This window comes from Euprymna scolopes, chromosome 5, assembly GCF_053919585.1.
Source record: "Euprymna scolopes isolate OS-2025 chromosome 5, ASM5391958v1, whole genome shotgun sequence".
Lineage (NCBI taxonomy): Eukaryota > Metazoa > Mollusca > Cephalopoda > Sepiida > Sepiolidae > Euprymna > Euprymna scolopes.
Genome location: NC_136486.1, coordinates 70275544 through 70347632, shown reverse-complemented (window position 1 = coordinate 70347632; position 72089 = coordinate 70275544).

Genomic DNA, 72089 nt, shown 5'->3' with positions numbered 1-72089 from the left:
TCTTGCGTCATTTGAGCCAGAGATACATTTAGTAATGGCAATACTCGATAACCAGTTGCTGCCATCATGCATGTATGTATGTATGTATGTATGTATGTATGTATGTCTTATGTATGTATGTATCTCTCTCTTTATATATATATACTAGTAAAAGTACCCGTCGTTGACTGGGTTCAAAACAGCCTACAGAAAATGGACTCTGATTTATGAAAGTATGATAGTTTATGAAAAGGAAGGGTTGTAAAGATCATTTTGTTCAATTTAATTTTAATTTTAATTATATATATATATATATATATATATAGCGGAATGTCTGTGGGTGTGTCTGGTTATGAATAGGCTCCTATATTTTTGACTATTAAAGAAAACTGATCACATATAATGATAGAAAATATATTGAGACACAGGAATGGGTATGTTTGATCTGGCATAATGATGATTCATTAAAATTGTGGAGTTTGCGCACGCGCCTGGTCAACAAAGTATGGAAATAAGAATAATTAAAAATTATAAAAAAACGTTTACAAGTGGTTTTGATATGGATTTACATAATAATACTTTGATAAGTATGTTTTAACTTTAATAGGGATGATATGGGGTCTGCGTTCGCGTCTGGCCTCCATAGAATGGAAATAGGCACAAACTTTGATAAAGACTTTTCATATCTATCTGCGTAAGTATACTTTAATAATTATGTTTCAGTTTTAAAAAATAGGGTATAATAAAATTATGGGGTGTTCGTTGGCGCCTGACATCCATAGCATGGAAATATGTCACAAAGTTTTACAAGTTTTTTTAATATAGATCCACAGAATATTCTGATAAGGGTTTCAGTGTGAACAGGTATGGTATAATAAATTATAGGGTTTATCTATTTTTACTTTCATCATATTTTACTTTGGTTTTGATACCCCCAAATTCCAAGCTATATCTTTACAACCCTTCCTTTTCATAACCTATCATACTTTCATAAATCAGAGTCCATTTTCTGTAGGCCCTTTTTGAACCCAGTCAACGACGGGTACTTTTGGTAGTATATATATATATATATATACATATATATATATATATATATATATATATGTGTGTGTGTGTATATATACGCACACACTCTCATATATTTAATGAAAGAGAGAGTGAGACAAAGGAGGATCTCAAAACATAAAACGTAATGCTACTTCTTCAGCAAAGATGAAGTAGAAAAAAAAAACTGGATCAGTATAATTCAATATACATTTTACAACTAAAAACACTATCGAAAGTAGTTGAAAAATCTCAACAACTTTTACTGGCAATATTTTGAGAGTGTTACTGTATTTATAGATTTATTGCATTTTTGTGGTTTTCGTAAGTACTTTTTTAAAGAGGATTTCCGGAACCCTTCCGTTAATTATTCTCACGTTTTAAATGTTTTTTTTGTGTACATATTTACTTGCTGAATTTTAGAGGTAAATATTTCGAACGACTATAAATATTTTAGACTGTTTTTTTTTTTATGAGCAACTCTTTCAACATATCCCTATCTCCTTGCACGATGTTTCGTCAATCATTTTGAACCACATACTGCATTTGTTCGTTTACCGCACTTTGTTCGTACTATTATTTCTTTCATTCTTACTTCATTGCCAATTCTCTGGTAATTTTATCGTAATTCTTGCAAGACATCATATCATATAATTCCTATCTTCCTCATCTATCTCTAATCTCTTTCATCTGATACTCGAACTTGCCCTATATATTCGGTTTAATTCTAATTTATCAGATAGCGCTTTCTATATTTCCCATATCATTCTTATATCTGTTGTTCGTTTTTCATATATATCACCTTATTTATCTATCTTTTCTTCATGTATCTTCATTTAACGGTTATTTCTTTAGATATTTAATGTTTCTAAATTTAACTGTTAGTATCTCCTGTTTGTATCTCTTACATCTTATTAGCTGTATTCATGTTTACACACACACACACACACATATATATATATATATATATAAATATATATATATATTAAAAGAGTTTATTTGTTGTACACAATTTACAAATAAAAGAGAAAATAATTCTTTTAGACGCTAGATGTCTTTCGCCATCCTCATCAGGGGTAAACGATGGCGTATTCGAACTTTTTAGAAAGAAATATGAGGTTGAAATTAAAATTAATAATGAACATGGGGAATATTAATTTACAATTATAATAAAATATATGTACAGAAAAAAGGTGTGAGAAAGGATAAAATAAAATGAGTTAATAGGTATATATATATATATATATACATATAATGAGTATTAAAAAATATTAAACTATCACGAATGGGGAATGATAATCCGCATATAAATATACGGGGCGAAAAAAAAGGAGGAAAAAGAGGGTCGGGAAACATATAAAATATCTCTCTGCAATTCCCCCAAAAGGTCCAGGGTTTTCACAAACCATTTCTGCCTACGAAGAGAGGATTTTAGGCGTGCAATAGAGAGGGATTTGAGAGTTTTCAAATGACTACTCGATCGGCCTCGAAATAAGATTGAAAAAAGTCGTCACTCTGACAGAAGTAAACAAAATAGCGTTGGATAAATTGTATTAAATGTTGATGTATTTATTCATGGGCGGATTTATAATGCTGTAGTTTGTTATTAAAGGGAGAGTTTTTAAGCGATACGTTAAGGCGTGTAGGACAGGTGCAGTAACTAAAGGAAAAATGTTGATACAAGGAGTATTAAAATGATGGATCATAATATTAATGTAATGGTTTGTGTAGGAGTTATATTTTTTATCTAATTAAAAGTATGTGTCCAGCAGAGAATCTCAAGGTATCGCTTGAATTTCAATCTTAGTCACACACACAGAAACACACACACACACACACACACCTGTGTATATATGTGTATATTGGTTTTATTTAGTTTTAATAAATATATTTCTCTTTACGTAAGTAATAAATTATATTAATAGAGTCAAATTATGCAATATATTACAGTATGATAAGATGCACACAAACTTATCTTTATAATTGTGGAAATGTATATTTTGCTTACTTAATAGGAAAGATGTGGTGATGATATTAAATAAAGGCTGGGCAGGGTTGTTAATATTCATACACATTTCGATAGTAATGATGTAGTGTTTTATTGAGTTTTCATGTTCATACAAATCTATAACTTATGCTAATGCATTTATTTCTAACAAGATATTTTAGTAAGCTTTTCGTTATATATATATATATATATATATATACTAAAACTACATTCTAAGAAGCTCTTGAATATCGTATATTTTATCCAGATCAAAGTAAGTATATATTTCACTTAGATCAAAATGAGTATAATAATACTGGACAGTCAGAAAAACCGATACGATTTTTCCATACTTTATTCATCTTTTTAACATTTACACTGATATATATATATATATATATATATATATATATATATATATATATATGTATGTATATATATATATATATATATATATATATATTTCCAAGAGGAAGCATCAGGATTGGTTCGACGAAAATGACATTGAAATTCAGGGTATTTTAGACCGGATGCACTCTTCGCACAGGGCCTCGATATCAGACAAGAATTCTGCAGCGAAGAGGTCGGCTTATCTCAGTGTCAGGAGGGATGTTCGGCGCCGATTTAGGCAAATGAAAGGAGATTGGTGGTCTGCAAAAGCCTTTGAGCTCCAGGTTGCTTTTGATAGGAAGGATGCAAGGGTATTTTATGAGAGTCTGAAAGAAGTTTTGGGACCACAACAATGTGGTACTTCACCCGTTATGGGGGAAGATGGTACAGCCTTGTTGACTGATAAGAATGACATCCTTAACCGCTGGAAGCACCATTTTGAAGGAATGCTGAATTCTTCTTCTGATGTTGAGGATGATGTTTTGAGTTCTTTGCCTGCAAGAATCCAAATACCAGAACTAGATGTGATTCCTCATTTTTCTGAAGTTCTCGCAGCTGTAAAACAAATGCTACTGGGAAATTATGCAGGTGATGATTGTATACTGGCTGCAATATTCAAGTTTGGGGGGACCCTACTTTTGGAAAAAAAACTTTTGAAGTAATTCATCAGGATCTGGGAAAGCGGTTCTGTACCTCAGGATTTCAGGAACTCGTCAATAATCCATCTCTTCAAGAATAAAGGAAAGCACATTGATTGTGATAACTACCGTGGAATATCACTGCTCTCTGTGGCTGGAAAAGTAATAGCCAGGGTCATTTTGAACAGGATAATCATTCATCTAGTAGACAAATTTTATCCTGAGACGCAGTGTGGTTTTAGATCTGGAAGGGGAACCATCGACATGATCTACTGTTTACGTCAAGTTGCAGAGAAGGCACGTGAGAAAAATCAGGATCTGTTTGTCGTTTTTATCGACCTAACCAAAGCGTTTGACTCTGTCAACAGAGTCGCACTTTGTAAGGTTTTGAATAAAGTTGGAATCCCTGATAAAATGTTAAATGTAATAATATCCTTTCACGAGAATATGGAGGCACGTGTAAGAGCAGACGGAAAGTTCTTTGAGTCATTCAACGTAAAAACCGGTACGAAACAGGGTTGTGTTATGGCACCTGAGCTCTTTGCCATCTTCTTTTCAAGAATGCTCAAGCATGCTTTTAAAGATTACACACAAGGTGTCCATTTTGAGTTTAGAACTACTGGGGGTCTTTTTAATTATCAAAGATTCAAAGCTAAAACACTAACAAGAAGCAAAATGGTTCGTGATTTTCTTTTTGCAGACGATGCTGCACTCGTGGCAACTTAATTTGAAGAAGCACAAGAATTACTTGACAAGTTTTCCAATGCCGCAAAAGCGTTTCTTTTGACTATGAGTATTAATAAGACAGAAGTTATCTACCAACTAAAGCCCACCCCGTTGCAGAAAGGTGGTGTGAATATTCCGAGACCAGAATATGTGGAACTGCCTCAGAAAATCTTAGTGAATAGACAGCCTCTAAAGTATGTTAAATCCTTTGCATATCTCGGAAGTAAGTTGAATTCGTCAGCATCACTTGATGATGAGATATTGAGCAGAATTTCAAAGGCGACTGATGCCTTTGGCAAACTGTGGTCAAGAGTATGTAATGAAAGAGGTTTGAGTCTAAAGACCAAAATCTCAGTTTATCGTGCAGTGATTGTTTCGATACTCCTGTATGGATCGGAAGCTTGGACCCCATACCGTAGGCAGATTGAGCAACTGGATAGATTCCATAAGCGTTGCTCATGTGGATTAACATGGAAAGACAAGGCCCCTAACTCGGGATTGTTTGCTAGGTGTGACATTTTAAGTATTGACGCCTTCCTGATGAAGTCTCAGTTTCGGTGGGCTGGTCACCTTGTTCGCTTGCATGAAAACCGTCTTCCTAAGCAACTAGCATACAGTTAACTAAAAGAGGGTAATCGAAATGTGGGTCGTCCATTTCTGAGGTACAGGGATAAGCTGAAAGACAATCTTAAACCTTTGAAGAAGATGCTGCGGATAGAAAATTGTGGAGGGGAAAATGTTTTGCGGGCATTAACACATACATTGACACACGGCTATCGAATCAAACAAATCTTCGTAGAGAAAGAGTAGGAACAGAACCTTCCCAGCCTGTATCCTGTGAGTCGCGCGGCTTGTTTTATGGGAGCAGAGCTGGCCTCGTGTCACACATACAGCACAAGCATTGACGGCAGAGTGAAACAGAACGAATGTTTGGCCCTCATGCGTCGAAGACGACGGTAGAGTCCATTATATATATATATATATATATATATATATTAATAGGATGGTAATACAAATCTTATGGCTTTGAACATGCATACAAAACGGTCTACTTTTCATTTCCCGAAACAACTGAGAATGCTTTAAAGTAGTTGAGAACTATTATTTACCGATATCTAGATGTACACGCTTCACTCCCACTAAATGCTTAATATATTCTTACTTCCTGTCTAAAATCATATCCTTTACAATTTAAAAATTAGTTTTAAAATCATATCCTTTAGAATTAAAAAAATAAGTTTATAATCATATCCTTTGAAATTTAAAAATAAGTTTAAAATCATATCCTTTATACTTTAAAAATGAGATTTAAATCATATCCTTTACTATATAAAATACGATTAAAATAATATCATTTAAAATTAAATAGTAAGTATAAAATCTTATCCTTTACAATTAAAAAATAAGTTTAAAATCATACTCTTTACACTTTAAAAATAAGTTTAAATTCATATACTTTACAATTTAAAAATAAGTTTAAATTCATATCCTTTTCTAATTTAAAAATAAATTTAAAATCATATACTTTACAATTTAAAAAACAGTTTAAAATCATATCGTTTACAATTTAAAAATAAGTTTAAAAACATATCCTTTACAATATAAATATAGGTTTAAATTCATATCCTTTTCTAATTTAAAAATAAGTTTAAAATAATATCCTTTACAATTTAAAAAATAAGTTTAAAATTATATCATTTACACATTAAAAATAAGTTTAAATTCATATACTTTACAATTTAAAAATAAGTTTAAAATCATATCCTTTACAATCTAAATATAATTTAATTTAAAATAAGTTTAAAATAATATCCTTTACAATTTAAAAAAATAAGTTTAAAATTATATCCTTTACAATTTGAAAATAAGTTTAAAATCATATCGTTTACAATTTAAAAATAAGTTTAAAATTATATCCTTTACAATCTAAAAATAAGTTTAAATTCATATCCTTTTCTAATTTAAAAATAAGTTTAAAATAATATTCTTTACAATTTAAAAAATAGTTTAAAATCATATCTTTTACAATTTAAAAATAAGTTTAAAATTCATATCCTTTACAATCTAAAAATATGTTTAAATTCATATCTTTTTCTAATTTAAAAAAAAGTTCAAAATCATAACCGTTACAATTTAAAAATAGTTTGAAATCATATCCTTTACAATTTAAAAATAAGTTCAAAATCATAACCGTTACAATTTAAAAATAAGTTTAAAATCATACCCTTTACAATTTAAAAATAAGTTTAAAATAATTTCCTTTACAATTTAAAAATAAGTTCAAAATCATAACCGTTACAATTTAAAAATAAGTTCAAAATCATAACCTTTACAATTTAAAAATAAGTTTAAAATCATATAGTTACTCATTTAATTCTGAGCATCGTCGACTTTTCCTGCTGATATAAGTGTACATTACCTAACACATCTGATACTGTATACACGAATGTCCCGATAACAATGAGGCTTCAGTTTTGCATGGATAATTGTCATTCTTATCTACCCCGACGTGCTCTGTCCACAACTCCATAGTTTTCCGTAGATGAAAGATCTCAAGCAGCGATGCAGCATTTCTAATTTTGGTTTAACAAGACACTTTGATGAGTATTGAAGGGACGATTACATGTTTGTGGATAAATATATATATTCCCGGTAGAAAGATATCTAAAAATTAAGAATAATTGAATGTAAAAAAAGATCGTAAATAGTGCTCAATCAAAGAGAGCAAATTATATTTTTATTATTTAATTTCAATTAAACTTTTTTCTTGAATTATAATATTGTTTTATCATCGTGTGACGCCTTCGTTAGTTACATGCCAACTAGTTCCACACCTCCCTTCACGATTCCTTCCTCTTAGTGTATTCATACCACCTCTATATCTTTTTTACCCCTCCCTCCTTAGCACTCTCTCTAATTTTACTCTAATACTATCCTTTTAAATCCACTCTTCTTTAACGGAAATTTGATTTTTGTAATTAACTTAGACTCATAAGAACTTTAACTTTGCTGCACGCTTGTCATGGCATATTTTCTAGCCTCAAAATTTGAAAATGGTTTCGAACTTTTAAATTTTTGCTCAAATGTGATTGAAACGGTCTTGCATATCGTAGCAAAGTATGACTGTATTTACATAAAGAATAATAATAAAAATCTATATAATATTATATATATATAATATTATATATATATATATATATATATATATAGTTCATATAAAATATATACATACTGTTTTGATAAAGTTTGCAATTTGGGAAGCTATGAACATTTCTAATTAAGCAATATTGCGAGGACTACCCATTGTAAATTAAAAAAAAATATGATATAATTATTAAATAAAATAAATATGAGGGTTATTTCTATCACATTCGCTGACCGAATAGTTTAGAATATTCTATTGCAGTTGTTAGGGCTCAGCACTCAAACCGCCTGACTGGTGGTATAGTTATATAAGTCTTACCGATGAGTGATTATGGACAGTAAACACCTATATCTATGGATGCATATGTATAAAAATAGTTATATAAAAAGAATAAAAACAGCAAGTTATGAATAAACCAAATCAAATCTTGCAGCGTTAATTCGTATGAGATAGGAGTATTTCAAATAAAAAATAAAATAACTTTACAATCAATATCCAGGGCATTCGAAAATAGAATAATTTTTAAGATATTTGATTTCTGCAAATGATTTGGAAAGAGGTAGAAGAAGAAACCCAATGGAGATTTACGTGTTAATAAGTTTTGAAAGAAAGTATATTGAAATCTATTATTATTTATTGATGAGATCGATACCTTCTGATATTTTTGAATGGTCCTCACTACATTATATGTGTGATTTTACTTCTAATAAAATATGCTTAATTTGTGCACGTGTAACCACTGCTAGAAATTTTAAGCTCACGTGTTAAATGTGTAAGCGGCCAACATTAATTACTCCGATAATGTTATCAGCATTCATATCTTGGCCTACTTGGGCGGTCTTTATGTGCCGTTCATCTGGTGCATTAACTTTCAATATTGTAAGCGTGCGCGTGTGTAAATTGAGGGCAATTATTAAAAAAACATGAACATAAACTTTCATATTAATTAGAAAGGGGATCAAGAGATTAAATATCGGGCAATTATATTTCAAATCATTTATTCTAATATTACCAGTTCTTCACATGTTAGTCAGTTCTAAAATGTGCATCAACCTTCTTTTATCCTTCACTCTAATAATGCACTTTAGCATCATTCATTTGTTTATTTGTTTAAGCTTTGGCTCTACCTACCAGCTTTTATCAGGCAAGTTTATAATTTAGTCAGAGGGACCCATAAAAAATCTAGGGCGGACTCTTTAATATGTAATATATTGATGTTGGTATTCTGTAAATAGAGACGCCCTAATATTATTGTAACTCATTCGTTAAAAGTACCCACGTATGTATCTAAGCAAGGAAGGACGCCCGTCGTAGCCCGATCGTCTATTACGCTTAAATATGATATTTTAATTTATGCAGATTTCAGATATATTATTATATACTCAAATTCTATCGATTCTTGGTTGTAATTTCAAAAATACCAAGTGAATCACGTATGACCCCCCTTGAGTGCACAGTGACAGAGGTATAAAAAATGACTATGTTCAGTACCCCCCCCCCCATTTAGCCCCACATCCCCAGGGGACATCAGAGCCTGGTGAAAATGAAAAAAAATAGTGCAGTGTTAGGCATTAACATGTGTAAATTTGAGTTCTGCACCATGCAGAAAAAGAAATGACTAAGTTCATCATTCGCGCCCCCCCATTTAGCCTCAAAAGTTCCCAAGGCCTTAATATATTTAAATTTTAGTTCAGCACTATGCAAAACCGCTAAATCGAGATACACAGACAATTTTGAATAAATATGGTAAAATAGTCCCCTGGGACACACCCAAAAAGTATCGCGAAGTATAAGCAAACAAAAATTATATAGAAATCAGTTAGTTACAACTTTTCAGAAAATTGTATAAAATCCAAGGCATCAATTTTTTTAATAAGCACAAAAGTGTCAATTTAAGCCATTTTAACCAGAAAGGCACCCCTAGGGGGGGCGTTCTGTTAATGTTTTACTAATACTATGTTTAATGTATGTCTAAAATTTCAAAAAAATCCTATAGTTATTGAGAAAAGTGCGGACAGACGAACGGACGCACGGACAGGGGTGAATTTACAGGTCTAACCCCCTTTTGTGGGGGGGGGACTAAAAAAACTATCTATATGACTTGGGTGCACCAGCTTGAATAGAAACCGAAACCAAAATAAAAAAATACATATATATATGGAGTTCCTTCACCTATAATTGTAACCGAAACCAAAACTTATGAAGAATTCTTAGTAAAATTATATATTACAGTTAGACACAAAATTGGCTGTATAGTTTGCTAGAGACTGCAAAGGTACAACTCCTTTCGTGCTGAACCTTTTGGCAGCTAAATTCATGATTAAAAACCGACTAAAAAGCTTGTCATATGTCTGAATACACATTATGTAAAATTTCAAATGTTTAGACCAACTATTGGCTGAGTAATTTGGTAGAAACGGCATAAGTAAATTTAAAAAAGAAATCACCCCAATTTTGACACCGTTAACATTTATTGTTTTGGACTCAAATAAAATTAAACAGTTTGAGCCGTGCCCAAGTAACGTACATCTAAAATTTCAAGTATTTACACCAAAAATTGTCGGGGGAGTTTGGTAGAGATTGCAAAGGTAAAATTGTTGAAAACTGACCCATTGACAGCCAAATTTCGGGCCGAAAACCGATTAAAGAGATTTTCCTACATCTCAGTACTCCTTATATCAAATCTCGAGTTTCTAGATTGAAAATTGACAGAGAAGTTCGGTAGGCAAATGTACACACACACAGACACATAGAGACAATTTCACTTTTATGGAAACATATTGATAAATAATATAATTGTATTACAGAACATACTAGTATAATTGTATGCATACAATCTATTAGTAATTTTATTGTATGTATAAAATATATCAGTAATATAATTGTATTATAGTATACTAGCAGTTCAGCCCGGCGTTGCTTGGACCATATGTACTGTTCATAACTTGTCCTACGTGTGAATACACTTAATGTAAGATTTCAAATGTTTTGGTCTCAAATGAAAATACAAAGTTTTACCCATGTCCAAGTTACCTACATCTAAAATTTCACGTGTTAAGACCACAAATTTGGCGGTAGAATCTGCAAGGTAAACTCTTTATATTTTGACCTTTTGGCAGCCAAATTTTCGTCCCAACACTGATTAAAATTCTTGCCATATGTCTAAATATCGGTTATGCATAAATTTCAAATGTGTAGCCCAGAAAGTGGCTGAGTAATTTAGTAGAGACCGCAGAGGTCAACATTTTTTTAACTTTGACCCCAATTGTGACTATTTAACATTTATTATTTTTGGCTCAAATCAAATTAAAAAGTTTGATCCATGTCCAAGTAACCAACATTTTAATTTAAAGTGTTTAGACCTTAAATTGGCAGAAGAGTTTGGTAGAATTTTCAAAGGTCAAATCGTTGAACTTTGACCACTATAAAGCCTAATTTCTGGCCAAAAACTCATTAATTTTTTTCCCCCAAATCTCAATTACCCCTCTGCCAAATCTCGAGTACCTAGACTGAAAATTGACAGAGTTATTTAGTAGGGAAATGTACACGGACACACACACACACTAACACACACACACACACGCACACACACACACATATTTTTCACTTTTATAGATACATAGCTATTTGTAATATAATTTTATGTAGAGAATATATTAGTAATGTAATTATATGTATAGAATATAATCGTAAAATAATTGTATTATAGAATATATAAGTAAAATAATTATGTGTATAGCATATAAAAGTAATATAATTGTGTGCATAGCATATATAAGTAAAATAATTATGTGTATAGCATATATAAGTAATATAATTGTGTGTATAGAACATGAGTAGGAAGAATAAAAAAGAAAACGATGAATAAAAAGAAGACGGGGGAGATTAGCTGTCATTTAGCAGTTGTTTTAGATGAATGCTATGTTGGTGTTTGTCAATGTAAAATTTAAACCATTGTTCATTTTAGTAAAATACTAGCAGGTCGCCCGGCATTACCCGGTCGTAAAATACGCTTAAATATGATGTATTGATTAATGCAGCTTTTGTATTTATTATTATATTATATTAAATGAAACATATAGAATGATTTAAAAAGTTAGAAAAATGACTCGTGTGCCAGCACCAAGAATCGAAACCAATACGTTTAACTTACGATTTTCCCCGAATAAAACCCAAATGAACTTTCGCATGAGTTCGAATACCCTATATATGAAGGTTCATGTCTGTAGAACAAAAACTGACAGAGGAGTTTAGTAGACAATTTTTTAAAAACAAATACGTATATATCTATACATAAATATATATGGAAAGAGGTTTGTGTTTATTTTAACATTTTACGCAAATATAAATCATGTGGAATATCTGCATGAAGATAATTATGCGTAATAGTAAACTAAAGATGATCATCCAATAAGAAAACCGAAAATAGAAACTAATAGTGGATTAATTAAAACGAATGCGTAAAATAATATGCAAATTAGCTATATGTTTTGCAGGATGAATGCAATTCCACGGCCCATATATATCAAAGTAGTATTTTCTTTTTTTAAATAAATAGAAAAATGGGGGTTTTAATATAAATATCAATAAACCAAACCCAAATTTATAGAAATATAGATCAGTCCCATAATTATTTTTATTAGCCGTCGTGGCAGTGATTGTAGTAGTAATGTCACATACACTTTTATCAACTTTTTAGGTTCTCTTTCATTAACTTATATTGAAAAAAACAACATATGTTTACGTCTTATTTTAGTGTTTGACGTTTAATAAATAAACCATGCAAAAAAGTGTTGGTGCTATTTTCAATAAGTTGTATTTTTCTGACTGACTACTTCCTTGTGTTGCCAATAAACACCAGGCATTTTCGTCCGTCTTTTTCTTTTTTCTTTTTTTTTTCTAAAAACCAGGTAATTTAGGTTTCGGCTTCAATCATCACTTTCCCATCTGCTTCTTTTTTTGCCCATGCGTAGTAAATTGGCTGACATGAGAACCCCACCTCATATCAAAAAAGAATACTGGCAAACGAGAAATATGCAGAGAAAGTGAGGATGTTTGTGAGGAAGAAAGCGAGCAGACAGATAACTGAATGACGGTATGGGCAAATAAGGGAGAGGGTAAACAGAAGGAGGATAGAGAGAAGAGGTAGGCTAATAAAACCATGTAGAAATAAATATATAGAGAGAAGAGAAAATATATGGTATATTAGATAAAAGAATAGAAATATAACAAAAGTAAAGAGACATAGTGAGGCACAGAAACAGATAGAGAGTAATAAAAGAGAGATTTAAGGGAAATAGGGAGAAGGCGAGGGGTGAAAGAAGGATGAGCTATGTGCGGAGCGATATGTGTCAGTTTGGAATAGACAAGGTGAGACGAAGAAGATGAGTGAAAGAAAGAGATGAAAAAGAAAAACCAAAGAAAAAGCTAGGGATGTATAATACAGGTACAAATGAAGTAATTTATAAAATAAATGAATATAAGGTATATAGATAAGAGTCATTTTCAGCAATCAAGCACTGCGTGATGATGATGATGATGATTAGATAAGAGGACCTACGTTATCTCTTTCATTCTCTGTCTCTCTCTCTTTCTCTTTCTCTCTCTCTATATATATATATATATGTATATATATATATATAGGGCTACTGCCATACTTTCTCCTGTTTTATTCAGTACATGGTGCATACCTTCAGAGATTACAGTTAGGATATCTGCAGTAGAACGGGATTGCTTAAATCCATATTATTAGTCGGACAGAAGTTTAGGATCTTAAGAATTTTAGGCCGGGGATTAATGCACCTGGGAAGAGGTTATTTTAAGATCGTATAGTGTAGCTTCTGTCTGCAAAGGAAAATCAGGGAGGGATTTGTTTGCTGGGTCCAATATAGAATTTGAGGCAAACCGACTGGAAAGCATGGTAGTCTTCTCCGTTGCCGTGCAAGCAACTTCATGCTTGTTTGATAGTGGAGGGATTGTTGATTTCCATTAATTTACTACACTGTTGTAGATTTCCCAGAAATCACGAGTTTACAAGAAATTATTTGCTTTGGGCATTTGTCTTAAGAGTTATATTGTTTTAACTTAGGATTATTATCTGTGTTGACATTTCTACAACGTGCACAAAGTAAACAAAACGATATTGATGATACTTAAACACAAGAAAACAAAGCAACCCATGCGTTCATGAATCAAACAGCCAAGTAAGGATGTAGGACTTATCTTTGTATAAATAATACTGTGATATAGAAAATTGAATAAAGATATATCAACGTAAATATTGGTAAAAGTTTTCGGTTGAATTATACAACCTACAAGAAAGGTAATATTCATTGTATTGCCATTCAGAGTGCTAGTGATGTGTATTAGCAATAAAATGTTTTATTAATCAGAGTAACCGCATATCAAGTACTAAAATGCAAGCACACATTAAAAGTTAATCAGTTTATCAATGAACAATAATGCAATATCTTTAGTTGATTGGAGACGATGGTTGAAATATGCAGATTTCCATTATTTTAGTGAACGATTTGACAAAATCTTGTTCGTTAGATTTAGGAACGAATATCTAATCTGATAGAAAGCAAACCCGTTGTATTTGGTTCCATAGACGGGATTTTACTGGGAAAGAAATGTTCGATATTGTTTAGTTTTAGGTACGCGGATCAAATAAGATAATTAGTTTGCTACAGAAGTTTGATCTCTATGTTTTATAGAGGAAACTAAGTATTAGAGCTTAGTGTAGCACCCATTATCAAATAACTGTAGAATGGAGAATGACGAGCGATGTGTAATCTGCGGAATCGAGGCCATAGGAAATATAGGGAAGTGGTTACAAATGCTTATTAGTGTAATTATGAAGGGTATATTAAGAAAGGTAGCAGGTAAAGAAACAGCGATGAGAGTTCGGAATATTGATTAATTCACTATTATATGGAAAAGGTCGTATTAAAGAATCTAATAGCTTGGATTAGTTTAAAGTAGAGAATAATGTCAAAAATGCAGTTTGCTGATTCTGTTTTACATGTATATGCGAGATTCTGATCCACAGGGAAAACTTGATACGGAAAACATTACTGCCAGGTGCTCGATATCCATTAATATACTAATCAATCTGTTCGACGATGGTGCTTTGCAGAATTGTTAATCTCTATATAAATAAAATTAACTCATTTTTTCCCGTCTGATTTTGACATTAATAGGATTAAAAATCAAGATATTTCATGCAAATATAATATGCACAAACGGCAGAACAATATCTGAGGTGTGTTAAAGACTTATTATTTCTCAAATTCCTCGATAATCTTAGATTTCTATACTTTTGCTGCTGAGAAGTCACGGCCAAAATCGGTTAAGATCAATGGAAGTGGTAAAATATTTTCTCTCTAATAAATTTCTCCTCCCCCTGCCACCACTTAACACCGTTTGGGGATCGTTCACAAGGAACAGTTGGGAAGAGAACACCGGTTTGGCTTCGTAGTTCTTTCGTGCCGACCTACCGTAGTTGTTTTTTTTTTTTTTTTTTTCCTAAACAACTGGAATGGACTTTTCTTGGTGGCCGAACTGTTAACGTTGCAGATGTTTTTTTTTAGTTTTGTTTTTCACACTTTATTTTCCTACTTTTACTCATGACTCCGGGTTTGATCCTTCCTACTTACCTACCATAACATTTTTTAAAACTCCCCCCCCCCCGTCCCGAAAACAAACACTCGGGCAACGCCGGGTACCCCCGCTAGTTGTTCATAAAGCATCGTCGATGATATGTGTTTTGGTTTCATATTTTCCAACCATTGCTATAAAATAATAATATGGCTACTCATACTGGTACAAAGTGGTCCCATATTAAACAATTGTTAGGGAAGAATAATAAGTATTATTATTATTATTATTATTATTATTATTATTATTATTATTATTATTATTATTATCATTATTATTAATAATAATAATAATAATAAGAGTTAAAATAAGTATTTTTTATTCATGTTAAATATAAAAGAAACAATGTCTGTTTCTAAATATCTTATGTAATAGACTTCTTCATGGAAAAGCAATGTCTTTGATAATATGCGCATTTAATTTCCCTTCAAGAGCTTACACAAAAAAGAGATTAAAATTTGATAAAAAAAATAGCGCCATAGGAAAAAATCTAAAGAAATTGCATAATCAGCATTGTCGGCATACGTGTGTAGTAAAGCTGAAAGCCATAGACAATAATCCAGTCTCTTTTCAAACAGGGAAGTTAAAGTCTGGAAGCGTGAACCCGTGAGCACTGAACAGAAACATACTTAAGCCGAACAGAAGCAAGATCATGACCTTCTTTAAAATAATCTAGACTTTGCCGGACTAATTGTTGAGGAGATATTGTTGAATGGTACAAACAAGCACCTACCGAGGCAGACTTATGTAACTATGTTAAGTATTGATTCCTTAGTTGACAGAAAACACTCGGAGCCGTACAAAGTATCAGTAAAAATGTGATATCAATAGTACATTGGAATTGATACTTTTTGCGTTTCAGACATCAATATACCAATCACATATGAAAATTGAATATGGTTGTGGCTAAACTAGCATCATGATTTACCAGAGTTTCTGCCAACACATATTATAGGTTAAAATTAAAGCGATTTTAATCAGCGCTTATTCTTAAAAAAACTTAGCTTAACATTTTCATCATAAACCAAATTATTTGACAATTTCTTTGCGGAGAAAAATGATCAGTATTATCTTCTTAGGTCTATCACAGCCCATTAACAGCCGTTTGCATTATTAAAAACATAAGTGTCTATTTCATTAATGTCTGCATATGTACGACGAACGTTTTAACTGCAACATGTATTTCATTAAAAACAAATTCGTCACATTATTAAACAAACCCATTAGATTCACACCTTCTTAAATAGTTCCACGTGTGACCTTTGACCAAAACTCTGCCAATTATTCTTAATAACCCCCAAACTATATCCACACTAAATTCCAAATCTCGAAAAGGCTTAAATAAATTGCATTCCATCAAACGTGCCAAACTCATTTTAAGTTCTATTTTAAAACATCCAATGTTATTCCGTACAGATAATAGGAATCCGACACCTACAGATGTTATAAATGATAGAGTCCATCTGTTTTATCTCCCATCTAAACCTTCTTGCGTCCTCTGCCTTCCTCATCTTTTACGATCGTTAGCTATTTAAGGAACAAATATCCCTCCCCAGAAACTCAACATTATTAAAGTTTATCTTAAAAGTGACAGGATGGTTTATGCACTAATCAGAAAACACTCTGACAGCAGTTTATTTTCATCGAAAATTCACAGAATCCAAATACGTATATATATATTTTTTTAGAAATTGTATATTTCTATTTCGATAATAATACATGTATACATGTTTATATGTATTTGGATACACTATATTGCTTCAAAAATGTATCAACCGAATACTATTAGTTTGGTAATACAGTTGCGAGGTGTAATAGCGAGTAATATAGACAATGTTTAGTTTAGTTTTTTTGCAAATTCCTTTAAAAAAGAAGGAAAACCCCTGTGAAACATTAGACATCTTCGATTAGCGTGAAATATTACCATTAGATATAAACCATTAATTAATAAATATTTCTCAAATATCAGTTTTTTTAAAAATTTCTTTAAACTGTTTGGAGACATACGATTCCATTCAAACTTAAACTATGTTATCTATAGTCATAAGCAACTCAAACAAAATTCATTAAATTGCAATTAAATTTCGTTTAAGTTTAAAACTTGAATTTTATACAATTTCTATGATTAAAATAATGTCCTGCATTTTTATCAAAATAAGAATAATAATTTTACATGGAAGTTTTAGTATCATTATGTCTTATTTTTTATGTTCTGTAAAAATAGTACCAAACACGTTCTTCGACGAGTATTTTTCTCTCCCTCTCTCTCTCTCTCTCTCCATCTTTTTCTCTCTCTCCATCTCTCTCTCTCACACACGCACAAAATCTTAATTCATGGGCACATTTTACGCTGATTTGTGAAGTAGCGGTGTTGCAAACTACGGCAGGATTTGAAACATGGTCCACAGAGACTGTAACAAGGTGCTTTCTCACTTGGTAGGAAGGTCCTACATGATGTTCTTCGTTTATAGTTTTTATTATAGTTGTCTTTGTGCGATATTAGCAACTTGCATGTAACTTTATATTTTGTTATGCACTCATCTAACTACTGAGATAAATTGTAAACTCCTGTAGGTGCATTCCTTCACCCTTATTCTGAGGTCACGACATATGCTCAATTATAAGTAAGTCGCACTCACACTATCAACTGAAACTTCTAGAAAACAAGCAAACTCTTTGTTTTGAGATATTTTCCTTTGTAAACAAAAACAATATATTTTGATTTAATATAACGTCTACTGTATTTCTTTCGTTTTTGTTATTATCGTCATATTATTTTTCATCGTAATCATAACGTCGGTTATAATGACTAGATAGAGGTCCTATCTGATTCAATATTGTATTTTGTCGCTCGATTACAATGAGGATTGAACTTTCAACTTTTGGTGAATGTAACATAAAAATTCAACGTGCTCAAGTACTTTAACCACGGTGCCAATTGCGGACAATTGTATTCTGGATTTTAAAAGCATTAAAACGATTTTATTTCTTGATAAAAATATCACTATTCATAATATACGTTAGCAGCAAGTGGTAGGATTCGATTTGGCGTAAAACACGCGTAAATAAAATACCCTAATTTGTCCAGCTTTCGTAAATATTATTATTGTGTCGTGATTTCAAAAGTTAAAAAACAAGTATGTAGGTGTCATCAGCTAAAATCGAAACCGAAACAAGATTTCAAAGCTGGAGTTGTTACCAATATTTGTCTCGAGATCCAGCTTCTATTTCGCCCTTTTGGCGCAACACTTCACTATTTATACAAAGGTATCGGGATAGGTAAGAGTACCCTCTCAACCAATCATCAATTTGCATGTTCACTGGTCCAAGGGAATCCCTAATCCTCTGCGGGTGTGCAACTCAGCAAACCGTCATCGTGTGCAAATCTAGAATTACAGCTATACCCACGCTCTTAAAAAGTTGATACTTTGACCTCTTCCAGCACTCAATAGCCAAAACTCCTTGAGCTATGAATATATGATTTTATTCGAGCTTTCAAAAATGACATCAGTTGTCATTTTTCTAAAACAATAAAAGTATATGTGTGTTTTCACAAAAGTTTAATAGATTTGGTTCTTCTTTTCAGCTGGGTTGCCCGCCGATGCCCGGGAACCCACTAATGCGTAAGAGTTAATATCAGCTTAATTGCCAGCACAAGGTGCCTCGGGGGCCCAAGCTCCCTAGTGGGGAGTCTGGCCGCTCCGAAAGGCGGTCATATTATAGTCAATTACGAGTGAATGCGCACACACAAACATATATATATATATGTATATATATATATATATATATATATATATATATATATATATATATATATATCAGAGAGGCGGTAGCACTCTCTATATAGGGATGGCCCGTACACGCCTATATACGCCTACAAAACAAAACTATCCAAATCTCAACTAAAATCAACTTATAAGTTTCAAAAAGCACATATTCTTACAGAGAAGCGTCTTACGAATCCAGCGAGTGTCAGAACGTCGGGTAAAATGTCAAAAGAGAGCAAAAAAAAAAAGGTACAAAAATGGCCAATTGTTCTTCTTTCTTCTTTCTTCTTTCTTCTTTCTTCTTCTTTCTTCTTTCTTTTGAGACGATGTATCTCGGTGTACGAACGGTCTCTGACAACAGTTCAAGCATCAATCGACTGCTCTTTACACGGAGAAGTGCAGTGACCCATCGCTTTTTAGCTAACTCCATGATTAAATAAGATTACGTGTAATAACAAGTTTTAAACACTATATACCCAATGTAGACAGACCACTTCGAACACGGAACTTCTCTCAAAAGGGACAGCTCCAAATAATACACCGGATGCTCACAGATGTTCCAGTTTTCCAGTGGCCTATATTTCTTGGACGCTGAATCTTTGAGGTGAACGTTAAGGTTTTTTCTTTAAACAGTAACCCACCAGCGTTAATGAAACCACGAAATCTTTATCTCAGTTGATCAAAATTGTTATAAGAGTAACCTATCAGCAAGTACGACGTCAAAAAACAATGTAATAAAAACAAATAATTCTTCAGATTTTGGACTGTAAAATATGTACAAAATGTCAATGCTGTGACCAGGATTCGAACCTAAGTTAGCACGGCCACAACGTGGGGTCCTAACCTCTAGACGATCACGGCTAACACTGACGTCTGTCGCCCTTGGCAGAAAGACACATGACTACTGTCAAACTATTGAAAAACAAGGAGGAAACTTGAAATTCTCACGCATGCGCAAAAATACACTATAGCAACCATTGTTAAATGCAGCTGAATCTCTTCGCTCGCTAAGAAAATTAGATCAGACCAGTTCTTCTAAGAACTCACCAAACGCCAAAGGAAATAAGTTAAATTAACCGCAAAAGAAACTGCAAGAAAGTCAAGAAAAATTTAATAGTGAAGGTATGAACATTTTAGAACTTTATAATACTCTAACTGTTTTATTAGAGAGGCGGTAGCACTCTCTACGTAATATAGAACCGATGGAGGACCAAGAGGCAACTCCTAAGGCCCAAAACCCAAAGACCTAAAACCCAGCAGGAAGCGACCTGCTACTAATGGAGGCGGCAATGAGCCGCCTCCTAAAAAGACAATACTATCATGAATGTAAGTTTAAAAATAAGACTGTAAGTAAAAATACTAATTAACAAGAATAAAAAAGCATTGGAAATGCAAAAGGATATAGGGATGGTATGCCAAAAAGTATACAAACAAGATAGCTATGAATGGCTAGGCACATGGAAATAGAATTGCATCCAAAGTATAGCCCTATAGCTTTTCTCCAATCTTCATTCCGTGCTATCATTACGGTTGTAAAAATGTGATAGCGGGATGGATTTCTTCAACAATGAGCATGACCGAGCAGCTACGAAGCGTCGCATACTGAGACACCGATGAGCGGCGCCATTCACTCTAAAGACACAAATCTTGTCTTTCTGTGCTCTGTCTGTGTAAAGCAGTGAAGATCATGCATCGGGCCCAATACTCATCAACGGAATCACAGAGTTAATAAAAATGAAGAAGATGTCGTCATCCAAATGGATGGACTACCCTTATCTATAACTATATATATATATATATATATATATATATATATATATATATATATATATATATATATATATACTAATCTTTTTCTCGATAGTGTAATACATTATCTGTTAACTTTAGTTTCGTGAATTCAGTAAAGAACTTTTGATAGTTTAATAGAATTTAATTAAATTTCAGGTATTTTGTTTAATTTTTATTATTATTTTACGAATATTATCTCTTAGGTTTTGTGAATGCTTTCTTGTTCTTTTTTTGAATTTAAATCAAGAACCTTATGAACTATGGGTGAGATCTGATGAATCAAGTATGGTACTATACAAGTATGTCTCCTAGTGGGGTGTGAGTCCAAGGTATTTTTGTTGTGGGGAAAAGTGCACAATGAATTATAATAAGCCAGTTGTTTTTTTTAATTTCATTTTTATGATTATACGAACTTTAAAAGATATTTATTTCCTTTTATTATATTTTTCGTCAACCATGTTCGTTTTTGTTCTACAAAAAATAAGAAGAAGCATTCAACCGGTTTTGTTCTGATGAATAGATATCTGTATGTGATTACTTGTTTCGTGAATTTCGTGAATTTCCTCTATTAAACGAAACACGAGTAAGACGTACTATAGAAACATGTTAATAAAATGCTGTAAGTGTAAAATAAATACATCTGGTTTTGAAATGATTACTAACAATATACTTATATATATATATACATATATATAGTATGAAAATATATCATATATGAATATGGATAGATGATTTCCGGTTATAATGAGACATGGGAGACTCTCCGTAGCTTATATATATATATATATATATATATATATATATATATATATATTATACATAGAGTATTAGGCACTGTTGAAGGAAATGTTGAAATATTTAAATACACAGTATATTATAAGATATTGTCATATTGATGTGATGCATAATTATTTATCTGTTACCATCTCTCTTTATATATATTATTTTTAATATATGTCGATGAAATGCTTATGATAGACTAAGCAGTGGTATATGTGAAGCAATAAACCCACTCATATATGTGCTGGTATTGTACCTGTATGTATTAAATTGATTTTCTCTATAGGTTACCTCACCAGTGACCGGATATTGTGTTTAGGCTATGTTTGTCTGGATTTTATTGTTCCATGGCCATGAACTGTCCCTATCACTCTTTTTCAGTGCTCTCTTATCGTCGTACAAAAGATGCATATCTCCTATTAAATCCGTTCTCTTTTGTGTGTCTATGTCCTTAAGCTCATTTAGACACACGCACGAACGCCAAGATGCATTAGAAACATGTATGTGTTTTACGCACAGTGATAAATGTATGTAGAATGCACTAAATGTTCATCCCAGAAGGTCACCAGACATTTCGTTCTACTCTCTAGTTTCGATAGTATACTGACTGCCTTTTTAAGTGCTTTCATTAATGAGGGACGAATGACGAGGGTATTTAATGTAGTTTTGACCGTAAAAATCAAATTTATAATACTCTCTTGAGTATTAGAAATAAGATTTTTCGACATATTAATAATGATTTTACGCTTTTGTTAAGACGAGTAAATGAAGATAGATAGTGGATGATGGGAAATATAATATAACGAACAGGGTTGATTCGCATCGAAGTTGGAGAACTTGACGGTATGCAAATATGAATTACAAGAATTCAAAGAAAAACAATCACCTTTTCCTCTGCTGAAGAATCCTAAAAAAATAGTTTGTTATCCATCTCTCGCAAGCACGAAACCAGTGTTACTAAATCAGCAGTATAATTCCAATATCTTCATCCTCCTAATAGCAGGTTTTTATTCTTGCTAACGTTTCAATTTCGCTTTTGTCTTTATTTTTTATGGTTCATTTTTCCGTGTAAAAATCATCTTCTGGTCTACTATCTATATATCTTGGTATCGTGTTCGTGAGTTTGTAAACAAAAGAATATGGGCAACTAGAAAATCAATTGAATGATGGAAAACTGTTACTGCCATATTCATGATTCGTGGATCAAAACACTTAGCTCCATTTCAGTGTTCTTTAAATACTTAGATGGCCGTGACATGTAAGCTAGTCGATTCCAACCAAATTGTAAAAAATACAGTGACTTTTAAGAAGGACCTTAACAGCGAAATTTGCTGAAACGTCAGCGAGATAGATGTGTCATGAAAATGATGTTAGGCGGGAATTCTGCTACTTCTCATAGTCTAAATGATCAAAATCAACGGCACATAACTATGTCCACATAGACGCAGCTAATAAAAAAAACAGGAAATTCCTCAATAAGTTCAATCATCCAGTGCTGTTAAAAGTGGACTGGTTCTTTTCGGCACCACATCGCGCCCAATCATAACAAGAAGGCCCACCTGATATCAAAACCACTTCCCCCTTCAAAGTTTGTTCACTTTTGATGTGTTTCCAGCGAATGTCACCCGCTTTATATTTTCGAAAATCGACTCGGATTCATTTAAGATGAATATATTGCGTGTCTATCCACTGTTCTTAGCGCTAGTTGAGGGAATGTTATACGTGTAATAGATGAAATTCGGCGTTGTGTGGGAAAATGAAAAAGATATCCACACCATCACGAAATCCAACATCTAAGTTTCGTAATTCACTTTAGTGCATCTTTATAGACTGCATGCCCTAGTCAAAAAAGGCACCAATCGTTTCACATGAAGCACGAAGGGACAGCTGATTACCAACTTTAAAAGAAAGATACTGTGAAAACTGCATGTTCCAGGTGTAGATTCAGCTTTTTGACCGTGGTAAAGATCCAGTGCTACTTTTTCGTGTGAGATGTGTTTAGAAATGCCATCTAATTTGTAATTGTGAGTATGCATCTCTAAAATAAGATGGCTTTACTTTAATTTATAAAAAATGTCTAATTGTATGAATTGACCAGTATATTGTACGACTTTATTGTCTTTTCCGTAGTTTAGTATTATAAAACTGAAACCAAGCTGAATAAAGGTGGAAGGAGCGTGTGTAAGTTATGTTTATTCCTCGCTATGAGATTATTATTTTCATAGCGAAATTATTAAGGATAATGTTGAAATAGAAAACTTGTAAAAAAAACAAAACAAAAAAAAAACGAAATACTTATCACAGAAAATTATTGCCAATCAACTAAGTTTATCTCCAAACTTATCTTACACTTAATGTTAGACACCACAATGAGCGCGGATGCGCGTGCGCGGGAAAAAGAGAAAAAATAATGTCTGTCATTCCCATGATTTTGAATTCCAACAAAGAGATCCATTTCTAAACAACTGGTTTCTAGTTTTTTCGCTGTTTGTATTATAATGCTTCATATCCCATTTGAATATGCGATAATACACATTACATATTTATTTTATAAGTATTAGTGCAACAGCGCGAATGGCTATATATAAATACCGAGACGTGAACGAAATGTCATCACGGTAAGGAAAAGAATACTATAAAAATGAGTGAGCACATAAAAGACATCGCGCACGTTCAAGAGCATGTTTGAAATCACATTAGTGTTTACACTCGAGGCGTAGATGACGTTTGAGAGCATTTCTAAGAAGGCGACTACTTGAGGGACGTCACAGGGGTATCGAGAAAATTAGGAAATTAATGTCATTGTACAACACAAAAATAAAACGAGATGAAGCCGTTTTCTGTTCTATTTTTGCTTTGCGACTGAGCTTACAACGGTTTGGAACCAGGACAATGTTGCTGCTACTCTTTATAATTAAGATAAGTTTTAGAATATTTAAAATTTAAAGTTGTTTACTTTTTACTTTCTTTGTGGCTACGCACAAGTTAATTATATTCTTTGCTTACAGTCCTTGGTTAGGATTTAAGATTTTTATATCTTACAATTATGATTTATCAATGTGCAGATATCCTCTGAAAATCTGCACACTGTATTTCTAGAAGATTACGTTACTACTTGAAAATAAAACTTCACTATTACTGAGTTACCAAGAATGGATAGACATTAGTAAATGAATATTTTTGATTAAAGCATTTGAACTGACTTACTACGCGTAGTAATTTTGTTACTTGTTTTGCAGTAGTGTATATTGTACCTATATGTTTTTTTAAAATAATTATACAAACAGTAACCATTCCCATCTTTGTAGTAGCATCCATTTATAAGAATCATTCTTTTATATTTCTTTATTTTATTAGTAGTAGTAGTTGCGTTAATATTATAATCACTATTATCATCTTTTCGGAAAAGGTAACCTACTTTCAAGTAAAGTGTTTCTAATCTCTTAGTGGAAACATTAAAAAGTGGATTGGCTTGCAAAATGGAATAGCAACAGAGCTTAAACACACTTTACTTTTGAGTGGGTTACTTAAGGTGAAAGTATGAAAAATAAGGAAAAAATATTCGTTTATCGCGTATTGCATTCGACCTCATCATATATAACCAGGACGAGAATATTTCCATCTAATGTTAAATATAATATGAACAAAATGTAATTTTTTAGTTGTGTCTTTGCTATAAAACTTGTAATCCAATAATGCATTAGAAATGTGTTTATTTGCAGTACAATGTGTACGATCAAAAACTGACTTATTGAATAGGTGATAATTTTGTGAGAACGTCTCAATAGGGATCTCATAGTTTGTGCCGAGGGGACTTGAGTTTTCTGTGAAGGAGTAAAATACATGGAACTGTATTATGTGTCAACTTAAATTAAAGGAATTATGTTTAGCTTTGTCAAACAAAAACTAAGGCGATTAAGTTTTAAGGTTCGATAAAATATTTAGGTAACTTTATTTTTACGGATGAGTTAAAATGAAAGAAACTAAATTTATGTGTCGACAGGAAGTTCAATTCATTTGCGTCGACATAAAACTTCAGTGACTTAATGTTTCCGTACTGTCCTAAAATTAAGACACTTTCATCTTTCGGTGCATACCTAACAACAAATAACATTGTATATATCAAAAGACAAGAAAAATTATATCTGTATTATAATTAAACTAAGATCCTTAGTAACCGATCCTTTTATCAACACTTCACGTGTCTCATTCAGGAACTCTGTTTTCTTATAAAGAGAGAGAGAGAGAGAGAGAGAGAGAGATAGAGGCAGAGAAAGAGAGATGAATATATGTATAGATATAGATATAAGGATAAAACACATCATGTCATAGAATGAAATGTCGTTAAGGCAATATATATATATATATATATATATATATACATATATATATATATATATGATCTAAAGAAAAGAAAATTAATTAAACACGGGTATAAATATAAATCAAATAAGGTAGTGAAGACTTGGCTATTATTTAAAAAATTGCATAGATATAGAAATAAGGATGGTTTAGGATCGTTGTAACGGAGTCAAATCATATACGTGAAAAAAGTCGTTTAATAGGGCAATCTAAAAAAAAAGAGAATGTGAAAGAGAAAAGAAAATGGATACATGTATACATATTGGTAAAAACAAGAGTACTTTTTCCAGTTTTTGCGAGTAAGAGATTAGGGGTAGAGAGAAAAGGGAGACAAAGAAAAAAACCAAAAATAGGGGGAAAATATATGGGCAGACTAGATAGGAAGAAATACGTGACGATAGATTGAAATATCAGTAGAATTTAAATAAGTAAAAATTACTTTACTGACTTTAAGAGTAAGAATTCGGTCAATTCGATATTATTTTGAGTATATTATGATGAGCGTTTTTATTTATATATATCCTGGCGTTTTTATCAGCAAAGGTCGAATGATGTTTTGAGACCATCTTATTTGAGAAAATTACTTTTACGCATCAAAGAAAAGGAAAATAAAGGACAGATGAGGAAACAGTAGACAAGGAACATGAAACAATAGGAAGAACTGCCAGCTTGAGTTCTACGGTTTTGATGCATTTATCAGAATGCGGTTGTAACCTTTTACTAGCATTATGCACTTCAGCAAAACCCAATATCTTTGTTTAACCATTTAATATTTATTTAGAATATACATATATTTATATCGGCAATGCATTCTGTAGCATTGTGTCTTAGATAATAGATATTATCTAAGTTTGTAAATGGTTTTAGTACCAATATTTAGTTAAAGGTAATTCATTAGATTTAAAGTGGTTAATCTATGTACAAATATAAAGATATGAATTAAAATTGTTCATTAAAGAAAGCACCTGCAATTATTTGTCTTACTTTGACGGATGCACTGTAAAACTCCTTTGTGATTGACCTAAGCATCCCATTATACAAACGTTCAGGTGAAAAAAAAATCAGCAAAGACGAATGTGTCTTGTACATAAGATTAGCTTTATAGTGTCGACACCATCGTATATTCACGAAAATTGGATTTAGGTTGGGTTGCTTTTTATAAGTTGGGTTTACTAATCATTAGTTAAAATATAAATCTCGCTTGAACAAAAAAGTCCAAGGAAAATATCAATTCCTGTAGATATTGTCTTGTGTCTTATCTTGAATTTTTAACCAACTAATAAACAGTAGAACTAATCGTATGTATTATGCTATGAATAGATAAAATCACAACAGAAAAGAGTGTATGCATAGTAGTGTAGATATTATATATGATGATACATTTTATATTTTTAAAATAGGGTTTGATTTATTGATATTTAAGTTTATTGATATTGATATGAATCTGCAGAAGTGTTATTTGTATATAATTATTCTAATTTAATTGATCCCCGAGAAATATATACTGGTCTGTTGCAAATAAAAAGCCAGAGTAATATTTCAGTGGGACAACACAGAACTCCATTTTATAAGCGGTAACACATTCCTGAACCTTGTAGCTGTGTCTGCAGTGTTTTCAGTAACCAGGATATGAAAATTAGTAATGATGTGCATACATGTTTTCCCTCATCTACTGGAATTTACTTAGAATTAATCACTTAAACTTAATATTGTGCATTAATTATTAAAGATAAAATATGTGCTATTTGGGCAGAATTTGAACCAGACGCAATTAATCGGCTTTGCTCGGAACATGAAGTCAACCGCCGTCTTTCGCCAAGCGTCGCCGATTATTAAAACGTAATAACGCTACTCAAGGGAAAGAATCTGAAGGAAACATTTAAATATACTAAAAGCATCAGGCAAATATGAAAAAAAAAACAACCTACCGTAACAAATTCTGTTTTACTTTTGTAACCTTTTTTTAAAATGAAAAATTAAACAAGTGTTAATTTTTCAAGCAATCATTTGATCAAACAAAATTGAACAAAACTAATAAGAAAAACAATTATTTTTGTGTGTTTAATATATATTTAAGATAAAAAGCCAATTTTATGTGTTTTTCATGAATTATGCCTCTTAGCATTTTTTCATTATTTTCGTAACTAATGTGAAGTAAACTTCTTTTATTTTTTATTTTCATGTAGGGTAGGGCTGGGCAACTGATATTTTTAAAAATTAAATTAAGTTAAGACAGTCGGAATATTTTTTTTAGGATAAGGTAGACTTTTCTACTGCTGCATCAGACAATGTCAAAATGGAGCGAAAAGAGACAGCGGGTGTGGAATACTTGGCCAAACCAAGCGGGTAGCTTTCCGATATATGGTTCAGGATTAAGACAAAAATTTCATAACCAAATTTCTGTCTTCGCATAAATTTTTAAAGATAACTGTCGAGAAGCTGCCGAGTGGTTCCGTTGATTTTTTCCAATATTTTCCAGAAAGATTGGCTGCTCTTTGCCGCGCATTAATCGGCGTCTTACGCCAGCTTACAGAAAAAAACCCAACAGCATGGAATCATGTTCCGAGCTAAGCCGAGAGGATGGTTAGTTATGTGTGATTCAAGTTCTGTATTATTATAATTTGCAAAATGGTTCACTACATATAATAGCGCTAATAAAAAAGTATGCACTTGTAATTGAATGTTACTATTAAAACGACATATCTAATGCGATTCGTCTATAATGTTACTTGTTCATATTTGACTTTTAATTGAAATATCCTCGTGTTCACGTCAATTTAAAATAATAGCTTCAAATCGAAAAGAAATTCCGTAACAACAAATGAGCTTAAAACCAGCTTAAAATATTCACACTTTAGCATCTCTAATCGAAAAATATATCCACCTTTTAGCATCTCTAATCGAAAAATATATCCACCTGTTAGCATCTCTAATCGTAATTGTTGTTGTTGCTAGGTTATACAACGTAACATTTAGTCCATATACTTCGAGTCTCCCTTGCTGATCGTCAGAAGACTAGTAAACTCTATTTGTTGGTTTATCCAATAGAGTAATCGATCGCAAATATAAATTTGATGAGAAAATGGGACAAATGACTGTTCAAAAGCAGCAAACTACCGGCAGTGTTTGTGATGCTTCTAAATCTGGCCGTCCTAGAGTTACTTCTTACAGAGAAGACAATGCTATCAAGATCCGAAGGCTCAGAAACTGATTTAAAACGGTTCCCCAAATACAAACACAGTGTAATTTTGAAAAAAAAGTTAAAGGGATTTAATTTGCGAGGCTGTATTGCAAGGCGCAAGTTAATGATGCATTTAAAGAAGAGAAGGCGCCATCTGGACGTCGTCAGATGCAATGAAGATCATGACTCTTCATATTGGCCAAAAGTGAGTTTTAGCGACGAAAGCAAGTTCGATAGGTTAGACAGTGATATAAACAGTACGCCCATCGAAGGAAGGACAAAAAGTTTAATCCTAGGTGCACATTTTCAACGCTGAAAGGTGGTAAAGGTTCGGTTTTGGTGCGGGTCATTATTAGTGCCAATGGTTCAGGGCTTATAGTTACCTTTCAAAGTCGAATTATTCGACCAAGTACGTTAATATGTCGACTAAGCATTTTTTTACCCTACTTTAGCCAGAATTTGGATTATAATCCCATCTTCATCCAGGATAATGCTCCCATTCACACAGCTGGCAATGTCAAGAGGTTCCTTGAAGAGTATGATATTTCGTGGTTGGATTGACCTGCAAAATCTCCAGACCATTATCCTATAGAAACGTATGACATTACATCAAGCAACAGCTACGCAATGATAACATTTCAAATCTGGAAGAACTTTGGACAAAAATAAAAGAGGTTGGATTCTCTTTCTTCGGGATATTGTCTCAGACTAATTAAAAAAAAAATACCCCCAAATTTGCAACTGACAAATTGCAGAAGGGTTATGCTACTATGTATTTACTAATTCATTGTGTTGTATTTGTGTTGAATTAGTACTCTAAAATTACATTCAAATAACAATTTTCCATTGTGTGGAGTTTCGTTTTGCTTCTTAGATTTAAAGGTATTTTTTTTAAATAATTGATGTGAACACAAGGGTACTTCAATTAAAAGTCAAATATGAAAAAATAAAATTATAGAAAAATAAAAGACGAATCAAATGAGGTATAGGTTGTTTAAACCTAATGTAACATTCAATTTACTTTAAACCTGATGTAACATTCAATTTACCTTAAATTTGCGGTTTTTGAAAAATGGCAAGTGATGACACTTTTTGCGACACTGTCTATATTTATTGCATCATTTATAAAACCTCTACTAAAATAATAGGCAAACATGCTTATAATAATCATATTTATTAATTGGAAGGAGCTTCTCCTCTCCTAAAGCAGCACATGACCCCATGAAAATACAGTGATAATATTTGGTGAAACTATGTTGTAATCATTCTGTGCTTTTTACCTAGATGTGGACTGTGTAATAGTTATTATACTTTTTGATATGCTTTTCTGGCTTGTAATAAATTAATAACGCATATTATTTCAAATAAATAACTTTATTAATTTTATTTCCATAACAATCATCACTGTAGTTTATGACATTTTCTATTATCAGTCGCTTCTGCAAGTGACTTTAAAGATCGGGGAAAATTAATGCGATTAGAAACAAGCTTCAAACAGAAATCTTATCTTAAGTGACTCATTTAAAAATTCTGTTTCGCTAACTACTAGTTAAATTGGAGTATTGAAAAGTTAGTACACTACGCGAAGTACACTCTGGTCTACATAAATGGCCGATTCGGTTTGTCAACATTGCCCGATATAGGCGCTTCAAGCAATTAGAAATAAACCAACCCCTACTCAAAAAGAAGGTAAAGCGTAAGGTGGTTGATGCCAGGTTGTAAAATGTGAAAATGTGTCGGAACAATAACTTATATTAGATTATCGGCATTATCTTGGTACATTCGGCATTACACATAGTCATGTTCCAGTCCCCACTAGATAAAATAATAATAGTATGTGCACCTTAATATCAAGTCTAACTCTGATTTTTCCTCAATCAAATTATAAAAAAAAAACTGTTTTTCTTGATTTTTTATTTTAAATAACTTCAACAAACGTCCAAATAATCACAGTTTCATTCCAAACATGACCTCTAGCCACTTGCCGCTCCTTGCATTCCCCCCGTTCCTATCTGGATTACAATTCTTATTATTCCACTGTAATTTTGCTAATACATCATTTGATTCGAGTAAGCAAATCTAAGCTGTATGTAATACGTATGGAGAATATATAGGCTGTAACTATGCGCACATTGAATTACAGTTCTTAAATCCGTTATAGCTGTCACACTAAATATTACTCCAACAATCGTTTTATTTTTTACTTTTGTCCACTGCAAACGAGACATATTGTAAGATGGACGTAAGAGGGTAATATGTAGGACAATGTTTACTAGAACTATATAGTTGTAATAGTTGAGAGATGTCTGCCCACATTATATGTAAACTTCTGCATGTTAGTACAGTCAGGGAAACAGGAAACTTGGAAGGACTTTCAAAATCAAACAATCTGAAGGAGTACACTATTACTATATAGGTTTTTTTGCCATCTACGAGTCTTTACAGACAACACACAGAAGTTTGCTGATAGACAAGTATGTTGGATGTACATATTGAAGATACAAATGAAATGAATTCTGAAGAATACATTTCATTTAGATACTTCAAAAAAGCGGTAGAGACTTTCAACATTTCGGCGATAGAAGAGGAGCTGGATCTTAGTTGAGAGTACGGGTTTTATTAGTGTTGTGGGGACATACACACTCTTATAACCGCTAAGATGGACTTGTCCATTAGGTATATAAGCAGCAAGTCTAGACCGCTCAATTAGAGCTATCCCAGATGCTGTAAAGAGACGACTCACCCCGGACTTACTAACCTTTTCTGTACCATGATATGTACTTGATATAAATGTTCCTCTTATTCTCTCCAAGTCGCCGTGCCCCTACTTTCACCCTTTCCGGCTACACTCAATTAGATTGGTGACATCTTCAATATATTAGTTTGATTCATGTCACATATAAATGTTAAGCCGAGGAGTTTAAACGATGTGCTTTGTAGCAGAGATTTATTATTCATTGTTATCGGTGGTTTAGAAGATTTTTTATAATTGTTAAAGAAAGGCAACGTAGGCTTCAAGCATGGAATGATTCCATCCATTTAGGACCTAGTCGACTACAGACTGGTAATTGTTTTTACAATTTCTATCATTGCTTAGGCATGGGTAAATTCGTTTTTCCCTCATGTCTATTATCGAGCGTTGTGTTACGAGCTAATACACCTATCGTGGGCACAATTTTATAAGGGAGAAGGGTAATGTAAGCATTTACTTGTAAATATATCTGGAATCTTTACAATATTATGTGCACTATATATATGTAAAAAAAACTAACGCAAACGAATATTTATAAGCGTGTTAACAATATATACATGACCTTCGGGCCAAGATCAAAGTGCAGTATCTGTTCTTCAGATGCTGCTCTTCAATTTCTTGTTCTCTGTTAGTGGAAGAGAAGTCCTTCACGACCGATACAATTTTTATTTTTGTTCCTTTTCTCCACATTAAAAACGACCCTGGTGTCTAACTCTGTCCGGTGGGGAGACATTGTAAATGGGAAGAATATATACATTTGTAATTATATTTCTTTATAGCAACATGTATGTGTGTGATGGTGAATAAATTAGGGCAAGAGTGTAAACAGGAATAACCCTTTATTTAATACTGTGTAATATGTAATACCAGAAGCTAAATATAATACAGAAGCTAAATATAATATTCTAACAGCAAATAAAACAGGGAATATTTTGAAAGCTGCGTAAACTGGGAATATACTTATGCGATATCCCTAACATTAAATGCATAATCTCATAACATGCACTCATATTAAGCTATTTTAAGAAAGCATAATCTTAGTCTTCATGAAACTAAAAAACTATCAATTAGAAAAAAAAAGATTTAATTCCTGTAGAGGCCGCATAAATTAAGTAGGTTTGTATAATAAAGCGATAAACCAAGTTCTCAGGAGGGTCCTATAAATCGTTGCTTGCGGCGCCATGGAAGTTTCATACCCCCTTCACATACTTAACTTTTCTCTTTTCCTTTGGCTCCATGAAAATAGAGAGCTTCCAGGTCGCTGTCAGGTATGCTATCTAAAATCTGTATGATGCCAGACTGGATGATACAGACGGACAGCATTTCGCTCAACTCCACAGGGAGAAGAACGGGGAGATAAAAAATAAAAACAAATGAAAGGAAATGTAAAATAAAGAATATAACTAAATCTCTTACTGATAAAAAGAAACATATGTTCTATCATTAAAAGAAAAGGAAGGAAAGCACGGTTAATTTGGTCGACTGCACAAAGTATATTAGCAGGACGGGAGCTGACTTTTTTTTTTTGAATTTTAAATTGATGAGCTACCAACTTAGCAAAGTTCGGATTTCACTAAAAAAAAACTAGTCCCTTGACTACATGAGCTTACAGAGATGTCAAAAATGTTGAGTTCATGAAAAGTTTCAAATTACAAAGAATGTTGGATTCCTGGCTCGATGAGTTGTCTAAAAGAATGATTCTAAATAAGCATTACCAAAATAAAGAGATTTCTGCGTTTAATCTCCTTTGGTCTGTAGTTGAACTATCATGGATATAAATTTTTCGTTTTTGAATTTTTGAGATGGGGGTTAATTATTCCTATTATTTGGATTCATCAGAGTGTTGTTCTCATCTTTAGTGTGATTTTCACAACTTTTCAGTTGATGGAGCCTTTAACTTCTTTAGGTTTATCTTGTCAAACTCGGGAATGTTTCTGTCGAACTCAGGAATTTGTACAGAATTTCGAAGGGAATCCTTTATTTACTTTACGGGGGTAGCAGTTGTTGGAATATTCAGAAAAATCAACTGTAAAAAGTGATATTCTCCTGAGGGTTGAAGGTTCAGCTATCATCAGGAAGCGACGATAAAGCTGTTTATGGATTACTATATATATATATATATATATATATATATATATATATATATATATATATATATGTATACATATATATATACGTATATATATATATACATATATATATATTAGTAATGCATAAACAGCTTTTTCGTCGCTTCACGTGTTATCGTTGTTACTAGTAGTACCGATAAGTAAATTGGTGACTACCGATCAATCCGACTTTGATAAAATGCTGATTGACGCTTATTGGCCGATTAACATATTTTCTAATACTGATTCGTCAGCAAGTCGCACCAATATTACTTTAATTATATTTTAAACGAAGTCATATTAACGGCCATTTTTTCGCTTGCGAGTGATAATTCACTGATGGAAGATGCACTGTATACAGCGGATTTAAATAAAAATCATGACTGCTAACATGTAACTCTTTTGTTAGTGGGATGAAATTGAGGCAAACAAGGGTAAGAACATGCACAATTTATCTCTTTTGGGTTGATTTCGAAGTAACATTATATTTTGTATTTTAAAACAATGTCAAAGAAAATTATTACTCTATCACTGAGTTTCCACACAGAGAAATTGTATGGTGATTAATGACCACGTACAAATCGAAAATAAAGAAATCCTCATTGGATTATCAAAGATCCTTTTTTTCTTATTTTACAGGAGGGTCACCACTTGTCAAGGCCCGAAGGCCACTCAGAGATAACGGTTATAGCTTGTACAGTAATCAATGAGATAGTGTTGCAGCAATCATTAGTATTAGGGGTTTTGATAGTGTCTTACTTAAGAGGGAGGTTTGTCAGGAGTTTGTTTATGTTGGACTTGAAGACGTGCAAATTGTAGTCAGGGGGGAAACAAGCAAGCGGCAGAGAGTTCCACTGGCGTGCAGTTCTAAGAAAGAAGCTTTGCTCATGGAATCTACGTTTGGATTTAGGCACAGATAAAGAGTGGGGAAAATTATTGACAGTAGTTTCAGCCAGACGGGTGTTTCTCGTGAAAGATTGGCGGGGGGGGAGCGAGGGATTGGAGCTCAGACGAGCACCTGCCATGGAAATAACGATAAAAAACGACAGGCTCGCAACGTCTCTTCTGTGGGAGAGAGGTTGCAGGGAAGAGAAAAGGGCATCCCCCACTAAACCACGAAGTCTATTTTGTACTCTGTCAAGGCAGGATAGACTGTTTTTAGCAGCTCATGCACAGATGTGGCAGCAGTACTCCATCCTTGGACGTACCTGGTTTTTATAAAGATAGAGTTATTAGTGAGACATCTTCTGGAGCGGTAGAAGGATCTCACCATTTTCCCAGCGTCCCTGGCAACAGATTTGATGTACGTGTTCAATTTCAGATCAGGAGTAAAGGTCAAACCCAGAAGCTTGTCAAAACATTGAGCCTCCCCAAGACGAGAGCCATCCATTTCAATTGATGCCAGATGGTGATCAGAGCGTTGATGATGTAAAGATAGAAGCTTGGTTTTGGATGCATTAAAAGTGACCAGCCACCTCTTCCCCCATTGTACCACGCGCTCAAGATCAGAGGAGAGAGAATTAGAGAGAACTTTGTCATTTACGGCCTTTGATGTGTTGCCATAAGATGGTCGTGTCATCAGAATAGATGTCAACGAATGATTTAAGTATGTGTTTTGGGAGATCATTGATGTAGATCTTACATATAACATCAATCAGTCCTGATACAAGAAATATAACAATCATGCAATCCATATTATTACTTTCTGGTAGCTCCAAGAAAACACTACTGCTTTTGTTGACAAAATATCGATTGCTTGTACTGTCTGAGATTAAAGATCACCTTACAATAAAAAGTGAAGCCATTTGAATAGCTGACATCGAACCGAATACGGGGTAAAAGTCAAACGTTATTGGTCAACATCTGGAAGTGACCAGCAGGCTGCGTCAGAACATTTCTATAAGCTTGACCAATTCTTTTCAAAATGTACAATAAGGAACTGTCTCATGTTATGATTGCCGTAACTCATATTTTTCGCCGTTTAAAGATGAACATTCTAGCAATTGACCTAGAGCAGTCCAGCTCCAAATATTTGTAACATATTTTTGTAAGGCTTATATTTATGAAAACAATGTGTCGTTATATATATATATATATATATATATATATATATATATATATATATATATATATATATATATATGGTAATAAATATATACATATATATATATAGAGAGAGAGAGGCAGAGAGACAGAGACAGAGAGAGCGAGAGTGAGAGTGTGGGGCAAATAGAGCGCAATGTTGCTTCCTGGCTGGGTTCATATTTCATGGCCGGTAGGATATGTTACCCTGCACTGATGATTGCATAAGCATGAAACACTTGTGCCTGTAGGTAAAAATAAATAAATATTATTTAATAATAATTATCAGCTCCTTTACGAATACTTATGTATATATATATATAGTTTTGTAGCTTCGGTTGTCTCCCCTCTATTAGTGGTCTCACAAGGCCAAAGCGCAAACAACCGAGACAGCAAAATTGAAGCTGGTCAGCCAGGATGCAATATATAAAATTCTAAGCAAATGTGAACATAATTTATTGCTTTAAAAGTATAGTTTTTTTTACCAATTGTTACAAAATATTAACCATAGATTAGAATTATAATCTTCCAAAAGCCTGCGAATTTTTAGAGACCCAAAGATATGAGCATATTTCCATATTTAATTTGGATATCAGTATATATATATATATATATATATATGTGTGTGTGTGTGTGTGTATATATATATATATGTGTGTGTGCGTGTGGGTATGTGACTGTATATATATATATATATATACATATATATGCTTTTTAATACACTTGTCTCTATGAGAATAGCTACCTAAATATACTCAATATATATTGGTGAGAGCTGCCGACTGTCAGGTCGACGGTTGTAAATTCGATCAACGGCTTGGGAAAGGTGTATGTCTAGCCGCACTGATGAGTTGTGATACAACGAAACAGTACTGTATGTGGATAGCAATTAAATCCCCCCTCCTTGAGTTGAGCACTTTGTAAATATATTTTCACCCGATGTGTATTTAAGCTATTTAGCGAAGCCCACTATTATTTTTTTTGTAAACAAGCTGATGGTAAGAGCCCTGTTGCGACGGGCGGGTGTGGATTTAATACACAATCGAGGAGAAATATTTACGGCACTAATGCGTGGTCTGATGGTGAAAGCTGCCGACTATCAATGCGACGGTTGTAGGTTCAATTCACGGCTGAGGGAAGGTGCATGTCTAGCTGCAGTGATGAGTTGGGATACAACGAAACAGTACTGTATGTGGATTATATATATATATATATATATATATATATATATAAACTTCTGGTCTTGATGGAAAAAAAGACTAAAACTTCCTGCTATGGTTTTCAAATGATCTGAAATAATAGCAAATATTTCTCATGTTATATCTTCCCTCCTTTGGAAATAGGTACGATTATTAATATCTCCAGTATCAAAAAATCCTTATACACTGCGAAATTTACTTCATGTATGAAAACCAAAGAAGGGAAATATAACATATGAGAAATATTTGGAATCAAATCTCTCCTTGATTTTATTTCAGATCATTTGAAACCATATAAGCAAGTTTTAGTTTCCCATCCCTGAAGGCCAAAAATTTTGGGTAAATATTTTGTAATTCATATCCAAAACTAGGAAAACAATTTCTTAGAATTTTAAATGTTGTTTTTGTTTTAAGTACCCTCGAAAACCTATATTGTAATTCTAAAACCTTTTTGAGGGTTGAATAATATTTCACCTTTACCAATGTTTCAATCAGGCATTTGTTTTCCTAGTTTTGCACCCTCGAAAACCTGGGAATGTTAAAGGATTCTTTATTTTAGGATGGCAAGATACTGCACTTTTACCGAACAATTCTATGGCTTCAAAATGGTGCCAAAATAGGCTTTGGTTTAATGTCCGACCTTGCGGCAAATCCCCCCTACCTCACTACACAATTCAGGTCACTATCTTTCTAACGAATCTTCATTTGTTAAATTCTGATCAGTAGGGTCTGAGATTTGGATTTGCCAACAAATTGTGTATATCCATATATATTAGTGGCCTAGAACTACCACAGGCGAGACAACCAAGAAAAGAAAACCCCTAAAGAAATTTCTCCTAAAATAGCAAAACTAAATCTAGCCTGCCAGGACACTCTATATACACATGTAGACACATTTGGGCATATTTTATTAGTTTGAAAATATAGTTCTTTTTACCAATAGCCATGGAATTTTAACTATATATTAGTATAATAATCTTCAAAAAACCTGCAATTTTTCATGTAGTTTTGTTTCATAGAATCAAAGATATGAGCTTTTTGATATTCAATTTGGCTACCATTATATATATATATATATATATATATATATATATATATATATATACATAAATTACTTCCACGGCCAGAAAACGCTCTAAAGAGCCCTGAAAGCCAAAAAACCGGAAGTCCAAACTCGAGTTTCGCCCTCGTTTGGGATCATCAGTAAAACACACCCAAACTCAGAATTCGAAACCCGAGCCTCATGCATGGGAAGCAAGCACTCTAACAACTGAGAAAACGCATCGCATACAAGAAAGTCTTATTAACTATCACAGATCAAGTAGACTGCAATGATATCCGATAGTGGAATTAACCTACTTTCGTCTCGAACAATTGATATGTCTAACTGATGAGCACAAATGAGTATGAACTCGAGTTTTGGACTTCCGATTTCTTGATTTACATGGCTCTTATGAGCTGTGATGTTGTCTGGCTGTGGAAATAATTATATATTCTCTCACATTCTTAAATTTCTATTGCTTATTGCTCGTTAGGTAAGCTTGTCGTGATGACATCCTTAGCGAGTATAACATTCCTACTGGTGAGACATCGACTTGGGTTATAGCTGGTCACAATGATCGCATCCCGAGTTCGAGACGAAAGTAGGTTAATTCCAATGAAATAGCCTTCCCTTCACATTAGACCACATCTCTCAGAATACTCTCATTTGTAGGGCATATAGGCATCGAGGAAAATGTAATATACACTTAGTTCGATTACAATGATTGAGTGGCAGGCGGTTAGAATCATTTGTGTTTATATTGTCTAGAAATGACTCTACTTACTTAAGAGAAAGTTATGTGTTTGACGTCATTTCACAGAAGAGAACATTTTTCTATTTGTTAAGATCTAGAGTGAGCGGTGATGAGAAAAAACATTACTCGCCCAAAGATTCTAAATAGGATAGCCTTATAAAACTGCGGGAATATTGTGTCTTTCTTCGCTCTATATATCTATATACATAGTTCTGTTTCTCTCTACCTTAATTCTTTGAGCGCATATCTAATGCATCACTCTATTAGACAATGTGCAACTTTTAATGTTTCTCTTTCCTTCGTTGACCTTTCTCTATAGTCACTTTGTCCTCAACGTAAAACCCTTCCATTAAAAAAAGGCATTTGCCCATTGCGTAAACCAAAACAATAAGGACACCTAGATTAAAATTATACACACTTTAGACGAGTTGGAATATAAAAGATTTAGTCTGAATGTTTCACGTTGCTGAAAGTATTTACTATATTTAATTTACCGACATAATCTATAAATGACAGAAGTTACTCAGTCGCTACTTGCTGGGGATTTATTAGTTAGTTTAAGATCCATAGAGTGAATGAGGTATTTTGGTAAATGTTGTCAGTCAAGAGTAAGACTCCAAAGTCTACATTTATTACTTTTTAATCACTTTAGTCACAAAGACCCTGAACCCTTCCCCTCCCCAATTTCTTGTAGGGCCTTGTGCCTAATTTTGTTGTTTGAAAATCTTTTGTTTTTTTTACTTATTTACAAAATTTTAAAAGCAATAAAATATATAAACAAGATCAAAGTGTAGTATCTGTTCTTCAGATGCTGCACCTCTGATTCTTGTTCTCTTTCGGTGGAGGAGAAATCCTTCACGACTGAGACAATTTTTATTTTTGTACCTTTTCTCCACGTTAAAAAACGACCCTGGTGGCTAACTCTGTCCCGTGGGGAGGCATATTAAATAGGTACACAGAAAGCAAACTTTTCTAAACAAGCTAAAAAAATATTATATTTTGCGAGAGACAGAGATAAAGCAATACCAGGACTTAAAACTCTTAATAAGGATTGGGAGTAAACTAATTCTTTATCAGCCGAATAAATCCCGGGTTTTCAATTTATAGTGCAACAAAATAAGAAAGATGACTGACAGTTTTTAAAGATAGAATCAGCGTTAGAATGGCAGTAAAACACAATAAAAAGGAAAACATAAATATAAAACGGTTAGGAGTTGTTGGACTTAATGCCAGTTTCTGTGCGCTGAAAGAAGTGGGGAATAAAGAAACAAATGTTTTTCAAAGAACATGAACAGTTGGGCACCGGTTGGACGGATGGATTTTAGGAAGGAACGTCATAAAAACCATCGTTTTGCCCACCCACATCTTTGATTTTGTTTATGCCGGTTAAAGAAGAAATTTAGAAGCAGCCGATTGAAGCTAGCGGCATGACGATAACGATGCTGATAATGGTGATAAACAAAATGATGTCAGTAAGTACACTGTACAGTGCAAAGTGGATACCACACTTTTATTAGAAATCATCAGTCATGGACGGAATGTTCAGAGGAGTGTATCGATAGGTGTTTCAGATAAGGCTGACATCTGCAGAGAAATTTATAGTAATAAGATGGGTCAATACTTTAAATTAAAAGCAGATGTATTCAAAATATTCATTAGTAAGAAAATAAAGTCTAAACATATGAGAGCTCGTTTACAAATGATAGTGGCGAAGCTGGACTACTGAAAATAAAGTGATGAGAATACTCATCCACTTCTAGCCAAGTATTCTAGTCAGCCATACATATTGTACGATGAATAGATAGATCTGAAGACTAATATTTTGTTTTTAACTTAACTGGAACAAAATAAAACAAGTGATCGTAATTTTCAGCGAAGACTAAACGGAGGATGGGCAAGTTGTAAAAAACAAATCTCGGAGATTTCCATACTGTCTGTCAATGTCGGGCACACTGGTGGGTTCCTGAGAATATATATATATATATATATATATATATATATATATATATATATATATATATATACTATTTATTTTACAGATATAAATACATATCTATCTATATTGTGTATTTAGGCAGCCGGTTTTCATTTAAACATACATTGTTAAAAAAACACGTCTTTTTTTTTTTTGCAATCTCTCTATTTTTCAAATGGTTGTCCTAATATTGCCGTCGATTTTGCATGAGAAAGTTTCATAGTCGTTTTCGGCTATCTGTTTTTTTCGAGTACTTTCAACTGATTTTCTTTTATCTTTCTCAGCCAGTAATGATTACTGTTTAGTTTAAAATATGGATACTTTTATATGCTTCAATAAAAATTACATTTAAATTACTTAAAATAGTGAATTTTTTTTGTAAAAAATGTTTATAATGCGTGAAGAACGTGATCAAAAGTAATGTAAAATGATTTAAATGTGGGATTTACAAAATTGCATTGAAGTTATAGATTTCTTAAATATTTATTTATAAATTTATATTACAACGTATTTATATATAGATAGATATACAATATATATATGTATGCAATTATATGTGCATACACACACACACATATATATATATATGTGTGTGTGTGTGTGTGTGTGTGTGTGTGCATATATATATATGCGTATATTGGATGGTTATGTATATTGGACAGGCAATTTATAATGTTACTGTTTTCAAAATTTACATTGTTAATTTTTGTGCTCCTATATACAGGGCTTCCAGTGTTTTTAGTCGTTTTACGTTTGGATCCATATGAATGATTTTTGTGTTTTTAACTAAGATTTCTCTAAATTGGGAATATGGGCAGCCATGTTGTCTTAGGTGTTGGCAAATCGAGCTTGTATCTGTAAGCTGTAGGGTTAATCGTCTGGACAATGTGTTGGTCGTGTGTCAGATGTAGCTTTTGTTGTTTCTATTGTTGGAGATGCATTCTCCCGTGGGGTATTGTAATCGGTAGATCACATTGGTTTCATCGGCTGATTTTGTTGTCCGGTAAGTGTTATTTTTAATTATATGTTTAGCAGTTGTTAATATTTTATAGTAGATTAGAAATCTGATCTTATTATTATTATTGACACAATTCGATTAATCAAAATCACTCTGTGCTGTTCAATAATGTATGTCTAAATATCTACCTATATATCTATCTATATATAAACACATACAGATACACACAGATGCACACACAGATGCACATGCACACACGCATATATATATATATATATATATATATATATATATATATATATATATATATATATATAATTTTATAACCACAGACATAGTGGCGTATTTCATTTTATTACTAAGGAACCTCTCGCAGAATATGAAACTAAAATTACTTGTACATACCAATCGTTAAAATGTACAAGGAGTAAACATAAGAAAGTAAGTGCTATTTTTCTCAGGCTGTATCACAATCAAATAAAGGACACGCCCACACATCCTCAGATGTAATTTTACATTGATTTAATGGATATTACGAACGAATTCATATATATTCTTATTTGGCGTCGAGAGAAACAGGTCGGACATACGTTGTCATCTTTGTCCAGCTGTAAAGATACTGTTTAGGTATTTCGATGATGATCTTATATTTTCAGAATATCAGACACAACTTCCCCAGCATGAATTCTTGATGTGATTTGTCCATCTAAAATTTCCAATTAAAAAAATGAAAATAGTAATAAATGTTTCTACCTATTATCGATAAACACCATTTTAAACAGTTAACATAGTCCTATGACATTTCATTAACACGATAAAACAGCACGGGACATGAAATGCCCTTGTTTCCAGAGAACATACTAGCAGCAAAGTTATTTTGTCGTATGTTAACGTATTTTATAATCATTATCATTATTGATATTTATAGCAAATCAGATACAAATGAATGCAACATATGGATAATATTTGTTATTTTAGTATTAACATTTTTTATTTCAATTGAAGTCTATTTAGTTTTCTAAAAAAAATTACAGTTATTAAAACACTTATAATTCACGTTTACAAGTTTCACAAGTTTACAGTATAGGGGCTGTTAATGAACTGCTATTATTACTGGCTGAATTTCAAGTAAACAGTGTAGGCATGTTTAAGAGTTCCTTTACACAAACTAGTTTACTCTAGTAAGGATTCCAGTTTCCCTATCATGACATTGTTAGATTTGCCTATGTCTTATCCCTTGTATCCTTGAGACTATTTATACTTAGAAATTAGTAAAAGAATATGTGTTGGGTAGAAAACATCCAGTAGATAACACTGATTTTCAAATTGATTATTATTGTGACATGTAAAACTGTTAAAACATTGCGTATACCAAAAAACTCATTTAAAAAATAGGTTTACTTTAGATGCACCTTGGGTATACATGTGATTTTATCTATATATATTTTATTTATTAATAATATTAGATTTTGAATAACGCACGGTTTCGATTTCAGAAATTTTTATGCTAGTTTTATTTATTAGTGACCAACTCATCTAACTTGTATAAACCTTATTTCACTAAATGAACTGAACTCAACATTTTCGATATCGAATTTATTCTAAATAAGTTTCTATAGATTTTGAGATTTTATTCTACTTGACTTTTCTTCCGAGTGGGATCATAGAATTTCGTCAATACATTTTCTAATGATATTAGCTTGTTATTTTTACTGGGTCTTAAAGTATTCAAGCAATGCCTTTGAGCGTTAGTGACAGAAATTTATAAAGTCAACATTTGTTGACAAATTTATTTCCTCGAAAACATAGTTGTTTGATAACAAAATAGTTTTTGGAAATATGATATTATAATAAAAAGATACATAATTGCATTAGGAGCAGTAATGCTATTGAAAAATAAAAGCCAACAGCGTTCAAAATTATTTACTTTACTTTTGAGTAAGTTTACATGGCATATATTTATAAAGACTCCCAGTCGCGCAGCAAGAGGCACGCAGCCATATAGACATGCACATACACACATTTTCTATATATATAACACACACACACACACACACACACACACACACATATATATATATATATATATATATATATATACCGTCGACAAATGTGATCTAATGCGTTACTTATTAATCTCGTATTACTTCTTGTGAATCTGAAAAATTATTTTGTGAAGCTTATAAAATAAAAACCGTAAGAAAATAGCAAAAATTTCACCTTCGTTCTTTCATTTATACACCCCTCCTCTTCTCTTACTTTTAATAAAGATTAAAACATTACTGCTTATACAATACTTTAAATTTTATACTAAGCGATACTTTATTTATTTTTAATTTTAATAAACCGAGATAGAGGATGACGGAAGTAGGAATAATAGACACTATTGGGAAGAAGAACTTAAGATACAAACCACAAATAGTAAGAAAACAAAACATTAATTATAATTAAACAGTGGGATAGTATAATGAACAAAATATATTATAAGATTTCCGGGTAAAACTGTGATCCAATATTTTCAACTGCCTTCCACCTAAAAAACTCATCGAAATATTTTCTTTGTAGACGAATAGACGGATGTATTTAATGAAACCTTAACGATCCATTTGCGAAAGTAATACAAATGTGCAAATTAGCAATGTCAGCCTATAATAATGACGATACAATCTGGATTAGAAGAAATTCAACAGGTGCGGATATTTCCTTTTTCTTTTTCTTCTGTGCTTCATTCAAAATCATCAAAGATTTTCTTATTCTAATTGGTTTCTCTTCAAATCTCGTATGTTCGGATATCCTTTAATCTAAATATCGCAATTTATATTTGTATGTGGAAAAAAACGTACACAGAATATGTTTAAAGAAAAAACAAATCCACTAAAACATGAAGAATGCATAGTGGTTCCATTGTTTTTCTCTACAACCCCTCGTGACCGACTTGTATTTTATTCTTTGTATTGCACTGAGGATGAAACAAATCAAAATTCAGACTATGTACTCATATAGTAAACATTACGAATATATCCACCAGAAAAATGTAAGGATATTAACAAAGAAAATAAAAAAAGTAATTATATTTGGCATTTATAAAAAGCAAACAACAGCCCTGCTACAAAATGACAAAAACTATTTGTTTTCACTCTGCATTAAAGATTGGCGCATTGCTCACTGTAACATCCACATTATCCACTTGCATTCTGTCAGCCAAAGAAAAGCTGAAATTTGTTGAGATGAAATCATTTATAGACTTGCATAATTCATTTAAGATTGCGTGGTAATTTTGGGATAGTTGTTTAGAATTGCTATTTGAAATGTAAGTTTATTTCTCACCTTCACTATCATTCCATGCACGCGTTTTTCTTGGGACATTTTGCTTTAGAGAATAAAGTTAAACGCACATACACAGTCGCATGCATATATATATGTATATATATATATATATATATATATACATATATATACTTATATACACATAAAAACATATATAAACACACATACTCACACCAACGCACACACGCACACACACACACACACACACACACACACACACATATATATATATATATATATATATATATATATATATATATATATATATACCGTATTCCTAATTATAGAGTGGAAATTTAAAACGTGTTTTCAATCTTAAAACTAAATCAATTACAATAATTATTGTCTGGTGGCTTCAAGATGACCAAAAACATTGACAATTAAACAAACCCATTCATTCTTTCGCATATGGTATCTCGATAAACCGACACTCCAGATTAAAAGGGCCTTGGCAGTAATTTTCGGTTGTGTTGCAATGTAACTTTTATATCATGTTATATTTCAAATGCATTACGTGATCATCGCGAGAAAATGACAAATAAAAGACGTTATATCTGTTTTACAATAAATTAGTTGACTGAAAGATCTGAAGTGAATACGCCATCAAAAGGCATCTTTTCGTTTTTAAAAGTCATACTAACATTGCATTTACTTTAACAACTCAGATTTTTCTTTTGCTAACCGTGTTTATTAGTGTTCTACCGCATTGCTGTCCATATAATAACGTATTAGCTACAGTCTTATTCAAAGATCATATCGATCAATTAAAAAAATAGAACATTTTTAAATAATTATTGAAATAGAATTTTATGGAAACGTTTTGCAATTTACGAATATTTTTCATTTAATTCTACTAAATTTTACTTCATTAACGTTTGTGTCCCTAATATATTCTCTATACTTTAATAACACTACATTTTTTTGTTAAGTCAGAAATGTCGTTATTTGAATTATTGTAATTAGCCGTAAATTGTATTCAACTAAAGGAAGCATTCGTCATTCATTTAGTAAATATGTTGATCCATCTAGTATCTAATAGTTTTTCGTGTCTCGTTAAGCATTTTAAGAAAAAAAGTTTTCAGCCAATTGCAATCGTCTTTCTGTTCGCAACATAACAAATATATATTGACAAGGCAAGAATCTAGTTATACATGGAATATTGTTGCCATATCAAGCGTGGTGAATCTACCACTAGTCTCCCATTCTAAGGCAGGGTTAAAAAAACGTATCAAATGTAATAGGGTTCGCACTATCGGCAAAGTTCAAACTTCTGCCCCATCATCGCAATGTTATATCTGTGATCCTGTTTTGCACGTGCTTTAATAGAATATTCTCTGATAAACTTGTATAAACCTGGTGAATACCGTAGTCCTATCTCAGTCAAATCATATGCTAATAAAACAGGACCAATATAATATTGTGGGACCCGGCCACCCTCATCTAAGGTATAACACAGAGAAGACCGTGGTGTCTACCGGTTGCAAGTGTAATCATAGGTGTTTCGGCTCGAACACCAACAGACGTCTAATGGAGCAGTCTCAGCTTCTTCTACGATTACAGGGTGATATGACGCTGCGGGCCGGGTGCCGGATGCGGTAAGTTAACGATCTGGCGTTTTACTGAAAAAACATCACTTTCATATAGCTTCATGCATCGGTGTTAACAAACGATGAATAATCGACCCAGACGCTATTTTTGGTTTTCATTGTAAAGATTAATTACTAACACGTTTGAGTATAAAGTAGAAAACAATAAATATGTATAATTGTCCACAGGAAAAAAGACCAACAGATATATATTATATTCTTCTCTTTATTCCGACAGTCTTTCGCTAGTCACTCAAACAGGGTCTTTTTTCGTTTTTAACAACCGATTTTTTATTGATTTTCCATGGGTCAGAGTATGTGTTTTTTTTACGTTGATGGAGAGGTGGACGGTAACGTGGTTTTCAACGACCCGTGGCAAACAAAAAAAATCAACAACATCTGATATTTCATTGCTCTGCAGTCTTTTTTTAATGATGTTGTTGGGGAAGGTCTGGCGAAGATAAAGTTTCCCATACAACCAGCCCTTGCTCTCGTCGTCATACTTTGATTTCACTTCATAGGATAATTAGTCAAATCATATATGCATATAAACAAGGCGATTTTCCTTTAGTAACAAATATTTCCATCAACTTGTTTCTAACACATCGACCAGTCTTGGCCTTGGCCTGTGAACTTTAAGGTTACTTCTAGACAAAACATGAGTAGATACTCCAAAACAATCATATTCCCAGCGATATTGTTAATTGGTCCCGAATCTGTTTTTCCTTTACAAAAAGAGTATTTCATATCAGCGATCAAGCTTTTTTAACTAGCAAGGTTGCATTGTATTACCCCGTGAATGTTCATACAAATAAAATGCTCTAATTCAGCTCTTCTTAGCCCCCACCCCGAGTCATTTTTACTATCATAGCTGGTTGGATCACATATGTGTAATTTCAACGTATTACCTCGACTAAACTGATAAGAAGGAAAATAACATCCCTTCATTTTTAAGGTCCATAGATACTGGAAAACCGACTTTAATAGTTTCTTCTTTTGTGCCTCAAAGTTTCCCTTCCTACTTCCTGATTTCCTGTCTGTACTTCCTTGAGTTTAAATCTACTCTAAGCACACATCTCGATGCTCTACCTTTGACAATTGTCTGATGCCGAATAGTAGTCCATTTGCCTGAGTGGTAATATGCCTTGTTTGACATGAAAAAGAGTAAATCTGCATGTGTTTAAATTGGATAGCAAAATAATAGGAGTATCGATTAAAAAAACAAAAGATAACTCACTTTTAACAGATATTATCAAAGTTTATGAATTTTCGAATGAAATAATGAAGGACTAATAATAGTAGTAGGTTTGACCCAATGGAGCGCGAGTAGACCAATAGTTTTCTTAACATTGAGATTACGTATCTCATGTATGCATAGAGACTAGGGTTTTTACACGCAGTCTACTAAACATCAACATTTCTTTATAATTAACAGAATTAATGTGCCTGTATCTTCTCAGATTAGCGATATCTTTTATACTTTCTAAACTAACTGTGTGCCTATGCAATCTATAAAGTTGCTGTTGATCTATTGTGCTATATCCTTCTATACTTTCTAAAAGAATACGCGTTTAGATCTGGAAAAAAACCCAAAACATTTTAGATCACCCGTTAAATAAAGTGTATTTTGTTGTGTTTGTCTCCATTTTCGTTCCAAGAATAATCCAACCTGATAAAGTTAGTCTTCGTAAGAACAATAAAAAAAAGGTTATAAAAACGTGCAGCAAACCGGTGGAATATTAATGCGCGCGGCTGTGATAAGCGTAGATGTACAATTAAATACGGGTATTGCTTTGAATCTATGCTTTATAATCACCGAGGCTCATTAGAAGAAAACCGAATAATACGTCGAGTTGTGTGAAGGGATATAATTATGAAGCGCTAGTTCGATTTAATGAATAGCAATAAGAACAAGTTGTGTGCCAAGCTAAAGAACTATTTTCTTTATTTTCTTTGTTTTTCTATGCGAATTTGTTGCCGTGATTTTGTGGCAGAAGCATAAATATACGTTAAATGTAATTACGTATTGGCAGGTAAGGCGAGAAGAAAGGAATTAAAAAGAGCGGCAGGGGGATAAACTTTAAGGTAGACATAAGCAGAGAACAAGGGAGAAATAGAGAGGGTTGGAGAGAGAGGCAGAGAGGGGGACTACACAGACGCAGAATGTAAACGGAGGCAAAGGAACCAATCGTGAGTGTTAATTAAGACGAAAATACTCGGGCTCATGCGTATTATCTGATTGCAATGAACACTAACATTTAAGAAATAATATTCGAAATAAATTCTTGTCCAAGGTGATTAAAAAGTACTTCATTCTTATTACACATAAGTTGTTTATTATTTAAATAAAAATCTTACAAGAAATATAGATGATATAACAGGGTATCGCGCTTGTTATTTTGTGCTTTAGTCCTTCCATTCCATTCGCGACGTTACTGGAAATGCAAGAACAATTAAATATTCTAGGCTATTGTTTAAAGTAGATGACGTGTAGAGATGTTCAATCCTCTCGTCGTATTTCCTATTATTCAAAAATAAATCTATAAATATTATGTATTTTTGAGTGATTTATATCCTCGATGTCATATTAGTAAAGAAATGTGCTTCCTTAAATCAATTAACATAATTCCTACGTGACTTGATACGCTCGCGAAGAATTTTAGCACCCATATTGTATGCTAAATATAATTGCATGTTATGTAGTATCATATTATCTTTTTTATTTATTATATTTCAATAACAAATTACGAAGACTTAATGGAAAGGTGTAATTTTCCAATCACCCTGTTCAAAAGAAACTCGATAATTGCGATGAATACTTCAAGTATTAAAACCATGAATAACTTACATACCCTCTTTACCCAGAAACTAGAAGGTGCAAAACTCTTGTTTTTTTAGTGATAAAAGGGATATTAAAAGTGTGAGTAAGAGTTGCGTAAACTAGCTTTAAAAAACTAATGGAATCTATATGGGATTACAATGTAAATTATCCACTTTTATGTAAATAATTAAAAGAAGCTAACTTGATATTATTATTAAAATACTATTAACACAGCAAGTGAATATGAAAAAAAGTTTAAAGAATATTGTAATATATAACATTTCATATTAAGTACACTGTGAAGCAATCTGGAAATTGCATAAACTTATTTATTTTTCGTGTTCTTAGTAGTTTATTACGAAATACTAAGACTACCTACTAAAAATGCAGTCGACTCAGATAATAGAAAGTGATTCAATTTTATGGCGACTTTTTTTTGACAAACCATAGAGGAATTGTCGTGTTCAACTGTGAATCTATTCTTTGCATCTGTCTGATTTTGAATGGTCTGCATCGCATAAAAATGCAAACAGTCCTCAAAAAGCCAATGACTATAAGGGGCTGTGTTTGAAAGAAAAAACAAGACTTCTATTCTAATCATCACTGATTAACAGAGTTCATCTGATTAACAGCCAATAAAGCAATCTTTCGTAAAAATCCTTGAAATATTCATCTTTTACGGTCTGGACAACACTCTTTCAGAATTTTAACATATCTATTTGCGATGCTACATAACTTATTAAGAAATTAGGTATGGATAAGACAACAACATTTTAGAAGATCCCAGCCAGTGTGATTAGAAATATTCGGATTGAACTTGCTTCTATTATTACTAATGTTTCGAATCTTTGCTTACTGCATACATGCTTTCCGTCTTATGGGAACATGGTATCGTTCTAACCAGTATACAAAACTATTAGACATCGGGCTTCTGCGTTTCACATACCAATAAGAAGAGTATGTTGTTCGAATTTGTGATACATTGAACAAATTATCGATAACGTGGGCAAAATTAATCCACTTATTGACAGAAAACATGTATTTCATGTTTCAAGATAAACAGCTGACAGGCTGCCTGTAATAATCAAGATGGTAAGAAAATCTATCGATTTGAGTCTACGCTTCTAGAATGATTGCTGTGGATATATCAAAAATGTTTTTCTATGAAGTTGTTATTGTATTGTATATCTGAGACCGTTTTAATAATCATTAACACGTTACAATCTGGCAAGTCTATAAATATAATTATTGACGAGGAAACTTTTGAAGAACGGAGCTTCAGCGTCGAACTCTTTACATATTTATAATATGGCAACATTTTATTGAAGTTAGTTATTAATTTTCTAAATAATATTTTTACCATGTATTGATAACTATGCAGAAGACACTGCTGTCTATGCCAGCGTTTTGATGATGAAAATATTGATATTTATCTCTATTTCTTTCTGCCGACCTGGATCACTTCGCAATGGGGAAAGGTAAATTATTATTCTCAACACATTTACGACAAATCATACATTTCACCACCAATGAAAAGAACACTACTGATGCAATTTCCTCTGCTTAATAAACAGCAATGCTGTAATAATATCGTAAAACAAGAACACATATTAAATTTGTAGCTAAAGTGCTGTAATAATATTTGGATCATTCTACTGCTCCAGATGTGTTTAAACCTAATTTCTGCTGCACAATCCTCTACTTACGTACGACTAGATATTATAAGAAGAGATACTGCTTTGAAATGCTGTTCATCGCAGCTTTTCTCGTCTTAATAGAGTACAGAATCCGATTCGTCATCTAGTGAGAATAATTGGTTCTCTTCACTGCATCATTTTCATGACTGTAGGAAAATTGTTTTGTACAATAAGAGGGGAGGGGCGAATGAACTGGAATTGGATGACCTCGTCTTATGACGCAAGTCGGTTTATGGGTCAGACGTTGAATGGAGCAAAGTTCGGATGAACGTAAACCCTGACCGACAAAAATGAAACCTGGGAATAAGATGACGTAATTCGGCCGCAAGTAAGACCAAATGTAACCATCAACAGGGGCAGAATGTGGGTCGATTACGTAAATCGGTTAACGGGAAAATTCATAAAAAGCAATCATAAACAAGTCAAAAGAGAGAGAGGTGACAGCAGAGAGAAGGACAGACGACGCTCAACTGCCTGTCATAACCACACCCACCCCGTCACACTCTCCTTCACCGTCGTATGATGTGTATATGTTGTTATTAATTAAATCAAATTGTTTTATAACAAAGCCTCTCGTTATTCATAGATAAATGAACAGCGGCCATTCCATTCACTAGACGAGTTACAACAACATATGCATATATGCACAAACGAACTATCTCTCTATCTATCGAGATATTCAAAAATCTCGGATAGGTAGAATATAGATGGTGCTAACAAAATAGACGTCACGGCCATATCACCCAGTATATAACAGTTTTTCCTTAACTCATCTTTATTTTCATGAGAATTAATCTGTGGTTGTTCGTTATAAAATATTTACGGTAATAACTGCAAATGCTCTCTTTTTTTCCCGTGTTTAAAACGAGGAGAATTTTCAATCGGCTGATTTCTGTCCTAGAACTTAACGTCTGTGTTACACATTGCCAAGGGACAACTTCCTTACAAGCCGTAACATGGTAATCTTAAAGTTCAATGCCAACAAATAATTAAAGAACCGTCTTATTTACAATAAAACTTTCTTCATTGCATTTATCATTTTTAATCCTACCGTAATATAGTTTAACAATCGAGTACACAGGCTGATAAACGGTAACTCTCGACTAACTTTCACTATTGCAATACCTTACTCATATATATATAATTTATTCAAAAACTAAATGTTACATTATTGAAAGACTTGTGTTTTTGCCATTTCCTTTGATATTTGTTCATTTGATTCCTGTGGTGCCTGTTATAGAGCGTGGTGTCATCAGCATATATACCCATCTCAGAAATCATTTTGTCAGGGAGGTTATTTATGAATAATAGAAATAATAAAGGTCCAAGAATAGACCCCCTGAGGCACTCCCGGATTTATATCATATTGTTTATATGTACGACCGTCGAGGACAACCTGGATTAATTACTTACTTAAGAAGGATTTAATTATGTTAAGTATTCGTCCAGTGATACCGTATGATCTAATTTTCCTGAGGAGACCATCATGCCATACCCGTTCAAAAGCCTTAGATATATTACAAAGTAAATATTGCTACTGCTCTTCCCTCCCCTGCTTTGTCCAGTGAACGATATTTACGTCCAGAGATTACAGTTAAGATGTCTACTGTGGAACGGGCTTGCCTTAATCCATATTGTTTAGCATTTATAAAGTGATGGATTAGAGCTTGGTTAATTATGGACTCCAAAATTTTAGCGAAAAGTGGGAGGAGGCTAATGGGGCGATAATTTAAGTGGTCAGTTATTTCGCCAGAATTCTTAAAAAACTGGTAGCACAGATGTAGTTTACAGTACTCAGGAAAGCAAGATGCATTAAGGAATTTGTTCTGAAATTTAGCGAGAACTGGCGCTACCTCGGCTGAGCATTTTTTGATAGGACACTCGGGATGAGATCAGGTCCACATGCTTTTGAAGTGTCAAAGTATTTTTACGATATCATGTACCTGAGAAGATTGTCTAGTGTGGCGTCTGTCCACAAAGGAAGTCAGGGAGAGGGTGGTTAGCAGGGTCCAATGTTAGGTTGGAGGTAAACCAACTGGCACGCATGTTAGCCTTCTAGGTTCTGTGTAAACAACCTCATGGTTTTTGGATAGTGGGGGAATTGTTGATTTCCTATTACTGTTGCAAATTTTCCAAAAAAATCACGGGTTCCTAATTTCTGTGCTTCGATGCGGTTTCTAGTGCTTTCAGTAAATTCTCTCTTAGCTCTCACTATTTCTTTCTTACAATTACTTCTAGTTTCTATATACTTCTGTCTGTTTGAACTGAACTTATGTCTGTAGTGGAATGGGGACAAACATGTATTATCACATTCAATGCTGCCAAGACTAAACGTGTTTCCTTCAATAATTACAAGAAACCATCTCTACCAACAATAGTAATGGCCACAGCCTCATTACTTGAAAGTTCTTCTTTTAAACTCCTCGGCCTAACGTTCACAGGGAACATGAGTTGGAACAGTTACATTGAGAGGATTGCCAGGACCGCTGCGAAGAAAGTAGGCTCTCCTTCTCTACCATGCTAGAAAGCTACTAACACCCGAAAGTACCTCTATAAGGCCACCATTCGCCCATGTATGGAGTATTGTTGTCATATTTAGGCTGGTGCATCTGCTACTAGTCTCTCGCTCCTAGACAAGGTTCCAAAGAGCGTCGCCAACCTGATAAGCTCCGAACTGTCATCTAAACTTCAGCATCTGTACCAGCGACGAAATGTTGCATCCCCTCTGCCTATTCTACAAGTATTTATGGTGAATGTTCCCACGAACTGCAAGCACTTGTACGCCATCAACGTAAAAACTCTCGAAAAACCCGACAAGCAGCTAAATCCCACCCCTACACAGTGGAGATCCCTAGATGTAAGATAGCTTTCTACTCCAGTAATTTCTTTGCCAGAACTGCTAGACTTTGGAACTCCCTTCCGGGTCCCTGCCTTCCCAACTGTAATGAAATGCAGAAGTTCAAGTGTAATGTGAACTGATATTTTGCTGCTAAACGACATACATAGTACCTATGTGTCTTATATCCCTGATAGTATCCCCTACTTCAAAATGGCAATGTGCCTTGTTTGAGGTGAAAATGTAATTAAAAAAGAACTTACCATAGTGCCATTAAGGTGTATTGCTCTTTTAAAGCTGTTCAAAATGAAAACATAACTTTCTTCTCTTATATTTGTTTTCTAATGGTTTCAAATTATTAGAAAACAAATCTAAGAAAAGAAATGAAAACTCAATTCTTTTTAAACTCCATTCTTCGAATTGTTTCGTTTCGTGCGTCATTCTAGTAAATGTTTCCAGTGTGTCTCATTATAATGAACATATTCTACAACAAGTACACTAACGAATACATAAAGCTTTATTAAATCTCTAATCCCTCTGTCTATCAGTTTATCTGCTCTACGATACACTTGTTTACAGATGCTTATACCAAATCATATAGCTTTTTTTTTTTTGCTAGGACTCTACAAGGAATATAATTGCCGGAGTTACTTTGGGAATACGACCTCAAAATAGATTTGCAGATTTTTCTCCTTACGAGGCAATGGTAACTGGCAGAGAGAGAGAGAGATAGAGAGAGGGAGAGAGAGACAGAGAGAGAGAACAAACATCTTAGCGTCCTGGTACAGATTGACGTTAAGTGCGACTTCTCTAGTCTAAAAAATGCGTATTAGTAACAATAAAACGTTAAGCGGATGCAAAAAGAACTTAGCTATCGTGAGGGTAAAAAGCAATCGAAAACGAGAAAAGAAAATATGTTATAGCATAATCTATGTGACTTCACTAAGTGTAACATGATTACCTAATAATATAAAACATGACCAGAGGTCATTGGAGGTACGAATCACTTTTCTTACACGGAACTTGATTTAGTAAACTTTTTAAAAGAAAAAAAGAGGAGAATGCGGTTTAGCATCTGTCTCCTCACACCAGAGGTCATTGGAGTTACGAATCACTTTTCTTACACAGAACTTGATTTAGTAAACTTTTTAAAAGAAAAAAAAGAGGAGAATGCGGTTTATCATCTGTCTCCTCACACCAGAGGTCATTGGAGGTACGAATCACTTTTCTTACACAGAACTTGATTTAGTAAACTTTTTAAAAGAAATCAAATGTTGGTATTAGTTTTCCATTTTATTCTCTAATAATTCTATAACAATACTATAATAATACTATAACAATACTATAATAATGCTATAACAATACTATAATAATAATACTATAGTAATAAGTATCTGCGTTTATTCTCGAAATCAATGAACATCTAATTTTTAAACCGTAAACAGAAATTAATACATTTATTTATTACTAAAAGTTTAAGAAAATATATAGAAATTAAAAACATAGCCATAGAAATTAAATAATATAAGAACAACAATAGAAATATGAGGTTCTGGATTGTAACAAAAGTACACACGCGGGTTCTATCATTCCCTGGAAACGCCGTGGATACATAAGAATAAACACTTAACTGACCCAACATCTTACATCTTTCTTCAAACGGCTTTAAATCTCGGTCAGAGCAGCTGCGTCTTGCTACTGATTTTTGCCCACACTCATATTAATCTGTTATTTGTGTAATCCGTAAAGAGAATCACGTCTTCTAGAGAAGTAAACGGCGGCAATAATAATAATAATAATAATAATAATAATAATAATAATAATAATAATAATGATAATAATAATAATAATGATAATAATAATGATAATAATAATAATGATAATAATAATGATAATAATAATAATGATAATAATAATAATAATAATAATAATAATAATAATAATAAAGCGTAAAAACGAATTGATGGAATATATCTCGCTACGCATCTTTAATTGTAAGATCGCAATTATTTTTATTCTCTTTAGGTAAATTATTGGAGTAATTTTAAATGTCTTAAATTATACACTACTAGAAAAGGTTGGAATTTTCACGCTTGATTTAAAAAAAAAGCACTATAATTTCATATAATTTTATCAAATATTTGTATATTTTTTGTATGGTAAGATTTATAAAATTTAAATTAATCCGGAGAGACGTAACAAAGGGAGATTACCCACGACCTGTTCAGTTACATCCATTACTTACATATATTGGGATTTGAGTGCATTCGAATTTTCATAAGTAGTAATACATCTATTATAACACTTTTCTTGCGCGACTAAAATGAATGAGTCTCTTATTTCTATACTGGCGGTGCTACCATGTATTTAAGTAATTAATTTTTACCAATAACAATTAATTTTCTATTGTTGTCATGAGCGAACACAAGCTTGCTGTAAAATCCAAAACAAATAATAGACGTTTAACTTTTAAAATTCAAGACATATTTGTTAATGAATGAATACGCGAGAGCGGGTAAAAAGTACAAAAACTCCCGAGATAAGATACATTTCATACCGAGATAAATAACTATGTTTCCGTATGTATTCCTATTTAAATCAGGCAATATTTAGAAGAAGCTGTTCTGGGGTAACTGACACTCCTATTCCTGTCTTCATATGGACTCTCCCATCGCTGTGAAAGGCAGCCATTTTTGACTCTCTAATCAGAGATTCCATGCCAGCCTAATCGTTGACATGACTTTACAGACTCTCCTGTTTGATATTGTGAACCCCTAATATAAGGCCACAACATCTGGCGACGTAGGAATGAAAAAAACCTCAGAAGGACCCTTTCCTTTGGACTAATAATCAAAAACGTCTATTTTCCTATTTTTGTGATTCAACTTAAAATTTTTCTACCAGCTTTGAAAAGTTCAACAAGTTTACTTCTTTTTTTCAACAACAAGAAAAAAAAAGAAAGTTATCGCCAAACCAAAACTGTTAGTAGAAAAAATATATATTGCTGTCCTAATTAATTTCTTGTTTTAAAACGAAATAGATTACATTCTATGCTGGAAAAAGTTATTGGTGAATTTGAATTTACGCTTTTGTATTTTTGAACACGCGTGTTTCCTATTTTTCTGATTCAACTTTAAAAAGTTAAACAAGTTTGCTTCTTTTTTTCAACAACAAGAAAAAAAAGTTATTGGTGAACTTGAATTTACGCTTTTGTATTTAGCTGGCAAGCAACCATTTTTTCTCTGTTACAGTGAACGAGAAAAATAAAAACAGAAACAGAAAAGTCATTAAACCGACTCTACATAGGACACTTGCATCTAACCCACAATTATTTATTGAAACAAGGTCCAACAACATGCCAATGTGGATATGTACTAACCATAAAAGCATATTCGAGGATTATAAAAATACAACTCTATAAAAGGAAAATATTTCAGCAACAACAACAACAAAAGGAAATTAGAAAAATACTGAAAGTCGAAACTAAAAAAGTTTATGGACTTCAGGAAAGAAAAAGAAAAGGAAAAAAAAGAGAAAAAAAACGGTAACTTTAAAAGATTTTTTTCTCTCTCTGATATTTCTTAAATACTTTTGATGTTGACAAAATTCTCTGACTTCAACAAGTGGTACAGTTATTCATTTTTTTTCATGGAAATTAAACAAAAACTTTTTAAGTGTCTTATTACATTTTCTGCTAAGATACAACACGGAACTTTTTTTTTCTTTTCCTTCTGTCCCTCCTCATGTGTGAATATTTATTTCATATATCATCTTCATAAAATTGTTTTTTTCTTGGTGAAATATCTCAGACCTAGAAATTCGGAGACTAGTTATTTTTCAACATGGAAGAACTTTCGAAACAAGTTGCAGCAAACTCAGTTCTCTGAAATACAAAAGCAAAGAGAAGAAGAAAGAAAGCAAATGGAGGAGGAAAAACGACAAAGAGAAGCCGAAAGGTTCGAAGAAAGAGAAGAAAGAAAACGAAGAGAAGAAGAAAGTGAAGAAGAAAGAAAACAATTTAATGCCCAAATACTTGAAATGCAAGAACAAGCAAAGAGAAAGTCGGAAATATTATCTAAGGTTATATCTAAAAAAGACAGTAGAGAGTCAGACAAGGACGTTTTTTTCCAAACTGCAATCTGGTCAGCGTTGGAAACTTTTCAGTACCGGCCTGATGAAGAATTAACTTTTGAAGCCTATTTCCGCAGATTCGGCGACATGTTCAGAATTGATTGTAAAACTTGGAGCGAGCAGATGAAGGTTCGTCTCTTACTACAAAAATTGGGAGCCATGGAACATAGTAAGTTCGTGGACTATATACTGCCAAAACAGACGAATGAATTGTCATTCGACGAGGCTGTAATATCCTTAATGGAGTTATACTGCCCGAAAACTAGTTTATTCCATAAGAGATGGAAATGTATAAACCTGACTCGCAAAGAAGACCAACACTACACAACATTTGCGTCAGTCGTGAACAGGCATTGTGATAATTTTAAATTATCTTCGTTAACGGCTGAAAATTTCAAGGTCTTCATTTTTATTCAAGGTTTAGTCTCAACCAAGGGCGCTGAAATCAGACGCAGGACATTGAACACACTCGAAAAGGAACCGGACATTACCCTTCAAAAATTGGCTGAGGAATGCCAAAGAATTATTTCTGAGAAACAGGACTCCAGAAATATAGAAGAGGCAAATGCATCATACATCAAGAAAGTGCAAAATAAAAAAAAAACGTTCTTCCCAAAAAGTCAAGTGAAAACCAAACGCAATACTCAGGAAACATACCAAAATAAGCCTGATTTACCACATTACCCATGCCGAGGATGTGGAGAACTCCACTGGCAGAAAGATTGTCCTTACCGGTCCCGTAAATGCGATCTATGCAGACGCAATGGCCACAAAGCCTCGCATTGCAGAGTAAAAGGACCTCGCAAGAGTTACGTCAAAACGACGAGAATTCTAGGGAAAGATAAAAATGTACGGAAGTACGTAATAGTCAAAATCGGGTACAAAAACAGTGGCTCAGATTTGTCCATAATAAACTATAATACTTGGTGTAAAATTGGCAAACCAGAAATGAGACAAACCAACAGAGTGGCGCACTCGGTAACGGGAGAACGCATTAGGTTTGAAGGCGAAGTCACTACAAATGTAACATTGAAGGGCAAAACTTTAACACTAAAAATGTTTGTGTTAATGAAATCAAATAATCTTTTCGGGACGGACTGGATTCAACAATTTGAACTCTGGGACTCGCCCATGAGCGATTTTTGTCAGAAAATAGACAGCCCTACAGCCGAAGCAAAAAAAAAAACTTAAGGAAGACTTGATGGGGTCATTTCCTAATGTTTTTTCGGGCAAATTAGGCTGCTGCACAAAAATGAAGGCGAAGTTCGAATTAAAAGATAACATCACCCCGGTTTTTAAAAAGAAACGCAGCATACCATTTGCCTCCATACAAAAAATTGACGAGGAGCTAGATAGACTCGTCAAGACAGGAATACTGACCCAAGTCGACGACAGTGAGTGGGCTGCCCCCACTGTATACGTAAAGAAAAAATCAATGGATATCAGAGTCTGCACAGACTTCTCGACAGGGTTGAATGCAGCACTAAGGGATCACCACTACCCGCTACCTAGCCCCGAGGAAGTATTTACGAAACTCAATGGAGGAAAAATTTTCTCAAAACTAGATTTAAGCGAAGCATACCTACAAATTCCCGTGGAAGAAGAAAGGTCCAGACTATTATGTATTACCACCCACAGGGGACTGTTCAAGTTTAATAGGTTAGCTTTCGGTATCAAGGTCGCCCCGGCTATCTTTCAGCAAATAATCGACACTATGTTGAGCGGCTTTGATTTTTCTATAGGATACCTAGATGACATTCTAGTAAAAAGTGAATCTATAGAAGAACATATAAGACATGTTTTTCGGGTATTTGAAAAAATAAGTGAGTATGGCTTTACACTGAAAGACACCAAATGCGAATTTTTCCTCAACCAAATTAAATACCTTGGTCAGATAATAGACAAGAACGGTAGACGGCCCGATCCTGAAAGGTCCACAGCGATAAGAAATATGCCTGAGCCACATGACTTTACAACTTTGCAAAGTTTCTTAGGCTTAGCCAACTATTATCAAGCTTTTATTCCAAACCTGCATACTTTACGTGCACCCCTAAACGAGCTACTTAGGAAGGACAAAGTTTGGGATTGGACCACAGAATGCCAGACTGCATTCGAAAAGCTAAAAAACATGCTCACATCAGAACTGTTCCTGATCCATTATAATCCGAAACTGGACATAATCGTCGCTAGTGACGCTAGTGCATATGGAATCGGCGCATGAATCCTACATAAAATGCCTGATGGTTCAACGAAACCGATAGCACATGCGTCTAGAACCCTACTACCGGCGGAAAAGAATTATTCCCAAATAGAGAAAGAATCTCTAAGTATTATTTTCGCTGTGGCTAAATTCAATAGATTTTTACATGGAAGACATTTAAACTCCAAACGGACCATAAGCCGCTCATCGCTATCTTTGGTTCAAGAAAGGATTGCCTACACATACGGCAAATAGACTGCAAAGATGGGGAACAATCCTACTCAATTACGACTTCGAAATGGAGTTTATACCATCAAAGAAGTTAGGACATGCTGACGGCCTATCCCGGTTAATACCAAAAACTGGAGAACCGCTTGAGGATTCTGTTATCGCATCACTTCAATCAGAGAAGGACTACATTTTGATTCTATGTAACACAGTGAAAGAACTTCCGGTTACCCTAGACGACATAAGAAAAGAAGCCGAGAGTGACGATTTTATAAAAGAAACCAAAGCAAAACTGGAATCGGATGAACAAGTAGCAGAAGCTTTCTCAGTGTGCGACCAGGTTCTACTATACAGAGATAGAGTAGTTATTCCAGCGACCCTACATAAAAAAAAAATCCTCAAGGATTTTCACACAGGACACCCTGGCGCCATCAGAATGAAGAGCCTCATGCGTTCATACGTGTACTGGAAAAGCATGGACAAGGACATTGAAGAAAAAGTGAAATCATGCAGAGGATGTGCTCTAGCTGCGAAAGCACCACCTATTCAATTCAGTCCATGGCCCAAAGCCGACTATCCATGGTCACGAATACATGTGGACTATGCAGGACCACTTGATGGACACTACTACCTTATAATAGTGGGCAGTTTTTCCAAGTGGCCCGAAGTCTTTACATGTAAGAGCCCAACTAGGGACTTCACCATAAAAACTCTTCATGAGTTATTTGCACGATTCGGAGTGGTCGACTGTTTAGTGTCAGATAACGGCACTCAGTTTACGTCCGGGGACTTAAAGAGTTCATTAGAGACTTCCAAGTGGACCACATTACAACTCCGACATACCACCCTAGGTCAAACGGCCAGGCGGAAAGATTTTTGGACACACTGAAAAGAGCTTTGAAGAAGGCTAAGGACACGCCATCCGAAAAAGCCCTACAACAATTTCTTCAGGTGTACCGCATAACGCCCAACGGAAACACACCATCCCAGATGTCTCCAGTGGAAGTAATGTTTGCAAAGAAAATACGGCCAGTTTTTGATAAGTTATTACCAAAGCAGGTAAAACACGCCAAGCTGACGATACCCAAGAAGAACTACATGCCGGGAGAAAAGATATTTTTCCAAATGCATAAAGATAATAGTACCTTCTGGGAGCGGGGAACGATCATTAATAGGATCGGTCGTATGGTCTATATGGTGGAAGGACCACACTCCACACATAAAAAACACTTAAACCAAGTTTGCAAACGCACTTCAGACGAGCCAAGTGAAATTCCATCTGAAGAAGAGACGATGGACCTCCTATATGAGGCATTTGATCTGGAACTTCCTCAAACAAGTACGGAAATACGTCGTTCCACTAGAAAAAGGAAGCTGACGGATCCCTTGGAAGTCAACCCTAAGAGAAAAAATATATTTCAGGGAAATAAATCTTCAGAGGGGGGTGTTCTGGGGTAACTGATATCCCTATTCCTGTCTTCACATGGACTCTCCCATCGCTGCGAAAGGCAGCCATTCTGGACTCTCTAATCAGAGATTCCATGCCAGCCTAATCGTTGACATGACTTTACAGACTCTCCTGTTTGATATTGTGAACCCCTAAAATAAGGCCACAACAAAAGGTGTTCTTATATTGATGCCTATTAAATTGAAAAAAAATACCCCATTATTTTTAATTGGTAATATGTAAGAACATTTCTCCCTTGCTATTCTGAGCAAAATAAAATCGCATCAGGTATTTTTGAAGATTGCCGGACATATATAAATTAACCTTTATTATATAGATTATAATGATAAAGAGTTACAGATCCCTATTATTTTTATAATTAATTTACATATGTATAATCTTAACACATAAAAATTATCTAATAAGGAGCAAAGTTAGATTTGTCAGTTTAGATTCTATGTTGGGTTGACATTGAACAGATGATAATATACATTGAACAGATGATAATATACATCGAACAGATGATAATATATATTGACGCGCATACATATTGGATACATATTATTGCCTGTTATAACTTGTTTATTTAGTAAGCAATATCGCCATATTTGTTTTAGCTATATGTCGAACGAAAATTAAAAACATAATTGCTTGTTTCTATTTTATTAACAAAGTTCAAAATTACGAGGAGCGTGCAATAAGTAATGCCCCTGATCCACTCTCAGTTGTCTGATCTAGCTGAAATTTTGCATGCGTAATGATTTATATCTCTACGGATTATGTGGCAAATTATAGCTCTGAACTAATCGTGGTTTCTGTTTTACAGGTGTTTGAACGGAGTCAGGTGTGAAATGGAGCCTTTTGAATGTCGAGCAGTGATCCGGTTTTTGTATTTGAAAGTACGCACACCACAGAAGACTTTTGATGAAATGAAAGAAACTTATGATGATAATGTCCCATCATATGAACTTGTAAAACGCTAGCATCGTGAATTCAAAGATGCTCGGAAGTCTGTGGAAACAGCTTCCAGACATGGTCGCCCCCTTCTGCCATTGATGAAGCATCTGTCCGTCAAGTTGAGGCTGCCATTTTGGAAGATCAGCGTATTACTATTCGCCAAATAGCCCAAGATGTCAAGAGTAGTACAGGGTCCGTGTAAACTATTATTCATGACCATTTGCATATGCATAATGTCTGCCAGATGGATTCCCAGGTTGCTCACACCATTCCAGAAGCAAGAACGCGTCGAGTGGTCTAGGATGAATTTGGAGATTTGCCAAGAAGATGAGTCAAGGTTTCACAAAAGACTGATTATACAGAATGAAACCTGCGTCCATCACTATGATCAAGAAACCAAAGCCAAGTCAATGCAGTGAAAGCATTGGACTCACCACCTCCAAAGAAGGCAAGGGTGCAGCTCTCCGCTGGCAAGGTCATGCTCATAGTCTTCTGGGATCATGACGGAATAGTGATGACAGATTTCCTGGCAAAGAGTTCCACAATTACAGGAGCCTATTATGCTTCACTTTTGAGGAAATTAAGAGAAGCTATCAAAATCACGAGGCAGTACAAGATCAGCAAATATATCCTCCGCCTGCAGGACAACGCTCTAAAACACAACTCGCATGTCGCCAGATCAGAAGCACGGCCGTGTGTGACTTTCACCTCTTCCCAGCCATGAACGTTGTTTTTGAAAAAAAAGTGTTTTCCAGATGATGCATCCTTGATTTCTGACTTCACGTCGTGGTTGGAGGACCAACGTGGGATGTTCTACAAAAACGGCTCCAGAGTTGTATCAAACGATGGGAGAATGCATAACTCTGGGTGGTTCTTATGTAGAGAAAAAACTAATAACTGTGCCAAGTTTCGTTGCCCTACTACTTTGGGAAGTGAGTCAGGAGCATTACTTATTGTACGCCCCTCGTACACCATAAAAAGCATTGGAAAATTCAGTTGAATCTTTTGTTTTACACCCTGTGATTTGTTTTAGTGCTTCCACTCGCTTTTTATAGTTGTCCACATGTTTTACACACTGCTCCCCTATTATTTTACTCCATTCGTCTTTGCATGATTCCTCTAATAGCTTGATATTTTGTACTTTTCGCTTGTAAATTTTTACCTTCAAGTATATCATAAATTCACAATTTGATACAAGTGAAATAACTTGATCAATTAAGAGTACTAATATAAATATTTTCAAACTATTCTTTTGTAAGTTTTGTGCTATGTTTGCAATCATTTTCGTGTTAAACCATGAACTCTCGATTATACCCTAATGAAGTTGCAGATTCTTCAAGGTTCATTACTAAAATCATCTTGTGTACGTTGCCATTAATAACTTGTAACTCGCCGGTGCTCTTGAAGAAAGCCATTCCCATATAATAAAACCATCCTAAACTTGCTTATTAAAGACAGTGCCATTTTTCCGCCAAATATTTGTCACGGCATTCATTCATAATAGTTCAAATTACAGATTAACTTGGCCCCAAACTGCATACATATATTTAATTAAATTTCGACAAACTTTACTCGGCCTCGACATGTTTGATTTTTAGTAAAGGTTATCTTAAACGAAGGATTGTAGGCTACAAAGCTATGCTAATAATATCCTTATTTACATTAATTCACATCTCCTCGATATCAGTTTTGATTTTAGAACGCAAAATGAAGATTTGTGTTGCATATTTTTATTTCGTCTTGTAGTACTCCCATTTATTTTCCTCGATCTTCTATTTCTTAGAAGTTTGTGTAGCGTCGCCATACCTCTAATAATTTCTGATGATATATCCTAATGTATTTACTACTAGAATTTTTCTTTGCTAATTTTCCGGTGACCTTTTCATATTTTCTGACATTCAATTATTCTATCTCACAGATCCATGAATGATTCTTTAATTTTGAATTGCAGAATATCTATAAATATAAAAGCGAAAATGTATGTATGTATGTATGTATGCATGTGTGCTCGCTTTTTCTGTGTGTCTACAAAAAAACTTCTTTCAGAGAAGCGGGCTGCGGTTCACAACTTTTTAAAAGTTTTATATCACATATCGTAATATCTCACAGTTAACAACGAAGCTCGCCTGTATATTTAATTTGCTCGATTTCGGGAAGATAAATAATCAATATTTGTCGCTCGCCGCATGTGGCTTAGTCTTTTTCCTATAACATCTTGGGTGTGGGGGAAAAAGCGTTCAGTAATAAATAAAAAGTTGACCTCATTTAAAACGGGAACCTGCTAAATCCAACTAATTAAATAAATTCAAACTTGTTTCCGCTAGCATCTCGCGGCGGGGCAATGGTTAACTTCACACGTTTTTTTTTCACACTTTAATTTACAACTTTGCCTCAACGGTTCGGGTTCGATTCTCATACTTACTTTTTTTAACCCCCCAACACACCTCCAAACACCCGGGCAACGCCGGGTACCCCTCGCTAGTAAATATATAAAAGTGAGATGATGAGAACATCGTCTTGTAAACAATTTTGTTGTTCCCTTATTAGTCAGGGATTGTATTCAAATTCTATCGAAAATATGAGTCTTTTAAAATAAAATAAAAGCCTCGATCGGAAATTTAACAAAATATACCATATATCCAATACTTCTGTGTGACAAAAATAGATTTAATCTTGTGTTTTTAATATTTCTTTTTGCAAACAACAAAATGAGTTTAACGAGATATAAATCTTAGAATTTCAGGCAAAATGGCGAACATAAACTTGTTTTAACCGGACTAGTGTTCTCATCTTGAATGTTATTCGTGGAACGTGTCGGTCCATGTGGACTTCGCCTGTCACATGGCATGTTGGTTTAGATTTGGAAAGGAAAGGAGAAAAGTCGTTGGCTCCGTAGATATTTTAGTATTCTTAGAGTAGGTCTCTGTTTTTGGTGGCAGTTTCGTATGTGTGAAAAAATTAGTTGACAACTGTAATCATAACTGTAATAAACAAGATTTATAACAAAAAATAACACGTATCTAATAGTTGTGCGTGTTACTGTAACTTTGTATGCATTAATATATTCAAATCGTAGTGAGTTATTTTAACTTGAAAGACTGGGAATAATATATCATCATTGAAGCTATTTGTAGACGATCCCCTTAGGAGTTAACGTTCCGGCCTTGTTACCGCTTGATAAGGAAAACTAATTTAACGGTAAAACGATGGGTGCATCAGTACACAAGTGTAAAAATTCCATTTCCTTCAGAACTTGTTGCTAAGACAGCTGAACTACTTAAGTGAATTGGGCCATGGTTCCGTAATATCAAGGTTAATACACTTGCTACTCAAAGTCTTGTAAATGAGTAGCAATGAAGAGAATTGCTAAAACAGAAATTAAGCAGGTTTCGAAGAGGTCGCCTTACTGATAAAATATTTTCGGTTATCGCAAAAGGTATTTTATGTTATATCAGGAATGGTTGATGATCGATACAAGAAGATCCGATTATTTGATTACTCTCGCATTTTATGAGATAAGCTAGTTCGAGGAAAAATAAGACGCTACTAAACAGCATGCATTTTATACGCTACGACTTACGTACGAGATGAAATTCACCTGTAAAATAAAACGAGAGGTGAGTAAATTTTTCATAGTTGGGTTAAAACAAACACGTTCATCCTTAATGCATCTCAGTCGGTTTGAAAATAACTATTTTCTCTGCTGAAGATATGTTTTGGTCGATTTGTTTGCATAGAGTCTAGTTCCGCGCTGTTTAGAGTAGAGTTACCAAACCGGTCAAAATATCAGACATGGTGTAACCAAGAAATGGTTATATTTGTATACAATGCGTGACGAGGCGAACGTTATGGAGTACCAAAGCAGTTCCGTAAGCCAACCATGCACTTTTATAGATGCCAGAGAAAGAGCCGCGTCGCGTCAAAATGACCTGAGCTTGGACACAGGGACGAGATGTGGGCACCATACTCGCCCCTGTGCAAAAGAAAAACTAACTTGCCATTGCTAGGTCAACAGAATGGTTCATAACGTATTGATTGAGTCAGGGTTCACATATTTTGAAAGTTCTTTTGTTGACGGAAAACAGAGATGCTCACCGGTGAGAGAAAGAGTACGACAAACAAAGAAGCAAGAAATATCTACCTACAGGCAGATAAGGGGACACGCGTAGTGATGTAGAGTTTTACAGTAATATTGACATGCCTTCCCGTACTGCGTTATTCCGCAATATATTGTAGTCTAAATTATACTGCATAAAAGTTATGTATAAAATTATTTTTATAATAGCTTGGATTATGTTTAATATTCAAAAGTCAAATACCATTGCTCATTTTTGCTCCAAACCCAATTATTCATTTTGCACGCATCCCTGTCTTATCAAAGAAACTACTATTTATTTTATACGCCGGGCCCAGTTGTTTGTGCGATGATAAAACTTCTCAAACGCACTTTTGATGTTAGGTTGTGTAATGCGTTAATATTAATCAAAATCGGACTATTCCTGTATTTTGATTATGATTGTTCGTACTTATCGGAGGCATACCGAGACATAATCTATGTATGAAGAAACCGAGATAAATGAAATATTTTTGTGTAAGTTTTTAATCGGATCAGTTGTAACAGAGACAATAGGAAACACTACTTAGGCACACAAAGTGTTTTATATATAAGTATTGACCTTGTCTTTTGACCTTGACTATTTCAGTGACGGTCAGTATATTGGCGGGGTTTCAACTTTCGATTTACAAAAATTGAGGTATGTATCTGATGTGAAGTAATCACCATGTAAAATCAATGCCTGGTCAAATGAATATTTTTAGTAATTAGTGTTGAGAACTTCTTCGTAAAATATGATAAAGTAAAACGCCGATAATATTTTGCTAATCTTATGATTAAGGCAGCGGTTTGGGTATTTTTGTTTATATACACACACACACACACACATATATATATATATATATATATATATATATATATATATATATATATATATATGGTAGAGAGGTTGCAGGGAAGGAAAAGGGCATCATCCACTAAGTCACGTAGTCCATTTTGTAATCAAGGCAAGATAGGATATTTTAGCAGCTCCAGCTGTGTCAGCAGTACTCCATCCTTGGACTTACTTGGCTCATACAGATAGAGAATTGCATCAGTACTGAGATATCTTTTGGAGCGGTACAAGGATCCCACTATTTTACGAGCGATCTGTGCAACAGACTTGATGTACGTGTTCCATTTCAGATCAGAAATAAATGTCAAACCTGGAAGCTTGTCAAAACATGGATCCTCCTCAAGACGAGAGCCATCCATTTACATTGATGCCAGATGTGGATCAGAGCGTTGGTGCTGTAAAGATAGGAGCTTGATTTTTGATGCATTAAAAGTAACCAGCCACTTCTTCCACCACTGTACCACGCGCTCAAGATCAGAGGAGAGAGAACGTTGTCATTTACGCCTTTGATGTGGTGCCATAGATGGTCGTGTCATCAGCATAGATGTCAACGAATGTGTTTTGGGAGATCATTGATGTAGATCAGGAAGAGATAAACTTACAGCATAATTAGCGTCCTAAATTATGAGATGAAAAAATGAACTAATCTCTTAGTAAAAAACAAAACAGCGCTGCTTTTTGGGGTGTTGAAGGGAATATCAGTTAAATTTGTTTATGATATACGGTAATTTCTGGCCACGAAGTGCGTGCTCATTTTACGTAAAAAGTGATTCCCGCTTTTTGAAAAAGTATTTCTTCATATCATGAAAACTACTTATCTGCCCCAAATTTAAATGACATAATCGTTTTCAGCACCACCGAAAACCATTAAAAGTCGTCATTTTAAAGTTTCTTGAGGAGTTCGAAAGAAACTTGATATTGACCAATATATATATATATATATATATATATATATATATATATATATACATATATGTATATATGTATATATAAATATGTATATGTGTGTGCATATATGTATATATATGGAAAACAACAGATGATTCCTTGAAAAATAAATTATTGGTACTATAGTAAATTCGAGAGCGAGTTGATGCAGTTATTGCAGGTGATTAAATAACTTACTGATTAGATGGTTTTCTAACGAATGATAAAAAATATTTTTTGTATAGTTTTAAAGGTTAAAAACTTCAAAGACTATATATATATATATATATATATATATATATATATATATATACTAGAAGATGTACCTAGCATTATGCTTGGCATAAACGTAACGTAAATTTCCTTAAAAATATAAGTAAATAACGGAAAGAAACTGTCATGTGCATGCGAGTATTATGTCTTTTTCCAAACAATTCACTTCTCGTAAGCAAAAACACAAAAACAAAAAAAAAACATACTCAAGCTGAGATCGACATCAAACCTTAAAGACAGTGAGTCACATACAATAACAATTAGACCAGGTTGGCAGGATATTTTAAAAGTGTTTTCAAACCGTATGAAACAGTTGACAAACAGCTAAAATCCGAAGATCATCAAGTACGAATTTTTCAATTTTGACCGCTTGGCAGCAGTGTTCCCGGATTTAAACCGATTAAAAGGTTTTCCACATGTCTGAATACATTATATGCAAAATCTCATGTCTTTAAATCCAAACTTCGTTTAGTATATTAGCGTAGGTTGAGAACTGTCTTCACGCACACACATTCTCACTTTTATAGATATATAGATTTTTAATTTCAGATATTGATTAAATATCAATATTACACCGTTCAAATTTAGATAGATCTAGTGTTTCTTTAGTATAGAAATATTTCTTCAGGGATAAATTAGTAAGGACTTCGGCATTCTACTATAAGTTCTAAGCTAGTGCTTGTCCAATTGATTTATTCAGAAAATATGCAACATTATCTAGCTCATGTTAATAAAGATTCTCTAAACCTATTTACTTTTCAAAACATGTGTATCTATTTACTCCATTCACACGCACAAACACGCACATACACATTCCATGACTAAAAATAATGAATTTTCTACATTTGACAACTAAAAACCAACTTATGAAAACATAAAGACGTAAAATTTTCTATTATAATTTTTATATTTCGAGAGGTTTATTAATAATAAAAGGTAAATGAAGTTTAAACCGCTGAGATAAACTATACTATCCGAATATGTGTTACATTCATTCTTTTTCTTTATGTATACGTCAATTCGCTCAAATTCTCCTTACCGACCGACAAAGAACACCGTTGTAATTTGGATCTTTGAACAACTATCCTCATTTATAGTGATAATCACAACTAGTGTTGTGTATGTGTGTGTTTGTGTGTTCGTGTGAAATGTTTATTGCGACTTAGTTCGAGAGATGAAAATTTATGATAAAAGGAGAGTTTAAATCTAAAAATTTCAAACTATATTTTACAAATTTAATACCGCATGAACACATCGAAACTCACAAGCATACATATATATATATAATATATATACATATATATATAATGATATAATGATATATATATATATAATGATATATATATATATATATATATATACAGATCCAAAATATCACGAAAAATATTAATATCTACATACTAATATTCTTACTTCCAGACTAGTACACATGTATAAACAAATATGTATGCGCACATGTATAAACACACTCATAATAATATGTATATATAAATCGTATATACATATATGTATATACACATCGTAAAAATACAGTGACGTTCATGCATTTACATATGCAACAATAACCAGTAACATGATGCAATTGTGAGCATTTTGTGAACATATGTATTAAACAATAAAGATTATATGAGAGAATAAGTAAATATACAATTCTGAATAGAATTTTTCTATCGGCTTCCGACTTCTATAAGTTAAAATTGTAAACCCATATGATTTTTGATAATAGTTACATTACGAAAGATGCCTATTTCTCATCTCAGCATATTCAGTTCAATATAATAAATTCGAGCATAAAATAATAAAATGTATTTCTATTCGTACATGATTAGAGATTTTCACAAGTCATAAAAATTAATATCTAATGACTCGTTAGAGATGCGATGCTTTTTTGCCTGAAAATCCCGTGGTTCGCTTCGATCCAATCGATCCTCTCAGACATTGTATTTTCCCTCGTTAGGGCTTTTGTTTATGGCCGCTCTCTTGACTGAAAATATTACCAGGCCCATCATCGGCAATTTTGAACTATCTCAGGCTGACTCTGTCTTTTTATTTTGCAGCGAATATGAAGTAAGTAAACACGAAATCCATTCTCCTAGCACAAAATAACATAAGAAGTTAATAAATTCATCTACTTTTTTGTGAAACCTTATAGGGGATGCTGTTGTAGCTGTTATTGGGGAAAGAGGAGTAGCGAGTCAAACTTTTGAATAGAGCTTAAAAAGAGATAGTGCTTTAAAATTATCTTGTGTGGATGAAGCTGTACTCGTGGGTTGCAATGATTCGTTAGCATGCAACATTGCAGGGTTCACACCAATCAACAAAAGCAGTGAGCTTAGCAGTCACATACGAAATCGGGTAAATCTTTACTAATACCACACAAATTACTGGCGC